The following is a 72089-nucleotide window of genomic DNA, read 5'->3' on the forward strand; positions in this document are numbered from 1 at the left end:
GCAGTAACTACAGGGGAATAAAGTTGATCAGTCACACCATGAAGGTAAGGGAAAGAGTAGTGGAAGCCAGGCTGAGAGAAGAGGTGACCATCTGTGAGCAACAGTATGGTTTTATGCCGAGGAAGAGCACCACAGATGCCTTATTTGCTTTTAAAATTTTGATGGAGAAGTATAGAGAAGGTCAGAAGGAGTTGTAGTGTGGGTTTGTGGATCTAGGGAAAGCGTACGACAGAGTGCCAAGAGAACAGTTGTGGTATTGAATGAGGAAGCCAGGCATGGCAGGGAAGTATGTGAGGGTGGAGTGGGTGGAGAAGAGTGGCAGGAGTTATTAGTAATGGAAGGGTATCTGCAAGAGTGAAAGTGAAAGTATATAGGACTGTGGTGAGACCTGAGATGTATGGTTTAGAGACAGTGACATTGAGTAAAAGACAGGAGGTGGAGCTGGAGGTAGCAGAGCTAAAGATGTTGAGGTTTTCGTTGGGAGTGACAAGGATGGACAGAATTAGAAATGAGTTTATTAGAGGGACAGTGCATGTAGGACGTTTTGGAGACAAGGTAAGGGAGGCGAGATTGAGATGGTTTGGACATGTGCAGAGGAGGGATATGGGGTACATCAGTAGAGGAATGCTGAGGATGGAGCCACCAGGAAGGAGGAAAAGAGTAAGTCCAAGGAGTAGGTTCATGGATGTGGTAAGGGAAGTGCAGGTAGTTGGTTTGTAAGAGGCAGATGTAGAGGACATGGGGGTATGGAGACTGATGATCCGCTGTGGAGACCCCTAAAGGGAGAAGCCAAAAGAAAAAGAAGAAAAAGCTAGCAACAACAGTGAGTACACCTTAAGTGATAACAGTGTATGTAGTGTAACCATGCAAAGCCACATGTCCTATTTATCATGTTTGTGTTTCTGTCTGCTTGATAGGACCAGACAAATTTGTGTATCTTGTATTAGAGCAGTTAAAATTTGGTGTTTTGAGTACAATTCTCTCATACTGACCACTGGATGATCAACACTGGATGATCAACACTGGATGATCAACATTAATTTTTTTAGGTTATTATAATAAATTGACTTTTTTAACTTTAAAACTCGTTTTAAGAGGAATCATTTTTTACAGTAATCCGGATATTATCATTCAAATCCAATGTGAAAAATGTTTAGTAAGTAAAATTTTATTAAACAAACAAAACCCACAACAATTTCTGCTCCTAAAATCTTAAACTTTGTCTAGTTGGGAAAATGCGGACGTCTGAAGCGGAAAGAGTCGTCTTGTCGAGCCGAATGATTCGATTCGAGTCTGTCAAAAGAGCCGGAATCCTAATTGGTATCGAATCCGATGCAAAAAGAAAATTAAATAATAATACAATCACGCTCGCCCCCTGGCGGAACTATCTGGAACAATAGCACTTTCAATTTATTTTGTGGCTATAAATCTTTTTATATTCACTTGGTTTTATATTCACTCAAAGCGCGTGACTCAAAACTGAAAAAAACAAAATGTGTCTAAATATCACCTAACATATAAAATGTCACCTAACAAATTTCTCCAAATTAAACCTGGCTATAAAGGGAAAACGACACAGACTACTGGAGGCCCTCTTTCTTTCCAAGGCTGGTGACATAACCGTTATGCGCACTCGCTGAGCATGAGGAAGTATAAATATATTTTTTTATTTCTATCCCGAAATAAACAGGCCGTCACACCGTGGCCTCGTGACCTTGGCGTGGCGCGCGCGCACAGATTTCCCGCCTGAAACGCGAGAGTCTGGCCGTGCTGTTATTTCGCCTCGGCCAAGGCAGACTGACGGCCACCGAGGCCAAAAACGGGTCAAGTCTCGCCATCTGATCTCGCTCGGGTTTCTGTGTGTGTGGACGCGCCGCTTCCGTGGAACACCAGACGTGACATAATATCTAAAAAGTGAATCTCTTGTCCGCTGAGCGCGCGCCAGCCTCCGGCTGCAATGGCGCCGGATAATAGCGCGCGCGAGGGTGAAAAGGGGACAGCACTGTGGACAGTAAAAAAAAAAAAACCTGCTTAATAATGAAGTATAAAGTAAATATAGTATGTTTGGACATTTTATATATATATATATATATATATATATATATATATATATATAGAGAGAGAGAGAGAGAGAGAGAGAGAGAGAGAGAGAGAGATAAAGTCATGTTAAATGGAATATATGAAAACTCTATAATTAACAAAGAAGTTTTCCAAAAAGTCTTACAATTAGGTAAATCCAAGTTTAGATGAACATCACGACATAATACACTGTCATTATTTATTTTTTTATTTAAAAAATCAAGCCGAACTGTAGAAACCATGCACAGCTTATGATTCAACTGCTTGTGGAACCACCTTCAGCAGCAGTAACTTGAAGTCATCATGTTCTGCATAACTTTATCAATCGTTCAAATCATTGTGGGAGAATTTGAGTTCAATCTTCTTTAAAGTGGCCTCACGTTTGACTCTAGAATAGTTTAGTTTGGTAGGATTCCATGGCCAACTTAATGACTGCACGGTGCCCAGTTCAGTGCTGGACAGTTGGTATGAGTTGTTTGTGCTGATATGCTATTTGGTTTTAACTAAACGTGGTGCTGTGCATTGTGGTCAAACATCTTCACTTTGGTCTTGTGTGTCCAAAGCACACTGTTTAAGAAATATTGTGGTTTGAATAGATACAGCATTGAAAACCTATGCCATGCTGCCATGTTCTTTTTTAGAAAGAAGCTTTTCTCTGGCAACCCTTTTTCATTGTACTGTAATGAACTTTCACATTTAACATTTTATTTTTTTATTTTTTGCAATTTTTCTAAACACTGCACGGTCTTACCTTAAATTCTCACAACTCTCTTGTATGTTTTTCACATATGAATGAAGTTCCTCACTGTCGAATGTATTACTTTAAATTGTTTGGAAATTATAACCCTTCCCAAATATATATGCAGCAGCAATTGCTTTTCTAAGATTTTTTCTAATGTCTTTCCTCCTATGCATTGTGTTAATACACACATGAATGCAGATTGCTCAACCTTGGGCTGTCAGAGAGGTGGTCACGCATGCTGATTAATAATCAATGCATTAATAATTAATCAAGGGTATTAATTAGCAGCACCTGGCTACTGGCGAAACTCTAAGCCCTGATAAGGACCAGATGATTTTTATTATGTACTGATACATAAAACCATAAAATTCAAAGAGGGTATACTTAAATTTTTACATGGCTGTATATACATACATGAGAACACACACACACACACACACACACACACACACACACACACACACCCACACACATGCACACATATACACACCAACAAAAGTGAGTACACTCTAAGTGAACATGTCAAAACTGTGTCCAATTTGTCAAAATTTTGTGTGAACACGAATGTTATCCAGCACTGCATTCACCAGAGCAGAACTGCATTAACCAGAGGTTGTTGCAGGGATCCTCTTCCACTCCTCCATAATGACGTAACGGAGCTGCTGGATGTTCCACTTCAGGATGCCCCACGGGTGATCAATAGGGTTCAGGTATGGAGACATACTTCGTCACTTCATCACCTTTACCTTCAGCAAGGGAGTTGTCATCTTGGCAGTGTGTTTGGGGTAGAAGAAAATGTGAGTTGGTGTTTTGTAATGGTCAGTACACATCAACAAAGAGAACACTGGAGTTTCTCTTGTCTTATAAGTTGAAGTTTAATTGTTGGCTGTGGTAGAAAAGTAAAACATTTCAGGATATGCTGTCATGAAAATTATCCACTTAATCCACTTAAAAATCCACACTGTTCGCGGACCATTTTCTTTTATCTGCACACCCTGGCATATTTTGTTCCTTACATAATTAACGTTGAGCCTTATTAATCCTTTCGTGTTAAAACCAAACAGTGACTCATTATTTACAGAATGCACACCTAAGCATAATTCTGCCTTGCAAACTACGTAACCACTGCTAATGTGGTATAGTTAGTTTGATAAAGTAGGATAGCTATCTTCTGTCAAGGTTTATGTTTTACTTAGTAGAAATATACTGTACATATTTTGATGATCAAAAAATAAAATAAGAAATGTATTGTGCTTTTAATATTTAATTTAAATTCGAATAAAGCATTTGTAGGTAAAAGAATACCATAATCCAAGTTGTCTCATCAGAATATTGCCCAGAGCTACATTCTGGTGCCACCTCTTCCATGTAACCATGTAACCAGTTGTCCTTCCTTCAACTACTTTTGGTAGTTACTAACAACCACATACCGTGAACGCTCTACAAGACCAAGATTCTCGGACCCAGTTGTCTTCCTATACAATATATGCATACAATAAGGCATACAAATGCCCTTCACAAAATCACTCAGATTCTTATTATTGCCATTTTTCCAGCTTTTAACACCTCAAGGACCAAACTTTAAGCCTGTGCTGTTCACTTTCTGCCTAATATATCCCACCCCTTGAAAGGTAACACTGTAACTAGATAACATTATTCATTTCACGTTAGTGTTTAATGTAGCACATGTTATGGCTGATCAGTGTATGTTAAATAGTAATGTTATGTTATAGCATCACTTTGTTTACAGATTTTCCAGACTATTAAAAAAAAAAAAAAAAAAAAAAAAGATTTGGTCAAAATTGTGTGTAGCTAGTATGTGGTTGTTGATGTGCTATTTTCATTTAAAACACATTAATAAGTCATGGTACTCATAATATTATAGTGGGGAATATGTCTGTAAGAGATATAGCATATTTTGTATGCATTCTCTAAATCAGCATTAATCATCCCATTTAGTGTTCTCAGGCAGTAACCTCACTTTATGAGCTTAACTTAATAGCTAGCTTGTGCTAGGTGCAGACGTTACCTCCTCACACTCTTTATCCACTAGATAGTAAATAGGCTTCCATTCTTCTGTCTTCCTGTTTGATAAGAGGCCTTAATCAGCAGCATTTCAAGAGAGACTGATAAACACATTTTATCAGGAATTCTAAACTGGTATTAAATCTAAGGCTGTTTTTAATGGCTTGATGTAGGCTAGAGTGGATCAAGATTGTATAATTTGCATGGTGTATTTCATAGGTTAAATTTATCCATTAATCGTGTGCATAGTTTGACTTAGCACAGAACCTGTGCTTTGACTTGCAGAGCTATGTTTAGACTTTTTACTGAATTGGCTCAGGCACAAACCAGCAAAGCAAAAACATGTTTAGTCAGCAGAGCAATTAGATGTTGCCAGCATACTCGCATAGAATGATTTAATATTTAATAAATATGAACAAAGTGTGTTTTGTACCAAAAATGTCACACAGACAAATGCCAAATCTAGCTCAGGAAAGATCAAAATAGGTGATACTTTCTGATCTTTGAGACATACACACCAGCTCGGGCATGTTTGACAATTTCAACTATTCTGAAACTGCTGGAGTATACAAAACAGCAATAATATTTCTGCAAGTCCTCAAAGGCAAAGTACACTCAGCTGAAGTCTATTTAAGCAGACGTCTATGCTGTTGACTGCGAGCGCTGTCAGAACGGGTCTCCGACAGTAACCGCAGAATATTTCATTAATTAATGAGCGTTTTGTGGTGCTATTAAAGCACTTGCACGCCCCATCTGGCACTAAGCTCACCCTTTTAACACATTTACTCACTCCAGTCTTAGGAGTGATAGAGGGAAATGGAGAGGGAAGAAGAACGCACTAAAACTTAAGTGCATACAGAACCAGACCATATCTTCTATAAGAACTTGCAGGTCTGTAAAAACTGTAAAAAATAAATAAATAAATAAAAGGGATACTGGCATATATTCATTCATTGAAAAAAGCAACTCATTATAATGTTTCAGAGATTTATATGTATTTATATTATAGTGCATTCCAGTAAATCTAAATGTGTCCTTCATGTTTTATTAGAATTATATTATTTTGTATGAATCTGTATGTATTCTTACATAAGCTGACCATTTAGTGTAAAATATGAACAATAGGTTAATGTAATACTACATGCCTAAACCACACCGCTTTCTTCTAGCTCTCTGTGTAACATTATCATAGTGATGAGAAACTATGTAAAAGGTAGAGTTTCTATAAATAAGGCTAGTCACAAGAAAGTGATGCAATGTGTTGATCTTGCAGGACCTTGAGGCCTTCAGCTGCTTTTGGTGTGTTTACTTCCCTCTTTTCAAGCCCATCTCAACCTACTCCAATCCCCAGGGGAAGACGAACTTCAAAACAGACTAAAAGAAAAGAAGAAAAGAAGAGTTTGATAGCCAACAGGCACCCTGCTTTTATTATAAGATGGTACTGTATAGCCATGCAGCATCATCTACTTGAACATCCGTCCCATTTCGATGTGAACTGCAGTTTCTACCCTCAGAAACACGTCACATAAATTCACAAGTGTTTTCAGCCACGTCACATTACGCATTACATTGTGTATTCTGGCTATAACTAGCTGAAGTGCACTTTCATATATGTTGATATGTGTACAGTGTATATGAGTTTAAATGTGGGCATATCGTCTTTGCATTTCTGAAATACATTTAAGCACTGGTTCCTGTTTAAGAGCAATCAATAATATAAGTGATGTGTGATAGTGCACGATGCCTACTGGAGTATAAGCCTGAGATTCCTTAGAATTCTGCAGTGCCCCAGTCTTCAGTATTACTGCATGTGTTTGTTTGGAGAACAGTTGCAGAGGTGTTTTTGTAAATGCATAGTAAACCAGCCTATACGAGGCAGTGTAATTACACAGGCTTGTGGCCTAACTGGCTTCATGAAGTTTTTTGCCCTCGGATCAAACGCATGCGCGCGGGAGCTCTGTAGTGGAGAGACTTGTGAATGGGGTGGGGGGAGTATTTCGGGTGTACAGTCATAAGTCGGACTCGGAGGAGCCAGGAAGTAACTGTGAGCCATGCCGCGCCACGGATAAAGTAAAAGCGTGCGCGCGCCTCGTCGTCAGCAGCCAGTGATCACACACACACACACACACACACGCACAAGTGCGCGCGCGCGCACACACACACACACAGACGCACGGGGAGGGAGAAAACTAGCCGACTACGAAATCGTGCCAAATGTATCGTAGTGACGGGCACTGACCGCACAGGAGCTCGGGCACGATCGAAATTCCTGTCGCAAAATAACGCAAATATTAAAGCAGCGCCCAGACCCCCGCGTCATCCTGCCTAGAAAAAAAAGACGGAAGGAAACAAGCCGCGGGATTTTAGCGGGGAGTTTCGAAGCGACCGTTTCTCTTACACTGTCTAAGACACCAAATCGGCAAAATAGAGCACGTAACGTTCAAGATGCCTCGGGTGGTCCCGGATCAGAGGAGCAAGTTTGAAAACGAGGAGTTCTTCAGGAAGCTGAGTCGCGAGTGTGAGGTAAAACTTCATCCATTTCGTCAAAGTGCCGGAAACAAAGTGAACAAGAGACGCGCACAAAAGTAAACCAAGGCGAAGCGTGTCGCACTTTTTGTCTTAATTCCTTTAAACCTGGCGGTACTTTTACATCCAGGAAGTATCTGATCCGTGATTTGGGTCACTTTAATAGTATTAGGTTTAGTCTTTGTTTAACCTCATCTCAGTGTATTAAACGATACTGCTTTTCCGCACGAGCCCGAAAACTCATCTCCTTCACCTCAGCTGTCACCTTCTCACAGCGCATCACCTTCTACTCCCTCACCAATCTCAAAACTTTATTATCAGCATTATTTCTCTTTGCTAAGAATCTATAGCAAACACAAACCTGGTTCATGTCAACATTTCAGTTCATAAATCCAGACTGCACATAGTCTATTATCTGGGAGATGTTTTTTTAAGGGAGAAGTCGAGACACTCCGGCGGTATAAGTTTTATGAGCATGGAGAAGAATGTGCGCTTTGTGAAAACGATGTGTTTTCTGTTGTTGTTGTGTTTCTAATGACAGATTAAATACACCGGTTTCCGAGACCGACCCCACGAGGAGAGACAAGCCCGCTTTCAGAACGCCTGTCGGGACGGACGCTCAGAAATAGTGAGTATTTTTTCCCCCGAGTTTTTTTTCACCATCGTTCCACGATCCTCGTTTTATCAGCGGATCGAAGTGTTTTTGGATTAATGTTCACATATTTCAGAAAGTTCTAAGCACGAGGATAATAAACACCCGGAACTCCAAACACTTCCTCATTTTCTGTCAGAACTGCAAAAAAAAATAAATAATAATAACACAATTACACATCAACAACTTTCAGCGTGTGGAAGAAAGAATCTAGTGTAAGTTTCACAGCTGAAGGTGAGTTTTAGTAGGTTTTTGGGGTGGAAACAGACGGTGTGAATGGGTTATGAAAAGGATTTGCCCCTCAGCCACTAGAATGTGTGTCTGCACTCTGTATTTCACTCTTCTACAAAAGACATGTCTCACCGAGATCTGCTGACTGAGTGTCGCTTTAAAGACTCTTTAAAACTCCTCTAGTCTGTGCATGTGAACTGTTTCAGTGATTATTGTTAACAAAAATCACTCTTTTGGTAAATGGATGGATTGATAGAAAGAAAGAGATCACAACAAAGTATACCTACTTTTTTGTTCAGTTTTCAGATCATCAAAAGTCTGAACAGGCTTTTCATCTCGTTAAAAGAACTCAAATGTTTTCGTTTTCATTTCAATCTAACCATGTAGATACTGTATAAATATGAGTTATTTTAATGCAGGACATTTACTTTCATGCTTCCTGTGAGAGCGCACAGATCGCACTCCAGATTCATGTGTGCACGCACATACACTTTACATTATATACATTTTTATGTAACACAACTTTTCTGATATTCTGTCATCTGTGAATATTTTATATCATTTACATACATTTTCATTTTTACTATTATTTTCATTATTATTATTGTAATAAGCTCCATCATATTTGAACAGATACGCCTTTTAAATAGATGTTTTATCGAAAAAGCAAAATGACGAGAGATTAAGTACAGACTGTTCTCTTTTAGTTCTCCATACACTCACAAGATTATTCAATTACCGTGCCATGATTTTAAACCAGTGTATTAGTGCTGCTGCTATTAATGTAAGTGAAGGGCTGCATATAAAACAATTTTATTGATTTTTCTTAACCTCTCTCTCCTTTTTGTTTGTCTGCTATCTCAATATCTAATAGACATTTGCGCCTTTATTCTTTTCCCTCTCATAGTCGCTCTTAAAATCCAGTGTGCCGCAACCCAGCTCGCCAGCAGCGAGTGTTGGTAAAATAGAATCAGATGTGCGTAACTCAATACTTCAAATAGGGAAAATGATGACTTGTTTTTTTTTTTCCTCGCTTTTTCTTTTGCCCTCGCTCCCTTTTTTCCCTTCTTCCCCAGGCCCTGGCTCCAGGCTGTTCTCCTCCTCCTCCTCCTTCTCCTCCTCTGCCTTTCTGATGTGCAAAAGAAATGGCAGGCTGCATAATTAATGCTAGGCTGGGCTTTTCTGATCCTGTTTGTATTGATTTCCTTCTAAAAGGCTTTTGTGGCGACCGGCACCAATCTCTCGCTGCAGTTCTTCCCCGCCAACCTGCATGGTGAGCAGAGGCAGATGCCCAGCCGAGAGTATGTGGACTTCGAGAGAGAGACAGGAAAGGTAATCCCCCTCTTTATCATACTGTCTCTTATTTCACTTTTGTTCAGATTTTAATTATTGTCACAACCACCTCAAAGTACAGTAACACAAAACATTTCACATGCTCCATATATATATATATATATATATATATATATATATATATATATATATATATATATATATGTATGTATATATATGTATATGTGTATATATATATATATATATATATATATATATATATATATATATATATATATATATATATATATATATATGTATTTGTATCATGTTTTGAGATGCATACAAGTTCTACATGCACAGAGAATAAACAGAATAAACAGAACACTCAAACAGTGATTGGTTCTATAGTGACTGGTTCTTTAATCTTTGATTATATCCAAGTTTTGTCAAATTGTGGCATTGTACGTTTTGTCCTTCACTGTCTCTTTATCTTTGGCCGATAACTAATCTCTATTTCAACAAATCTCTTGTTCTGTTTGTGCTCACTCGTTTGTGACATAAAAACATCTTTGTTTTGCTTCTCTTTTCCTCTCCGTTTTCACATCCTGTAATGCTCAAATCTTTCTGTAGTTTGCTTAGTCTCATACACTTAAGTATCATTTTAATAAGCTCCTCAGTTCCAACTACAATGCTTACATAATTTATATCAAATAACAGAGTTGGTGTCTTCTGGTTTTACTGGAGTGCTGGTTTTAAACACTGAAAGACTCAGTTGTCTGGAATGGTCTAGAATGTTTCTTTTATTCATTTTAAAGATAAAAGCTCACATTATTGTGTTTTACTTCGCTGAAAAAAAAGCTCTTGAATGAAGCATGTCACCAGTCTCCAGTTTACACTTCTGCCATTAGATATGATTTTCTAAACCACTCTTCTTATATATATTTAGAGGATGTGTAGTCTAGTGAAAATTCTCCAAAGCCCATAAGAATGCAAAATAAATCCATGCCATAATGTATTTTCATCTTTGTTCCATGCCTTACCCTTTTATCAAAACCATTTGTTATTTTAGAAGTAACTGCACATCAGCTTTTGCTTATAATATTGAGCTACATTACCGAATACGACTTCATTCCTATAAACTGGGTTAATGTTGTTTTTTTTGCCGAATGTCCTTGACATGACGCAGTACCACAAAGTGTAAATGAGTGCTTCTGAATGTGTGTGTCTGTGTATGTGTGCATGGGGCCCTGCAAAGGATTAGTGTAGTGTCTGCTATATTTTTTTGTCTTTCGTCATACCTATCCACATATACCAGTATCAGTATACTGAACTGGCTGATAGTATTTAATTATAATGTTCTAAAGAAATAGATAATATCCTGCCCGCAATTATCGCTAGCTGACTGTTAATGAACAGTTTGTTTGGTAAGGGCAGTCGTGTTATAACTGTGTTATCGTTGTATGTGCACATCTATAAACTCTCTGTTAATTGCTGAGAGAGGAGCTAGAACACTCTCCTGAATCAGTTCTTTAACACAATCAGCTATTATTTTGTCCTTCGAGTGACAATGAGAGAATGAAATGTTATTGCTAAGATGTTTGGTGTGCCCTTTTATTTTAAAGAGTAAATTAAACAGTAAATAAATGGTTTGCACAACAAAATAAATGAATGTAATTGCTGTCATTAAACTCGAATCTCCTCCCACGAATAATGAGCCGCATATGCACATTTAGCTCATCCATAGATTGGAGTTATTTCATTTGCTTACTGAACGTGCTGTGAATCTGTTTAAGCACACAGCGATCTCCTCCACATTGTTCCCATCAGTACAAAGGCTTGAGTCATTTTGAGATCAGTGAGTCATATCAGTGTCATATGAGCTCTGCTTTTTCTCTTATATGAACATTCTAAAGCTTGCCCTGTGTAAAAGCTTACAATTGTTATAAAGGAAACCCATTTAGCTTGTTTTGCTGCTAGACTGGTAATATTAATGAATACCCTCTTCACCTCTTTGCTTATTATATATCTTAAAATGCACAAAATATCAGGCAGAATGCTTTAGATTCTGCAGAAAAACATTTGGCCTTATCAGGGTATATAATACATTACAATTAACCCTTTATACGTTCTCCTCTGGCTTTGGAATGCAATTATACTCCTTTAAGACATGTAGGTAGCGCACTTATTGGCTTTTGTTTGTGTTTCTCTGCTTCATGCTCAGCCGGTTAGTGTTGGCTTTGCTGAAGCCTCTCTTCACGGACAGTGGCTTGCCGAGATGTGCTCATTAAAAATGCATCTCCGAGAAATCGATGGACCTCTCGGCCCCAAGGCTGACGGACTAATCTTTGGCTGTTAATTATTTAAAAAGGCGTGACAGGTTGCACATGTGTTTGTGTGTGAGTGTGTAGACCTGTGCTGACTGGCTGAGGATGTGGGTGTGAGTGTGCTTGAGTGCGCCTGTGAGGTCAAGCCTGATGGTAACCCAATCTCTTTGCCCGTCACCTCCAGCAGCACACAAAGCCAGTAGGACTTTAATGAACCTCACAGCGGGTGCTTCGAAAACGCCCACATGGATCTCACTATAAAGTTAGCATTAACACAGTTCAGTCTTGAATTAAATACACGATGTAGTGTTCTGTTGACATGGACTAAGCATGTTTTTTTTTCTTTTGCTATATACGTGTCTAAAAAAATATTTATTACAAGTCAATGGATTATAAAAAAAAATACTTTTTTTTGCTGTACAAATATAATTTTCTAAATCATTTTAATTGAATGCTTCAGTAAACCACTAAGAAGTGGTCATACTAAACAAATATATATATTTTACCTGGTAATAAGAAACAAAGGAATAAAGGTAAAGCATTGATATGTTGCTTATAAAAAAAGTCATCCTTTAAGATGTAGGGTCTGAGGTCATAAAGATGATGTCTAAATTATAGGTCTTGACATGTTTATAACCCTGAATCAAGTTTTAGGGCATGCATTTCCTTTCCCCCTTGTTTAAAAGGAAACGCTGTGAGAGCCCCCATGCTGATAAGGAGTTTTTTTTTTTCATTTCTTTCTCTTGTTTTTCTCTTGCTCACACGTCTTGATCATCTGCTTTCTCTTACCATACATGCATCTACGCAGTGTACTCGATCCACTAAATTCCCAGTAGAGGCCTGCTGTCAGACCAGGGGAGTTCATGCGTACTTTCCAACCTCTGCTCCTAATTAAACTGATTGTTAACCTTTCACGTGAAAACACATCCCTGCCTCTGTACTGAAGTTTTAATAGACTACAGTGAAAAATCCAGAATAAATAGCCGCTTAGCTGGGAAGCACAAGAGCCTACAGAATATATCGAAACACATTAACGTAATAAATGTCTCTGAGAGTGGGTCAACGTTGTGCTTATAAACACTGAGCAGTCAATCCATATACTGACTGTGTCTAAAATCATAAATCAGTCATCAGCGTCTTATTTGTTGCTTTTTCATGTTCATTGCCAGACCAAAATTTTGCAACGAAAATACTCTGAAAATCTGTCTTGAATTATAAAAATTCTACTATGTGGTAAGGAAGACCTAAATAAAACTTACTGTATTTCTTTTAATAGCAGATATTTGATGATCCTTACAGAGTGCAGAATGAAGGGCTTAGAAGCGACTGTGTTAAGAGGATCCAGAAAGATTGGACCGATTTTAGAACGGTTAGGGTGCTTTCACACATGCAGCTTTTAGTCCATTTAAACTGACCCCTGGTTCCATTTCCCCATTGGAACATGATTATGCAGGTAAGAACACAGCAGTCATATTTACGTGCTTTTTCAAGTGGATGATTGCAGTGAGAAAGCGAGTCAACCCTGCAGCAAGTGAACCAAACAGGCTGTGCATTATGGGTCGTGGATTGCATTTTTAGATGCGAGCTTCTATTCTGACCTGCACGGCGTGAACTTGCAAAAGGACAACTTTATAGCTCTGCAGAAATGCAATATGTTAAGGCTGTTTAGACCAAAGAAAAATAGACATTTATGTAATTTTTTATTTACATAATTATGAAAGTGTTTATTTAGCTCTGACTCTGTGTTCTTCATGCTTGGGTGATTTTCGTGATTTCTACACACAGTTTTGTTTATCTTTGTCCATCACTCTATTTATGACCAGTGAATGAAAGAGTTTTATGAGTACAAGTTTCTCAGCCTCCTTTTGGTTCATTTAATTATGTGCAGTGTGAAACCAATCCGAATAGCAAACAGAACAAATATGTACATTCTGCTCTGATTCAGACTTGGCAGACAGACCAAGAGGTCTCTAAGCATCCTTACACTTATATAAATGCTGTCCTTTTTTTGTTCTTGCCAATATTTTTCTTATTTTTTTTGTTATAATGTGTCGTCTAGGTGTGCCCTTTTGTTTTTAATGAAGGGTGTGTTGCTTTTCCGCATGACTTGGTGATATAAAGTAGACGGGTCTGTATTACTACACAAAATAGTTTTCTTTTAAACCAGATAGACTGCATATTAAGGGGACATACAAATTGCACACTGCTACACAATCTGAATGGACACAGCTTTACGACCTTTCTAGCTTTTTCCCCTAAATTCTGGTCTTTTGGATTTTCAGGAAGGAGAAAGCCGCATAAGCTATAATGGCCTTCATCTGTAAACCCCTCTCCTCTCACCACTGTGTTCCTCTCCTCCGTCCTCTGAAACACAGGCGTTGCCAGCAGGAGCGGAGCAGGGCCAGTTTAAACTTGGCCTGTGGCGGGGGGACAGTAGTATTATCCGAGAGCCCCCGCAGCACAGCTTAAGTACAGGCTCCCAGTGTCACTGCACGCTAATGGGAACCAGCTGTGGGGGAGGTTAATTTTAGCGGTAGCTAGCACAACCTTGGGAGGAGATGTTAACCCTGTCCCAGCCAAAAGCCTTTGCACTCCAAGCTCTCTACTATACAACAGTCCGCTCCTTATTCTCACACACAGTGCTTCTAATGAGGGATGTGGCATGAGGCAGGAGAATATTATGGGCTCGTTGAACTTTCAAACACTTCTTGTTTTTTTTGTACAATTTAGTTCAGAAATAGTTTTTTTTCCCCTTAATTTTTTAATTTCTTACTGTTTTAAGGGGTCAGAATGTAACAATGGAGACAGAATGGGCATATTTTTAATCCTGCTAAGAAGTAGATCACGTGTCCAACTACCAGCTCCAGCCTCAGCTGCTGTACAATGTTTACCCTTCACTTACTGCCTTATAGAACTCACCTTTTCCTGCTAGAGACGCGATTAAAGCACAAAGAGCAAGATAGTCAGAGCTAGTGTAGATTTGTGAGCCACACTGCTATATAGCCACTTAAACCCAATCTCATTGAAATGTGATCTCCTTGGAGATGCTGTATCTTTGCTTCAGCTTGAAGGCTTTGAGCGATGTGATGTTTGGCCCCCTCTTCTCATCTCCTCTTTCTCTTTGCATTGGTGTGTGGTTTCCTTTTTTTTTTTTTTTTTTTTTGCTCATGCAAAGCATAAATTGGGTACGTCTGCTTGAGCCACGCCAACAGGCTGGGGTTTTTGCAGAAGGACAAGCACCGTTGAGGCCATAAAATGATATGCTTTTAGCTGCTAACATTTATAGCTGTGTCTAGAGACCCTCCATACTGTGTCTAGTCAATATTTCATCATGACTGCACATTTCTACAAGTTTACAAGCCAATTTAAAATGTTAAGCTCATGCGAGAGATTCAGTGTGTTACTACAATTTTTTGGAGTGAAAATAAGTGATTTAAATACTGATTATTTTCTTCTGAATATTCATTGAGTGCATTGGATTGCAAGACCTTTTCATGGAGGACTTGATGGTTCTGGTGAAGGTGTCAAACACTTTGACATTTGATGACATATAAAATGCAGAAGTACTGTGTGTGTGTGTGTGTGTGTGTGTGTGTGTGTGTGTGTGTGTGTGTGTGTGTGTGTGAGAGAGAGAGAGAGAGAAAGAGAAAGAGAGAGAGAAAAACAGAAAGAGAGAATTACAGCCTAGATCGTACGGGCCGTGTTTTGGAGCCACATTGGGGCGTGGCATTTTTCTCTCTTATAGTCTATAAATCTTTGCCATTTCTGCGTGCGTAAGAATGTTCGCTCGGGGGCAGATAGTGCCGGGACGAGTCCGCCTAAATGACTCCATTATGAAAGGGGCTGTAGTCTAAGGCTCACCACAGGAATTGGAGTTTTAATAGTTTTGTGTTAAAGCCGTGTGTGTGTCTGCATCTGTCAGCATTTGTTTGTGCATGGGTTTGTGTTGGCACATTTGTCTGTACGTGCTTGTGTCTGCTCTCCATACATTATCGTACTTTTGCATGTATCTTCGCCACTTTTCCTTCTCCACTTACTAAGCATATCTCCATATTCATGACTGTTCCAGAACATGTTGAGGAGCCTTGTGGCGCCAGTTTGACAGTTAAACCCAAGACAGAGCACATGAAGGGGAAGTAGCAGGCTAATTATCAGTGGAAAATCAAGTAGGAAATCAAATAAGAAGCTGAAGACCTCAGTTCCACTCCTAAAAAGCAACAGGTCTCCTAGTAGACTTTTTCTAGTAGTAAGAAGGCTTTACCTGGTCCATTGTGTTCTGGGGTCTTATTTAATATTAGGATATAATGAGGTTAAATGTAAAGGCCAAGACAATTGCCTAACCCTACATCATGTTTATGTTACATTAAATTATATATGATATATGATAAATATTTAATGCATATATGTCTCATAGAGGTGTAGAGAGTTTATGTAAAATCACATTTCATATTTAAGAAAACGTATGCATTTTTATTAAAGTAGCATTATTATGATCTAAACTATAACAAAAGAATTGTTGCTCACTGGGCTAGACAGAGTGATAGATGACAGTTTCCATAGAAACAGTGCGTGCTCGCGCATTTCCGCCTCACGCAAACGGAAGCTGCACTCCCCTTGTCAGTGACATCATCAAAGCGAGCCGGCTAATTGATTCCTGCTGCTTCCATCTCAGTGATGTTGCATTGAACTACAGCACTTCACTCCCCCACTCCACCATCAGCCTTTTATTGGGATGTTTGGGGGAAATGATTTCTCTGTGTATTGTGCTTGTGTTCACATTTCGATTTTCTTCTGTAGTGTAAAAACACTGGACTATAGAAATAAAGACAGCTAGAGATAAAAAGAGTTAGAGAAAGAGAGAGAGACATGGAGAGAGAGAGAGAGAGAGAGAGAGAGAGAGAGCGAAGGAAACAACATTGAGTCTGTTGTTTTCGTGCTTTTTCCCATTGGGTTTCAATTATAGTGTGCTGCTCAAGTTTCCCCATCCTGTCTGTCAGGCTTCCAGTCACACCACTTCGATCAATGACCTCTCCCATGCACCAACTGAGACGCAGAACAAAACCCACATCACTTCATCTCGGTCTCATCCCTGTTCACAAGTTTTCATCTCTCATCAACGTTTGCAAGTTTTAGTGATCACTTTTTTAAAGATCTTAATTACAGGGCCTCTCTTTCATCGCTAATTTAGTATTAAGATTTTTGTAACACAATACAGTTAAACATGCACAAGAACAAAGGCTTATCTTAGTTCCATCTATCTCTCTCTCTCTCTCTCTCTCTCTCTCTCTCTCTCTCTCTCTCTTAAACAGGCTTTAAAAACACATGTAAATGATATTCCACCAAGTGTTTTTGTTCTGCTCGTAGTATTTACTTATTTGTGCTTTTATTTATGGCAATTAGTAGGTTCTTGATTTACCCCAGACACTACTAACAGTAATAAAGTGGTGCCTCGGGAAAATGATATGCAGAAGAAAATCAATCTTTCCGATTCTTTATTAGTAACTTGAAAAAATCTTAATAGATGCACGTACTGTATATTAGGGCTAAAGAATAACACAATACCATATTTATATAGTGATATGTAACAGTATACTTTTCTGGTGTGTGATGTTTTTTTTCTTTTAACAATTTAAATAGCAGTTTAATTATTTTATTATTAGAATCAGATTTAGATGTTAAAGTGATATTAAGTGATTTATTAACTATAATATTATCTTATTATGATATATATATATCAGATGTTGAATAAATATCATAATATTCCTGATATTTCTTTTGCCATAATACTCACTACAATTATGCATATAAGGAAACGGTTTAGTATACCACTGCCTTTTTAATGATTTATATATTATTATACATATTATTATAACCAGGCTGTAAGACTTTGACTCCTGCAAACAGATTTTTATGAAGTAAAATTTATACCTTAACTAATTTTGATCAGGTTTTTTGTGAGCCTTTGTGTATGTACGATTTACTTGAGAATTATAACGTATTATTTCTTTATGCAGGCGTGATCTTACTCGCCTCATGCGTAGTCGTACAGACACATTATTGTTATTGGAGTGTGGTAAGGAGCAGCACACTATGAAGCTGCTGCTCTGTTATTGTTAGAGCACGCTTCATCTTCTCTCGCTGCAGAACTTGGAGGTCTGTTCAGGAGCACAGCGCTGCTGTTATGCTTGGACCAGAGAAGTGGAGAGAGATTTTTCCCTCTTTTTGGCCAAATTGCCAAGCGTGCTCTTTTCTTGATGATGCTGCAGACTGATGTGTTTTGCTTTACTGCATGTCTCTTGCCATTTAAAAGCTTTCCTTTCCTCTGACTGTGCCTGGCTTGCTCCACTGCAAATATAATTGTGTCCTGAACTTGTCACAGAAAGGGGAAACCCAATTTATTCGCTTGTTTTGGCTAACAGACATTTGAATTGATACCAAACTAAAATTTCTGACTACAATGGTAGTAACCAGTTAATGTTATAGTACTGGATGCCCTAAATGCTAAATCTGCCAAGTGAACACTTTTAGGCTTAGAGTTTTCAGGCATGCAGTGCTGAGAGAGAAACTAAATGTTTAATAATTGTGTAAGATACAGTATATGTCTTAATTTATTTGTCTTAAATGCCTTTAATTTTCCTCTGTTACTTTGGTATCCAAATCCCTGAGACCACTGGCTTCTAATCTACAATGTAATGTAATGTTGGTATTTTAGAATAAGTAGTAATGGTACATCTTTTCGTAAATACAGTGTCACTGAAGCTGACATGAACTCCATTAAAACTCCATAAGAAACCTATGATCCATTTTAGATCAAATCCTGAACACATGCTTCAGCAGATCAAATTAGAGATGAGAAAAATCTGACATTTTGTACAAAGCACCATAGCTACCATCACAACTTTGCTTATATTTAACTGGGGACCTAAAAATAATGTCAAACTTTTTTTGGTTCAGATATTGCAAAATTCAAAAACCTTAATGAAAATGAAAAAATGAAAAAGAAAAAAAAGTATAGTCTCATACCTTTGGAACCCACTTTATATGTGATATTTTTCTGTTGTTGTAAAATAGTTGTATGTACAGAGAGTACAGTAATGGAGAGAACTGAAATGTAACCCAGTAGTTGTACAAAATGCTGATACTCAGAAGCCCCAATCCTCATACTCTTCATACACTGGCTTCATCTGCTGTGATGAAAATATATAGCACAGAATCACTATATACACATTTATATTGAAAATGCAATCTAATTACTGAAAGACCCTCAATCAGATTTAAACACCAAAAGCATTACATCACAATCCTTTCTGTTTATATTTTTTATTTGAAATAATGTAAAGTAAACTCGAGAAACAGACAGTGTTGGTGATACAACAGCATGTTTTTGATTATTTTGGGGATTACAGTTCTAGTGTCAGGAAACAGGTGAGAAAAATGGCAGCTTGGTGTGGTTTACATTCCTACTTCCAGGAAACAGACCACTGCAGTCACCTGGCTCAGTCACTTTCTGCCTCTTTGTGTGCTGAGCTTGTTCTTTTTTCCTAAGCTGCTTTAGGATCTGAGGAAATGATCTTCCATACTGTAACAAGCGATTGAATGTAGGTCACCACTTACAGAGGTGGACAATTCAGGAGCCCCGCCTCCTGCGGCCCGAACAAGCAGATTGCGTGTCTGAGCTATGTGGTTTTTATTCATAGCTGCCTGGTAGATAGCTAGGTTCAGGACTTTGCTTATATTGCATTCACCAGAGTTTTAATTTTTTTCTGCTCTCCACAACAAAAGAGTGAACGCACTACACACAGCCATCTCACAGTCAAATACTAGCTGTCAATAAGCATGAACGTCCAGACTCAAATAACGTCTTTTACACAGATGTGAGGAGTGAACACAATGTTCAGAGATGAAATGTAAGCCAGGCCCTGTTTTTCTCAAAGGTAGTAATGCGATATGCTGCGTCAGAGCTGTTTTCCAGAGATGATAAAGCCTATGGTTACATATAGTTACTCTCTTGTCATGGATTCAAATATTCAATCATTTTGAAAACAGTATTACACGTGATTGTATGTTTAATTACCTAATGAACTACATAAAAATGTTTTTTCCCCAAAAGTTAGTCACCTTCTAGTTCTTACCCACCGGCATGCTGTTTATCATTTTATAAATCTGCTCCAGAGGATGAACGCAAGCACATGCTTCATCTGAGACTCATGAATCCAACTCAGTCAATGTAACACGTTTGAAGGAAAGTGCTAATCACCCTGTTTTGTATATATAACTTTCATGATTATAAGGTGTCTGTAATTAACACGGGAGAGAGATTATGCAATTTCCCCTGCTAGGAAAATACAGCTATTTTTGCTCTCTTGACCGGTGGGTCATGGGTTTCTTCATAGTTTGGAGCCACTATTCTGTATTTAATGGCATCTAACCATTGTTTCCACATACTTGCAAGCTGTCGATTTGTAACAAAAACAACAAAAAAAACAGTGGTAAATTACTATGTACAAGTATTTGTAATCAGCTATTAAAAATGGCTCCTACTGATGCATTGATTATTAACGTGTGTAGCTTGAGAGGAATGCTAGCCGGAAATATATGGATTGACCTGAGCATATAACATTAAAGTTTACATGTAAAATTAAACTGATGCTTGGCTAAAATCTGTAGGGCATTTTTTCTTATCTTTTATAAGTCGAATTGAAAAATAGCCTTAGAACCACTATAGCAGGAGTGAGCTGAAGATTTAGAAGATCACAAAATCTTAAATATTCAATCGAAGATTTCATTACGTGAGCAAAAAAACCCTTCTAAGATCCCCAATTTGTACTCGAGTTGTTGCTGTTAATATGATGTACAATTAGAAATGCGTTAAATTGGAAAAGAATGTAAAAATAGAATCATTTTTGATCTGGTGATATCACTCATTTGGAATCCACTGCGAATATCATGTTCATAGATGCATTTCTGTGTTTTCTTTTTATTATATTTTAATAATAGTATGAATCATTGTTTATGTAATCGGGTTGTAACAGTCTTTCAACGGTGGTTTTGGCGGGAGTTTAGTGCGAACTCCTTGTTCTGCTGTCTGAGGGTGAATCAGCTCGGGCTGTGTGTGTGTCACACGCTGTAATGTTACGTTCCCATCAGCAACCAACAGTGCTGCATGATATTCACATGAATTTACATTCTCTCAATTTCATGCAAAAGGTCATATGATGTAAAGTGGCAAATCCAAATAATCCACTCTCTTGAACAGTGTTCATCTTATATCTAGATGAATTACACAACAATCTCTATACAATTACATTATTTAAATGTAGACCAGTGATAAAGTCCACAGCAGCCCTCGTCCTGCAACCATCACACCTCATCTCCAGTGTGGTAGTTATAAAAAAACAATTGTCTTTCAAATGTTTGTACAACACTAGCCTGTTTTTTTCCCTCCTTGCCTCTAAGAAAGCACTTCAGAAATGAGTTTAACAAGCAGTTTCCTCTTTATCCTTGGCTGTTTCTTGGATTAGAAAATAATTATGGTGTCACTGTGTGCTGTCATCAGCCGAAGCTTTTAGTTTGCAATGTACTCATCTTAATTGCCTTATTAGAAAGTCTTTGTAAACATCATCATTTCTCAGCGGGGGAAACAGAGTCAAAAGTGAACGTTTGTCCTACTGCACCAGGAGTTTTTAGTAGTTAGCAGGTTTCCCTGAGGGCAAATTATTTCATCTCCATTTCTCTGAAACAAACACATCTGTTTAGTTGGGCCATTGAATCACTTTATAATGCCCTCCATTACTTTGTATGTGAAAAAGAGACCTGGAGGGTTTTGTGCCTCAGGACATGAGATGTAATTATAGGTTTGGGACAAGAAAAGGCAGGACGAGTGTAATGTCCCTCTGGATTTGTGTGTGTGGGTGTGTGTATATGTGTGTGTATGAGACAGGTGGTAGGGGCAGGGGCATTTTAACATATTAGGCTCTACAGATGTGTGGGCGTTGTATTTGTGTATGTGCGTGCGTGTGTGGGTGTGGTGTGTGTGTGTGTGTGTGTGTGTGTGTGTGTGTGTGTGTGTGTGTGTGTGTGTGTGTGTCTGCATGATGCATATGCCTGTATTTGAATACTAATGTTTGTTGGGTTATTTGGATATGTGTATTTGGGTGTGTGTGTGTGTGTGTGTGTGTGTGTGTGTGTGTGTGTGTGTGTGTGTGTGTGTGTGTTTAACAATAGTTCAAACGTTAAGATTATGCCATTCTCTGATTACACAGAGAAGCATGCTCTATCTGTTTAACACTACTTTGCCTAGGCGTGCTCCTCACCTGCACCTGGTCGCACCTGTTTTTGTGAGTGTGTGTGTGTGTGGGGGTGTATGTTCATTGGGAAGAGAGAAAGGAAGAGAGAGAGAGACTTCACCTGGGTATTTTCACTCATATGTAAAGAATCTGTTTTAATGACACCTGCTTCCCGAGTGTTTCACTTTGATTCAGAGAAAGAGGGAAAGTAAGAGGGTGAGCTACATTCAACGTACGACTGGATGAAGCCATAACGTACAGCCAAAATATGAATGCTGTACATCACGGCTTTCAAACTATAATAGCATTTATCCACCAGTGTGTCATGGCGTGTCTGCAAATTGCCTATAGTGCTGCACACTGGTGCTGTTTCCTCTGCCATTTGCACTGCAATGTACAAAGGTACCTGTGCTAAATTTGGGTGAAAGGCAAAAATGCAAAAATAATGTAGACCATCGATTGATAAAAAAATATACAGATAATGTGACATCTGATATCTAACACCTCTGGCTGTAGATACATTTCTCTCAGAACACAAATCCTCAGCTGAAGGTGAATATCTTAGTGCCTGCCAGAGTTACTAATGTTTCTCAAGTCTTATTCTGGCAGATTTTTCAGCACCAATTATTATAAAAAAATAATATTTTAGGTTAGTTTTTTACTTCTTTACCATAGTATTGTTTCTTATCGCTGTTTAAATGTATCTTGTGATCTAGGTACAATCTGCCATTTTATAAAAAAGACCAAACTCATTTACATAGTATATGATATGATAGTTCTCTAACACAAGCATTTTTCTTTCTTTCTTTTTATTTATATCATCTGGGAATGTTCATACTCAAACGTAAAGATGAAAGTGTTTGGGGGTGTGTGCTGCTGGTAAACCACTCATTGTGCCACAAAAGTGGCTTTTATTTTCAAACTCCTCTTATCTCTTATGCAAAGATTTCTTGATTGGGAAAATCTCACTCTCTCTCTCTCTCTCTCTCTCTCTCTCTCTCTCTCTCTCTCTCTCACACACACACACACACACACACACACACACACACACACACACACAGGATACAAGATACAGTCCCAGGTTCAGGTTTGTTAAAGAGCATCAGATTTTGTGTAAATTTTATCAAGTGATATACAATCAGTCTACACCTCCTAATAATTCTCTCCTCATGCTAGCAGTGTGTGTGTGTGTGTGTGTGTGTGTGTGTGTGTGTTTGCCTGTGTGTGTTTGCCTGTGTGTGTTTGCCTGTATGTGTTTGCGTGTGTGTGGGTTTGTATGGATACGTTAAAATGACTGTCCTGAAAAAGCAGCTGCTCCTTTCTTTTAGACAGCAGTAGTTTCTCTCTCTCTCTCTCTCTCTCTCTCTCTCTCTCTCTCTCACTCACACACACACACACACACACACACACACACACACACACACCTTAGTAGAGATAAGTTAAAGGTGGCAGATTTTAAAATCATTTAGGTTTCTGAAGAAATGACACTAATACATAATACAGTGCTGCTTCTGATGAAAGAATATTAATATTCAAATGCAGTATCTTTTAAGTAAATGCAGAGTGACTGCATATTTGTCAGCCCAGGTGTGTATAAGGTCTGAGTGAATTGCGTATGGTTTACACTGATATGAAGTCATTCAGTGGGAGACTGTGGAGAAATGAAGTTCATATATAGGTACATATGATGGTGTATTTATTTATTGCTCTCTCTCTCTCTCTCTCTCTCTCTCTCTCTCTCTCTCTCTCTCTCTCTTTTCCTTCCAGCCTTGCTCTTTCTCTTATTGTTTTTTTTCTGCAGAGAGGGAAAATCCAGAAAAGGCCTTGTGAGCCTCTGACTCAGACACACAGACATGTCTGAATAACACACACACAGCAAGCTGCTGTGTGAATAAGTCTGTGATCAGCAACTGCTGTATAATTAGTACTTGTGTTAGATCAGCCATGCACACAGAGCTCCTCATACTTATGAGGTGTGTAGACACAATGGCCTTCTGTCTCTCTCTCTCTCTGTGTGTGTGTGTGTGTATACACTCTACTCAACTCAACTCAGGTCCATTTAACTCAAATCTACCAAAAATAAATTCAGATCTACTTGTCTCAGATTCAATTCATTTAGTTCTGCTCAGATCTGCTCAATCCGTTTCGTATCCATTAAACTCAGCTCTGCCGAAGAGCTATGCATCTCAGATCTACTCAAATCAACTTGGATTGACTTAACTATGGATAAATACAGATCTGTTCAGCTCATGTACTCAAAGCAGAAATCATTGTTATCCTTGTAAATCAATTATCCCTCCTGTCTGCTATTTCCCCATAATATGCATATTATTCTTCTGAAAGTATTAGTCAGTGCTTAAAGCACATCTGTGTTCCTGAACGAAAGAATTGGTTTATTTAGAGGAAACAGACCAGAAAGGTGTGGGTGTGTGTGTGTGTGTGTGTGTGTGTGTGTGTAGGTCAATGCCACGGCTCTAATTTTCTGAATTTTGACTTCTACGTTCTAAAGTCGTTTGTCAGTAATATTTGTTTGTAATTGTCTGCTCTAGTAAGTGCCTAGTCCTCAAGGTGTCTGGCTTTCTGGTAACAAAGCATGTCCTCGAATACCCCCATGTAAAAATGTTTTGGTGTTGTCTAAGAGCTTTCTGTCTGTCTCTTTTCTAATCTCTCTGTCTCTCCACGGTCTTTCTCTCTGCTCTTATATCTTCTGTCTTTTTCGCCGAGTTGCTTGGCGGCCTCTATTGGCTGGTGTGCAGTAGCGGTGTTACTGGTTTTATCCCATTTCCTGTGTAGACATGAGGACAAAGGGCAGTCTGATCCCATAAACATCAGTGAGGTCTGTGTCTCTGTTCCATTCTGATACAGATATAACAATGAAATCAGGGTTATTGGGTTTAACTCTGCACAAAAGCGATTTAAATCTGGAGTCCTAGCATAGACTTGACGTACCTATGGATGTTAGAGCACATAGAGTTGAGAGCGTGTGTGAGTCCATGTGCTCCCCTGTGTCTCACCGACGGAGTTGGTCTGGGGTGGGGGGAGCTGACGGTTGGCTCTGAAGAGGAAGTCTGTGGTTAGGCCGTTTTTCTCCATGTAGCAGTGCTTAAAAAAGCCTGGCTGTCCTTACAGATGTGGAAGCCATTTCAGGGAGTGTGTGTGTGCGTGCGCGTGTGCGTGCGTGGGAGGTAGTTTATGAAGCATGGGATTCAGGCAAGCCTGTCTGAGAGCACGTAAAGAAGACCCCACTTGCCCTAAAGCATGCTGGGAATGGCTCAGGTTTTGGCCTGCTGGTAAATGAAAGCCCTGTGCTGGTTAGGCCCAAAATAGCTCTTGAAAAAAATGCAAGAACGCAGGCCTGGCTATGCATCTAACAGAAAAAAATAACAAATTTCAGATCTAATGCCGCCTCCTTACCCTCCTTTTTGGCTTTTATTTATTATATATTTGTTTACATAATAATATTGCTTATCCCCCAAGCCATAAAGCTAATGTGGCTGACAGTGTATGTCTGAGCTTAACATACACTCTCACACAAATGCTTTAATTTTAAGAGATGTGTGTGTGTGTGTGTGTGTGTATCTCTGCTCTGCTTAATTGGCTACATTAATCATTTCCACATGGCCGCTGGCAGCTCCATCTGCCACTGACATGTGTCCCTCTCATCTCATTAGAGAAGTGCACGGTGGCACAGGTGGCACAGGTGGCATGCCTCACCCTTACACTTCCTGTTGCCTTGTGTCCTTTCTTCACCATTCAGCTCATGCACGAAAATCGTCACCTTGTTTTACCACCGATGGAGGTGTTTATTATTAATTTCCTGTCTTTGATCAAAATACAAGTTTTTTTGTTGTTGTTGCTTCTTCATGATCAGCGGTGAATTACTACAGTGTTATCTGGAGTTAATATCTATTTATGGATTACCAATTAGGGTTTGTGGATGCACAGGGTTTCATCTGTGTGTAATAACAATTAAAGTGTCGTATTCGTTTTGCAAACATGCCTTATACCTTTTGTCGTGATATTTTGTATTTCAACTGGTAAAGATTTTTTTTTTTTTAAGTAGTTCTGCTTCATTTATACTCAACAAACGCACACACAACTGAATACACATAAACACTAAATCATCTGCAGATTGAGATTTATAAGTGATAACCCCACCAAAAATAGCAGTATTGCACAATTACTACACTGTGATTTGTTCTCTCTGATTTCACATTGGGACTTACTTAGGCCTATTACAGTGTGTGTGGGGGAGAGTTTAATTTCTTCATATGTTCTTTGATATTTCTTTCATCTCTCTGCAGGACTATAAGTATAGACAAGATTCAACTTGAGCTACAGTGATTAATATCAACTGTCAATTATGAAAACTTATCCACATGGAATTTTATGGTCGACATCATGTTTAATTAAGTAACACCAAAATATGTTGTAGTGTGAAAGAGTGTCCTGTGGTACTGTAATGTAAGTATGCGGGACTGGTATAATGATTTGACCTTCAACATATTCCCTGCTCACTTAGATTATAATCATACAACCATAAAACCGTTCATTCATTCAGTCATTTTAAACACTGAAAAACTGTAACTCGAGCAGAACAATGAGACGAAATTGTTCATAGAATACAAGAGGGTGAGTCATCACAGAGACGTTCTCATCCTTTCTTTCTTTGCTTCAAGAGCATCATTTCTCTATTGCTGTATGAGACACAAGGGCCGGGGAACAAATTCAATACTGCACATGAAATGATGGCGATGACTAGAGAGCAGTCAGAATGAATAAAAAGAGAGAGAGATAAACTTGATCCGTTCAAATAGTAAGCTTTCACTGTGATTGAATTCCCTAATTGTAATTGAAATTTAATCATGAGAATGAATTATATTAATCATCATTAGTTGCAGGTCTTATATTGTTATTGTAGTCAACACTACATCTTAAAGTGTGCATCTTAAAGGTCGTTGACATGTCGCACACATCAATGATTATAAGAGGATATATGTGTTTAGATAAACCTGCATGTCCAACTTATGTGTATATAGATATATCAGGTGGACATGCAGGTTTATCTAAACACATATGTCTGGAACAGTTCAGGTCACAGAAGTAAAGAGGGGAAGAACCCCAGAGGAGTAGATGATACACATGAAGGAGAGGGGACGAAGGAGAATTGTTTTGGCTCTTGAATTAAAAGCCTGGCACACGTGAATCCCTATATTTACTCTCCACCCCCAATTCTCTGCTAAGCACACACACTCATACACACACTGCCCCACCCTGTCTTGTTGACTACTTTCACAATCCCCCTGAAATTATTTTCTGCTCCATATTGTTTGCCATATTCAAATAGAATGTCAAAACCCAACTCTAAAGGCAGCGAGTCTTTTATTCACCATGAGCACAGTGAGGCTGTCTTTTTTCTTTCTCTCCTTCAGTTTTTTTGTTCTTTTTATCTCAAAGCTTTATATTGTTACTATAAACCCATGCAAGACAGGCTAGGTCTTGTAGTAGTATTACCTTCCATCTGGAGGTAACAAATTACCCAGAAACTTCTGACAACACATCAGCTCATACTACTGAAGAACGCAGAGTCTTTCATGCATACGTTCTTAGTCTTAGTGTCATGTTCCTTTTGATGCCGTATCATAGAAAAGCCAGAGGGAGTAGAATGTAAATGCAGACGCTTTTGATCTGGGCTTGTCCAAAACCCCGGAATCATAGTCCAGTCTTTATTTATCTAGTCATCTTGTTACCCATAACTAGTTTATTAGCCAATCCTGAGTGCAGCACTACAGGACTCTCCAAATCTTCTAAACATTTTACTACACTTGTATTGCATTCAGTTGTAGGGATGTGCAAATTACATGATCACAAACACACACACACACACACACACACACACACACACACACACACACACACACACACAAACTACACCATCTTTCATCTCTGCCAATGCATGCCTGATCTTCAAATCTTTTTCAAGAAAATAAATATGAGAGCTATGAATGTCCCTATTTTATGGAAACAAGAAAAAGAGAAATATGAGAAAATACAGAGGGAATATTGGTTAGGGAGACGCAGGCAGTGCATAATGAAAAATAACGTAGCCATTTTTATTCTGCGCAGCGTTTAGTGTCATATGGCATTTGTTTATTTTTGCTGGGTAAAAAAAGACATTTTGGTTGTTAAAATGCAAAATGAGTTCTTACAGTAGCAATATCTTATAATCTGGATTTAGGATATCTCTCAGCGCACGAAGCAGATGAATTTGATTTCCTCTCAGACTCTCACAGGCTCTTTATAACTGCCGTACTTGAAAGTAGGCACAGTATGTGACTTATCACATAGAGAGTATCAAACATGTTAAAAAGTGTCAGCGCTTTAGTGACGTCTCTGACACTACATAAGCAGCTGGATTGTGCATATGTGCAGCTGGCGGCTGAATTACCTTTTCTAAAATATGCCCTCGCTCAATAAGCATGTCTTTTACACAGCCCTATACACTTTATCAGTAAAGCAGCAGGTAATAAGAGTGATGGGGCCCTGGTCATGGGCTTGTTCTGGTTAAGAGTGAAAGGGTTAGTGATGGAAATAGAATATCAAGGTTCTTTAATAGAGGCTTCAGTGCTTGTAGTTCCTGAGCAGAATGTCAGAAAGTTGAATATGTAAGCTTTCGATTGTGAAGAAAAATCTCAGGGTGATAGGCAGCTTATCTTCCACCAGCAAATATCTTGGAGATGGCACAATCACAAAGAGTCGAGAAGAGCAAAAACATTTTGTGCTCTGACCATGAGAAAGAGGCAGCAAACGAAATTAAACTGAAGAAAGGGAGGTTTTTTTCCACTAATTTGTATATGCTCCTGGTGTGTTCCCAATAAAAGCTTTGTGTTATTGTGGAACTTGGGAATATATACATATTAGGGCTGTCAAAATTAACCTGTTAATAATGCGTTAAGACAAATTCACACTAATTTAACTTAATTTAAACACTAATTTTATTAACACGTGATTAATGCAGCACGCATTAATGTAAAAATATAAATAAATAAATAGAAAAGAGGCGAAATTAAAACCTTTGAAACAACACACACACACACACACACACACACACACACACACACACACACACACACACACACACACATATAAAACATGATGATTTACGTAACTACAAGCACCATAATCACTTTCAAACATTCACAAGATTATTTTGTCTTTATGCTCTATGTTTAACTTTGGTTTCACTAATAAAAAACATACTTTTGCATAAAGCATCAATATTTGTCCATGCCCATGTTGATTAAAGTAAAAAAAACTTTTAGATAAGTATTTTAGTTTAGTTTAATTAAGTATCAATTTAAGGTACATTTAGAACAGATAAGAATTTGTGATTAAGTTTCTATTATTCATGAGTTAACTCATGACAATCGTGAATAATCGCGATTAAATATTTTAACCCTATAATGCCAAATGTATCAACACCTGCAACACCTGCATTAACAATGCTTTCCTCAAAAACCTGTTAAATACAATCTGAGACTTGTTTTCTGTCCCCTATTGGAGTTATCTACACTCTGCAGTAAACAGCAGGCTTCAGGCAGGTTTTCCAATATGGCTGCCTTTATAAACTGACTTGCTAGTTTTTTGCAGGGACATCTTTGCAGATTTTGAAAAAGATGTGGAAAAAATAAAGTTTATGTTGTTACTGATTTTTTAATATGAATATGTACTTTTTTTGAAGCAACTAATAATTGTTACATTTTTTAAAGAATGTTATAGTAAAATCGTGTTGAAATAATGTTATATATATTATACAGCAGGTATATGGTAATTTAGCTTAGTCATCAATGTATTGCATTTCATGATGATTTTTTATTATTTATTAAACTGATAAAAAAATTATATGTCCTCTTAAATTCATTTTTCACTGATTTACATTTTTAACTGATGTACACAAATCACAAATATTTCATATGGACTAGTGCAAATGAAATATTGATTTGCTTTTTGTACATCCAATCTAATGATGTAGCTTGCTAATATTTGTCTTTTCAGTAAAACAAATAAATGATTATCATAATCTATATGTTATATTTACCAATTCAGATAAGAAATTCAGAATACACAAACATTTTTTTGTATGTATTTTCAGATGTCAAAAAAATATAGTGTTAAAATTGTCATCGGCATGCTTATGGATGGCAATAATCAACAATAATCAGTATACATTGTTGTGATCAGTAAATTGGCATAAATGCTTAATGCATCATATATGTAAAATAAAAAAATCACATTTGTAAATGGTAATCTTTTTTTATTTTTTTATTTTGTTTCAAGACCCATAAACACTTCAAATTCCAAAAAATAGAATTTTCTGTTAATTATTTCATGTCATATGGCTTCACAGGGTTAATTGATTGACAGCCCTAATATTTGTGTGTGTGTGTGTGTGTGTGTGTGTGTGTGTGTGTGTGTGTGTGTGTGTCTGTGTCTGTGTCTGTGTGTGTGTTATTATTGGCCATATTGAATGTATCGGATGGTAGAGGTTTGAGTTGGATGAAGGTGTAAGTAAAACAGTAAAGCAACAAAAGTACATTTAAACGTATATTAAAAAATATATTGTAAAGTATACTCCTGTAAGTATGTTTATAACGATATCTGTTTTTCCAGGTTTCAAAACCCTTTTTGGCTGAACTGCCCGGTGATTTTTGTTTTAGTCTTTGGAAATTTTATATTACTGTGATTTGTTAGAGGCAAATGTTTTTGTCATTCGTCAGCAGTGTGTCATAAATTTGCACTCTAATTATACAGTACGGCTGCTGTCAGCCTGCTGTGGGTGTGTGTGTGTGTGTGTGTGTGTGTGTGTGTGTTTGTATGAGGATGTGCTTGTGTGGGCTCTGACCTAAATGTTTGAGTATTCATCTTTCCGAAATAAGGACGCAGTTTCAGTTAGGCTTTTGCCGCCATGATCTCAGTGATGTTTAGCTTAAACTGTTATGTTTCCAAGTCTTTACTTTGCATATCAATATGTGTGTATTTGTGTGGGTATAAGTGTCAGGATCAGTGTATCAGTTAGTTTGCTCGGAGGTATTTATGCTGAGGACACGGTGGAGAAGGAGTGATGGGAAATAGAAAAACACAGTTGAGATATAAAGAGAGATAAAAAGCAGAAACTCAGGGGATGAGATCTTAATCCACACAAATGTTCATACACCAAGTGGCAGTTTTAATGTTGCCTCCTGGCATTTTTCTTGGGGGAAACTACACAGACAGTAATCAGAGCTCAGGGTTAAACATGAGACACTAGAGCAGTTCTTGCAGAAACACCAACTATTTTTTTCCATAAAAGGAATATTGAATGCACATTTTTTCTTTTTTTTTTTACTGGAAAAATACACAAACAAAAAAAATCCTCAATGAGTGGATGTGAAATCAGTACAAAATTGATTTTAAAGTTTTGTGATTTTCAATTTAATTCAGCTTTATTTGTAGAGTGCTTTTAACAATGGATATTGTCCCAAAGGATCTTTACAGAGATAAAGAGGTTATAAACATCTAGGGTTAGGGTTAGGGTTAGTTTAGTGCCTAATGAGAAAGCTATTGGCTCCCTGAGATTGCCTGAGGAACAAACCTTGAGAAGAACCAGACTCGAAAGGTAGCCTGTCCTCATTTCGGTGGCACTGACTGTCCATTCATTATAGTTTCATCATGTTGGGGGTGTGCTGTGCAGTGATGGCCGCATAAATGCAGAACTGTTCATTAATTGTCTGCTCACTTTGTACTGAGTACTGAGGGAAAATATTATAATACTTACTTCACAATGACTCAGCCTGCATTTAATTAATTTCTTTTTTTCTTAAGCTGAAAAGAATAAAAACAAAAATGTAAATAATTTTGTGCAGCAAATGAAGGTGTAATCTGAAGAAATTGTTTATTTTGTGCATTAGTGTACTTCAATACAGAGAATGTGTCAACATGCCAATTAGGTTTTATATATATATATATATATATATATATATATATATATATATATATATATATATATATATATAGTTGTTTTCATGTCAGGTTACTTTATTAAACAGGTAAAAATCTGCCCTGTTTTTCCTGTAAGGTGGCTTTTTCCTGAGTACAGGACAGGGTTCTGTGCCATGGCTGCCAGTTTCAGTTACACACACTGATAAAGAAATTGATTAATTGGTTTTAAATCATTTGGAAGTCTGAATTTAAACCCTATACCTGCTACCTACTAGGTTTAGGAGCTCATGTGAGGTATCCCAGTGTCTCACTGGGCTGTGTCGACATTCATAACAGAATGGGAACAAAGAAGAATTTAGAAAACAAGGTAAATTGCTGTTATGTTGTGCTACATGGTGGGATTTAAGTGCCATATTGTCTTCTGTTTGTTTACACTGTCAATATTTACACTAAGCAGATGAAGTAAACGTGTGTATTTAGTTTTGGTTATGACTGATAACGCTGCAGGACAAGCTTAATTACGGCTCGGAAAAGATGTGATTAGTCTTGATAACAGTAGGAATAAAAACACAAACACCTGCTTCCTGTTGATGAACAGAAATAAAAGAATGTCATTCCTCCAGCTTTTCTTTGTCATTGCCGCCTGCATCTCTCCCAACCATTCTCTTGTCCAACTTTGCTTTTGAAAACATGTTTACTGAAACTACTGTGTATGTGTTTATTTAATTTATTTTCATACGATTATGGGATTATGGTGATCAGCTACAGTGTGTGACTTATTCCTAGAGTGTGTGTATGTTGACAACACAGCAGATGGCAAGTTTGAAGTGTGGTTTTAGTGTAAGCGGAACAGAGATTCAGAGAATTTGATACACTTGCCGTTACAGAAGGTACGTTGTGACGTTAGTCATGAAATGACTCTGCATATACATTACATATCATTTGCTGCACATCTGAGTATCTGTAGAAACAAAGCTGAAGAATGAATAATAAAAAAAAAATTTGAGATTTAGAGTGTTTGGATTTTCACGCTTCATCAGGGTGCATGGATCATCTAAACCAGTTATCAGAATCATCACAGACAACTAGTCACATTTTACCAACTAAGCTTTTGTTAGATTTTTAGATTTTTCTTTAAGAATCTTTTATGCAAGTCCTTCTATGAACTAATTTTAACAGACATAAATGGCTACTCTACACTGTACACGATTTTTGACTTCATTTTGATTTTAGATTGAACTTCACGCTGTAAACAGAGAAAGAGCCAGGAGTTGAAAAGTTTGCTGCACTTGAGGGGGTGTTTTTTTGGTAGTTATAATTTTAATGCAGCATTGGTAATGGAGGTGAACACAATTCTGTAAATTTCAGTAATCAAGTAACAACCAGAATATTCTAGAATGTCGAAATGCATCTACGATCAATCCAAAAGACAATTACGAAACTCATAATAAACAAAAAAAAAAAGTGCAAGTAATAGGCAAACAGGATAAACAGGGCACACACTAGAATCAGCTTCGGAAAACAAACTGAAGCCAAACCCAGAAAAGCAACATGTAAACAAAGGCTTGGAATCATCTCTAGAACTAGGAGCACTGAAAGTCCAGTCTGTTTCAAGCGTGTGCTACTGAATACAGGTCTGCTGAGTTAGACGTTCGGTGATGACGAGCTGCAGAAAGAATCCTGACTGGTTTGCATTTTGTTTGGCTGCTCCATAATGGAAACCGATGTACAAGTGGTTTGCTGCGATGGGGAGTTTGTGATAAGAGAGCGAGTGACAACATGACACTGGGCCAAAATATAAATTATATCAGCCATAAATGACATTCTAGCAAAGTAGTGTCAACAGTGATGTTGTGTGTAAATTTCCAGGTGCAACCTCATCTTCAAAGATAGCATTGTCATGGCATATTCAATGAAAGCCAAGATGAAAAGTGAACTGGAGAAGCTCCAAAACTTTACCGTTATTGAGCCTGTAAAGTTTTTTAACGAATCTGGTAAATGCAATGTAAATGTAGTAGCAGTTTTAGGTATGCTACAAGTGAGGAAGAACCCCAGGGTGTATCACAGGATGCTTTTGCATGTAACATAGTGCCATCTGGTCCTGCTAATGCAGTGACAGTGCCAGCTACGCCTGCAAGATGTTGACAGGAAATGTCAGCCTTCTCTCAGCCAGGAAATCCTACAAAGAAAAACTTGAAGAAAGTGTTGTAAATATACCAGGACATTTTACTACCTTATTTTTTATCGAAGACAAAAATAAATTGTGCTGATTTCTTTCTTAAAATCAGCACCTTTCCTGTTAATATCTTGCGTTGGTGGTTGTACACAGGTCATCGGGTGCTTTTTCTTGTATGCTGTTCCCCATTGTTGCCAAACATGCTGATTTTGCACATGACAAACAAATTAATCATCTGACCACAATACATGATGGCAGTTAAGCAGTGCTTCTTCTTCTACTTCTTTCGGCTTCTCCCATTAGGGGTCGCTACAGCGGATCATCCGTCTCCATACTACTCTGCCCTTTACATCTGCCTCTTTCAACCCAACCACCTGCATGTCTTCAAGCAGTGCAGTTTGTCAGTTATCATTTTCCTTCAGCTTGTTTAAAATCAACTAAAAGTCTAATACTTTCTCTCATTGTGCTCCAATGTATTTTTTTTCTACCAGATTTGTGTAAATAAGGTTTTTTAAGATTCAGTTCTTTTATCTTAAAAAAAAAAGAAAAAAGTTCATTCATTTTCTGACAGCATGCTTTTGACAACAGTGTTGCCAGCAAGACCAATATATATTTGTTTATATAATTATCTATAATTATGTAGAGCTTAATGTATTGCACTCTAATATTTTAATATAGTTTCTATAATGACTGTTGTAATGTAGAGGCTCTAAAGAATATTTAAAAGCTGATTGTTGATATGGTAAAGCTCTCTATAGTAGTCACTTAGGGAAGGGGTTAGTAGCAGCTAAGTAAAAATATTCATATAGTCTTTAAGGACAAAGGATTTTGCTCTTTGCATTCTCACTATGATTGTATATCCCGTCGTGTTTTATTCATGCTTATTTAGCTTGTTAATTGTCATTACTTCACTTAGTCTAAAACACTAGGTCCTTTGTTTGCAGCTAAAGCGCATACAGTAAAGATGGAGAAAGAGATAGATAAAGCACTGTGGTAAAGATGACTAGTGACATACAAAGCTTGTGTTGTCTGTGTGTCTGGGAAGAGCGTGTTAACTGGCTGAGACGTGTCCAGTGTACATCCACACAGCAGTGTGTGATTTGGGTTCCAGCAGCTTTGTGCTTCTGTAGATTGTATACCACTGTGTTGGAACTTCTGCCTTTATTCTGTGTGTGTGTGTGTGTGTGTGTGCATGCATGTGTGCTTACACACGTGTGTATGTGGCTGTGTGCGTCTGGATGGGTGGGTTGCTGGGTCAGTGAGTGGGTGGCTATGTTTGTGGTTGTATGTGTGTATGTGTGTCCTAGACCGATAGACTGCATACTTTTGTCTCAGCTTGAATCCTGAGACATGATATACTCCTGTGGCTTACAGCCAAATTAACACACCCACCCACCCACACACACACACACACACACACACACACACACACATACTTCCTACTCTGAATTACTCTCACTCTCTTTTTACCCTGTCTTTTTCTCATGCTTCTCTCTCTAAGCATCTTACCTACATCTCCACACTTACATGTACTGCACATTTATACCAGTGCCTCCCTCCCTCTGTCTTTCTCTCTCTCAAACACTCTTTCTCTCTTTCACACACACACACACACACACACACACACACACACACACACACACACACACATATATACACACAGACACATGGATGTAATCATGAACCCGGTGCACCATTGCCCCTGATCAGTATAAATAAATTCAGACTTGGCTTTGCTCATGTCTGCTAAGAGAGCTTCAGTGTAGTCTTTCCTGACACTACGCTAGACTCTAAAAATAAACAATTTCATTACAGGAAGTTTAACGACACAGTATAACATTAGGGGCAAATATGGGGGCAAAAACAAAAACAGTGAACTATATACACATCTTACAGCATGGCTTCATATTTGCTTTGTTGAAGACCGAGCCACATGTTTTACAACTCAAATGGGCCATTGTGTGTCCGGACATGACGCAGTAAGGTGTTTTCAGGTGTGGTATAATCAAAGACTATTTGGTTTAGACAAAAGGGGAAAGACATCTGTTGGGTAAAATCATTCAGTCTCCTAAATTTTAAATAATGTTCTAGGTGATATGCAAAAAATAAAAATAATAATTTCAGCATCTCAGGGTTGTGTGTTTGGATGGGTCCCTAACTAATATTATTAATATATGGCCTTATTTTTATATAAAGACTTTACAGATTGTGATCTCTTGGTCACATTGCGCATTGCATTTCACTTTGCCTGTGAGATATTTTACCTCCTGTATTTATAATCACGTTGTGTGTGTCTTTGTGCGTGTGCACAGGTGTACCTGAAGGCCCCTATGATCTTAAATGGAGTTTGTGTGATTTGGAGAGGGTGGATTGACATGCAGCGTCTGGATGGGATGGGCTGTTTGGAATATGATGATGAACGAGCACAGGTATAGCCAGGAAGCGTACCACAGCATATGCATTAAAGTTTTACATGTCAATAAAGCTGTTTATTGGTTTTCATGCATTGACATAATATGGTGATATTCCCTCTTTTTTGGTGTGTGTGTGTGTGTGTGTGTGTGTGTGTGTGTGTGTGTGTGTGTGTGTGTGTGTGTGTGTGCTTGTGAAGCATGAGGATGCTCTTGCTCAGGCTGCCTTTGAGGAGGCTCGCAGGAGGACTCGTGATTTTGAGGACAGGGATCGTTCACACCGCGAGGATCTAGAGGTGAGTGTATGCTGTGTGTGTGTGTGTGTGTGTGTGTGTGTGTCTTAGCGATGAATGTTTTTTTCTTTTTATCAGACATGTTAGTGCATGCATACACATCACTGTATTCTGTATATTTAAGATTGTGGTGGGACAAAAGGTAAACCCTGTTGGTGTGTGTGTGTATGTGTGTATGTGTAGACATCTTTTGCGAGCAATTCCTTGCTGTATTTTCTGTTGTCCTGCAGGTTTACTTATTCCACTAGCATTTTCATTACAGCCACTAACATAATGTATGATGCTTAAAACTAATTGTTACGTCTGTATTAAACTTGTATAAATGAGAATAAATGTTACTAGTTATAACTAAGGTTAAGAGTGTGAGCCTGTGTGTGTGTGTGTGTGTGTGTGTGTGTGTGTGTGTGTGCCCAATACATGTGCTTTACTTGTTGACTTGTGGCTCAGTGCATGCTGAATCTTTGCTAAGTACAGAAACATTCTGAAGTCGATCCAAACTGCGCTCCTAAGATGAAAACCAAATTGTGTTTTTTAGGACCCTGTGGCATCAAAAATCTGGGACTGATGGCATTCACGGACCAGGGTCTGTCTCTTCTGCTTCTCTCTATCCCTGTGTAATGCACTAAACCATGTCTGTGTCTGTAAGTTCTGTGCGTGTGTTTGTGTGTGCGTGTGTTTGTGTACATGTGCTTGTGTTGTGTATTGTGTGTGTGTGAAAGCAAGAGCCTGCATGAGTTTGTCTTTTGTGAAGATGTCCTGTTAGAGCATGTGCATGCATTTTTGCAGCTTCATCTGTGTATTTATGCTTAGTATGTTTTTCTGCACTTTCTGTTTTATACTGTACTTCAAAACCTCGGTCATGATCCATATTCCTGAGGTTTCTTGACGTTTGACATACACTGCCAGTCAAATGTGATAATGATTTATTTTATTGTGGTTTAAAGCAGTTCATTATTGCCACAGACCAAACTAAATAGCAATTAATGTAGGAAAGCTTAATCTGTGTGGAACTAGTTAACTGCTCGCTCTCAGATCCTGAAGGTGCTCTAATTGTGTGCTTCATCAATGAGGGAAAAGATGATAAGACTATAGCTAATGTCTGCTAGAGAGTGCTAATATAACCTGTAAAAATGTGTGCTGTGATACAGTGGATGTAGAAAAGCTTTTCCTGCTTTATTTACACATTGGGCCTTACAATATTGAAACAAAAGCGAATATTACTGGAAAATAGCAATAAATAAAAAGCATAATTGATCTCAATGTTCACCCCTAAGGGTAATACTTCAGAGAAACACCTTTTAATTTAATTGAATACTTCTGTCAAATTCAAATTCAAGTCATTTTACAGATGCACTTTCCATGCACCTGCACCGTCTTCTCCTTTTGGCACTGTAGTTATTTACTTTATGGTGAATTTTGTGGTGTGCGTCAGGTCCTTGTCGGAAGAAAAGCCGTTAAAAAGTGACCCTTCTTACAATCTTGTTGAGGGTAGCATTTTATTCTCAAGAGTTTGTTGGTATTTTGCTCCATCCATTGTCCTTCCTACCCTGACCGATGCCCCTGTCTCCATCGAAAATAAACACCCCTATAACTAGACCCTACCACCACCATTCTTAAATGCAGGTATGGTGCTGCTTGGATGGTCAGCTGAAACTGACTTTTAACCAGATGTACTGTTTATGGTTGAGGCCAAGACTAACTCCCTTTTTTTTCATCTCGCCTCAGAATCTTCAGTGTCTATTTTATTTTTCAACCAGTGCCAGATTTGTGGAGCACTTGATATTGTCATCAAGACCACTCAATGCCATAACCTACTGTATTTCCTTGTTGTCCTCTGCCTCTTGGTAGAATCTATGAGCATCTTCTCCATCACTTGGCCATCCAGTTTAGAGGAATGGCCTGAACCTACTCAATTGTAACCTGACATAAACTGTACTTAACTGTGCCTCTTGGGATGCATAAAGCCTTTGAAATCACCACCTCATCTCTGAATCCAGATGTTAGCTTTGAAATGTACCATCAGGAATGTTCTTAGTACAGCCATGTTTATTCTGAATTAATCAACATATATTACACCTTTTAGGTTGCCTTTTTAGCATGTGCAGTATGGTGCCATTTAAAGATTAAAGTATTAAAATATCTGGTGTATAAAACAGGCATAGTGTATATATTTTGCTGTCATTTTGGAAAGCCTTCTGTGAGTTTCGAGAGCAACTTCGGGCAAATCCTTAAAGTGAACATGTAGAAAATCAATCATATATCATTTCAATGCATTTTTAGTGGGGTTGAAAATCAAGAATCTTCATCCATGACAGCAAAGTCAATCCATAATCTCTTCACCCCTTTTAATTAAACTTAAATAAACACTTTCTCATCTTACTGCCAATATAACCCGTTTGGATCTTTTGAGGCACTGGAATTTTTTCCTCCTCTGTAGTTCTCTACCCCTGAACCCCCACCCCACCACCACCCACGTTATTTATTCTGGCGAGGGGAAAATGGTTTGAATCTGGCTAGGACTCTCATCTGACATGCAGCCCTCAATTTCTTGCTGAAATGACAGGGTGGTGGCACTCCATTATCTGAGGAAGAGGGCAGGTTTGCTTTGCAAATGAGAACATATGTTGTTTAGAGTGAATGGAATCAGCCATGACTGAGATGATGAGTGTTGAGCGTGTGTGTGTGTGTGTGTGTGTGTGTGTGTGTGTGTGTGTAATAGAGAGACTTACTTTTCTGTCTGCATGTGTAATATTTACAGTGTTGTGTGCACGTAAGAGCGTATGAGTGTGTGGTCCCACCACAGAGATGTATGAATTGGGGGGATGGGGGGTTAGAGTTTAATGGCCTTCTCTCTGATGGATGGAGAATTGATGGGCTATTTTTCATCCAACTTTCTGCCTTTACTGCAGGTGGGATTAGCGCATGACTGATGCTCAGGCCCAGAAAGTATTAATATATCATTAGTATTGATCATCTTCATTAGGAGTGCTGTCTCGCTCAGCCTAATCTAAACTCTATTGACTTGCGGTACAGGCAAACACTCCTGCATGGCTCCATATGATCGATATTGTTTTCTTTTAATACGGACACACACACACACACACACACACACACACACACACACACACGTGCACACACTTACCCCAAAGTTTATGCTTCATTCAAGGAGAGGATGCAACTTGTAATCCTCTCCCTGACATTGGTCAAATACAGGAAAAACACCTACTACACTTGAAATTTCAATTTCTCAGTATAGAGTAGACTTCTCAACTACCAGTCCTTTCCTTTTTAAGAGATTGACATCAAAACAACAGGCCACACACACTTCGTAAAGTGTATATTACACCTTCTCTACTTTAAAATTAATTTATAGCATTTTTGACTTTAGAACAGTGCATATTCTGCATGTAAGGCCTGATTAAGAGCTTTGACAATATTGTAATGATTTAAATGATATGCTGTTGTAAAATTAAAATGTAACATGTAACATCTATTTCCAGCTTAAATACAATGTCATTTGTATGTATGCATTTAGAAACTTGAAATCTCAGTGAATTAAAACCTCTTCTCATTCTGCTCTCACTAACCACAATGTGAGTGAGTAACTGCAGTGGAAAAAGGCATAATGGGCCTGAGCTACTGCTGATTCATCCTCATATGCCAGTATGATCAGACCATAAATCAAATCTTTTCAAATCAAAATTACAGCAGGCTTCATAAGTTACTTGTTGTAGGATAAAAAGGTTGAGAAATAAAAGTTCAGATCAGGTCCAGGCTTAGAAACTGCTATAATGGTTAGTCAGGTGGACGATGAGATCACACGATGTCTGCCTCTATGTCTGCCTCTCCTCCTTGCTGTCTGCCTGTCCGTCTGCCCTGTCCATGTCTCAAAGTCTATGTTGGGAGAGATTTAGGCATATGCAAATAAACATATGTATCTGTTATATGGGGCAGCAGTCATGTTTTTATTTTTAAATGATTTGAAGACTAATGACTGCCTGCCACTCAAACAAAAAAAGGAGTTCCATTTTTAGGTTTTTTTTTTTTTTTTTTAATGCTGCAGCTGCTCGCTGCTGCCCTCTGCTGTTACTTTTATGTGTCACGTCAATTTTAGGAAAAATAATTGAGCTCTTATTTTAGGTCATTCAGTTCATACTAGTATGTTTATGGTTCATACATCATTTATCATAGTTTATTATATGTTTATTTTTCTAAAAAACAAAAAAACTTATACAGCCTTATACAGCTTATATTAGCTTCATCATGCCTAAATACTTTTTGTGTTTGTAAATTTAATTCCGTTGATTTTTTTATTTTTATTTCTAGTAGTTAGCTTAAAAAATCATATAAAAACACAACTTGGTCCTTCAGTAGGGGTAGTATTTAAAAAAAGTGCAGAAAAAACAAACAACCAGCTAACATATTGGATGTCTCAGAAGGCAGCTGCCCTTGTACTTTAACCCAAAAATGTCCTGGATGGAAGGCAAAGGTGGTGAGAGTATTCTGTGATGTCCATAATTGCATTACCCATGTCTGAGATGTTGGGACGTTAACTGATGTCTGCTAATGAACTGTTTATTGTTCAATTAACATTAACTGTGGTCTTTGTGTGTGTGTGTGTGTGTGTGTGTGTGTGTGTGTGTGTGTGTGTGTGTGTGTGGGTGGGTGGGTGTGTGTGGCACAGCCCAGGCGACAGCAGGACCCCAGCCCTGGCTCCAACATGGGCAACACTGACGATCACAAGATGCGCTAACGGCAATCAGCAATCCGGTGGGCAGGGAAGGGTGACACCATCTTCATCACCACAACAAACTCACAACTTCATGGCCCCTAATAATTACTCAAGAGACCAAAGTCCACAGGTGGGGGGGTGGGGGGGGGAGGGTTTCATATTACTCCCTTGCTAAAACGTTCTGACAGGGTGTATGTTGGTTTGGGCTGGTATTAACCTGGTTATGGGGGATACGTTGTATTCGATTCTTTTTTCCCTCCCCTCTCCCCTAGTTCCTTCTTAGGGTTTTGCACTATACGATACTTTCAAATAAGTTCCCATGATGCCTTCCAGTAAGTGTTCCTACCTACATTTTCTTTCATCCCCCTATGCAAGCTATGTTATTTTAATTTTTTTGGCACTATTGTAATGAAACGGCATTCTTATTATTTTTTATTAATATTTGTTTGTGTGAAAGTCAAAATGTTTACTTTTTTTTCTATATATAACTCGTGTGTCCTCGCTCTCTTGTAGAAGAAACCAGTAAATGTTGCTAGTGCTGTGTGAGTGAAAAACAAAACAAAACAAAAAAACAGAAAAAGTCAAAGAAGCTGCTGATCTTGTTGACAAGGAAGGCGTATCATTTTGTCATCATCCCGCATGTTCTTAGCCCCTTCCACTATTTTCTTGTTAGCGTACATCAAAACACACTTTGAAAGCACCAAGCAGCAGGAAAGCGCATATTAAGGTCAACCAGCTTATACTGGCTTCCGCCTTCTATTATTCCATTTTGTTGTGCTTTTCATTTTCGCACCAGTTCAGGATCTTTTTTTCTCTGCCTTGATAGAAAATGTAGGCTGTTTCCCTCCTACTGGTGCTGCTTGTTTGAACCTATGCCAGAAAATATGATCAGAATATGCAATGTTACCTTTTTATTTAAAAGATACAACACGATGGAATATTTCAAGACCGCTAGATAACAGGTTTGTGTTGTGCTCTGTTATCTTCAGGTTACCTTTTTGGTCTTGTGGGTGTCTGGAGCATTTGTTAAAAGAATACAGGGTGAGTGATTGGCTCAATGAAAAAAGTCACTCTAAAAAATGAGCTGAGAGTCAGTTCATGTTTGAAAAGTTGATTCGGTTTTTTTGGGGGTTTTTTTTGGCAAAAGAAGATATAAAAAAAAAATCTACTTCATCGAAATTGCATTTGAACTTTGAATACCTATAGTGTGTTAGCAACTGTTGTAGTAGAATTATGTGTATGTTTATGCTTTTTACCAAAATGTTCATATTAAGGCTTTTATAATTTAGTGGTTTTAGGTGATCTTCCTAAATACAGCGTAGCCTTAAAGAACACACTAAGCAGAACTTAGTGGCCATGATGGAAAGTGCTTGATCGAGGACTGAGAGATGTAGCCTCAGTGTGTTACTGCAGAAATGTGTGTCCGCTGTCGCGTTCAACTCGATTCTGTTCCATGTTTTTTTTTCTACTCTGTGTAGTCAGCCATGCCACTCATGATGTCATTTATTACCACATTATAAGCATTACTTAGACTGCATTCACGATCGGAGCTATTCGCAAGCGCTGGGTCACAAATATTCTTTGTAATCTTGGTGAACTTTGGAACAGTGTTATCACAGCACTGCTTATGGGCTCAAATTCTGTTATTTGGTGTCAAAGAAAAACTTAAACAAGTACAGGTACGGAACCGCAGCATGGAAATAATACAGAGTAGTTCAATAGAGGAATCCTCTGAAATGTTTCATGACTTTATTTTTGCATTACCTCATTAAAATGATGCAGGTACAGTAGCAGCTCATTCTAGGTCAGAAATGCAGTACTCAATATCTCTCACCAATTGGTTTTAAGATATAGCCTATTACTCGAGCATAGTCTACCTCTAGCTACAACCAAAAAGTTTCATAGCCGGAAACGTGTGCAAAAAATGATCTGATGGATCCATGTTATAGATGTTTTTCTTGATTTTTATGAATGGTTATTGCCAAATTATCAGAAAAAATGGTTACTTTGAAGGTCCCATATTTGTTCATACAGTTCTGCAAAAATCAGAGGTCAGTCTCGAGCTGGTGTTGATGCCATGTCTTGATTCTTGCTTGTACTTTCCAGCAGGAAATAGGAAACCCTCACACACTCCCTCTTTCCCCCATACCAGGTGTGTCTTGTGCTGTGTGTCAAAATCTACCATTGCTGCACCTCATAACATTCTGAGATTCTGCATCAACCTTTTCCTTAATGCTGGCATTAAGACAAGATACACACCAGGGAATGGATTTTCACACATTTCATTTTTTTTTTTTTTTTTTTTAATAAATTGTTTATTTTCTTAATTGTCGTTTAAGTTATTGATGGAGGATTGCCTTTTCATTTTCAGGACATGCTATGAAGAATGATGTAATTCTGTTTTTATTGCTTACTTTTGTCCTTAATTCCATTAGGGCTTAAGGATGCTTTTTCTATGTTATATGGTTTAAGCTCCCCCCATTTTTAAAACAGGGAGGACTGTTAACTGAAGTGTTATGTTTGACTTGTTTCTAAATAAACTTTTTACAAATGAGTTGTGTACAGTCTCCGTGAGAGCCGGACTATTAATGGCAGATGCTGTCACTGTACTTTGAATACAAATATGATGTGATAATTCGAAGTGTTGTTTTTCTGCTATCAGACTTTTTCTTTAAATAAACCAAAATAATAAAATTGTGAACATTAGCCCTTTAAACATCCAGGATCCATGAATTACATTAAATTATACTGAATTATATTCTTCAATCAAATCAACTGCATAACTTTTGAATCCAACTTTAAACATGACACAGCTCAAATTCTTCATTTCGAATTGAACATGTTGCAATGTTTCATTCAGGGAGGTTTGTGATGTTGAAACTAATGTAGTGTGTTGATTTTCTCGTCCTGTGCAAACTGCAAATTGTCACTGAACAGGAACCTTTGTGTGCTACCTATAAATATATCCTAGAACCTACACAATAGTCCTCCATGCACTCAAGCAGTTGAATTTGAAGATGCACATGTATAACATTATAATCCTTCAATCTTATCGTGTACGTTAAATCTGCAGCATTAAAAATGTTTGTTGCACTTTTTTGAGGGGATTCTTTGAATTCAGAACCCGACCCTGATACACTTTTTTGTGGTTGGCTCCTAATCCTTCTTAATGACGAGTGCTTATATATTGCCCATCATTAGGATACTGTGCGATATTGTGTTGCAGCAACTGCACTGCAGGTTAGTACTCAGCTTCCTTGGCCAAACTCGAACAACTACAGCGGATTAAATTGTACACAATTTGTAGTTGAGGTTGCTGTCTTACAGTATCACTTTTACTAAAGCTCTTGTGCATGTTTTACGAGCACATTGAAGCTGCAAACTAATAACAAGCCGACTGGCTGCGATGGCAAAGGCAGAAGCATAAGTGTTGAAACAAGTGCCTCTAGTAAATTACTGCTTCAGACTGATGAAGCTTGGAGTGTAAATTTATACTGATTACAGCCGGAATATAAAAGAGCTGGCAAACTGTTTGAAAACGTATATGATATGCTGGTGAACATGAAGATTACCATACAGTAGCAGCTCCTGGCTGTTAATGGGTTAAAGCCAGCAATGGGAGGCACAATAGGTACAGACATCCAACACACAGATCTTCCAAACAGAGCAGAAAATTACTGGGGGGTTTTTATTTTATTTTTTGTATAAACAGGAATGAGTTTTGCCATTAAAGAAGCAATAGAGTACAAGGTCACAAGTCAGGACATGGAATCCTCCTTTCTTTTCTCCCAATTTGGTAACATCTTTTATTCACTCTTTAATATCACAAGACAGCTACGGTACAGACTAAAATACAACACTTTTGATGTGTCTGACTGAAATCCAGTCAGAAAAACTATTTTAAAAGCAGAGAATTCAAATGCTTTTTTGTGTTACATTATATATATATATATATTCCTACACAATCAGTACATGGATTTGGTCAGTACATTGGCACGAATCTGAATGTGTGCATCATTACAGCCTTCTTAATGGACAGATCCATCTCAAACATGGGTGCAGACAGAAAATTTCTGGTGGCCAAATGCAATTAAGATAGCAGATGTGCAGTCTCGCAGCAGGCCTGTGCCCCCCTGGCTAATTGAATTGACAAATTAACAAGAAGGTGGTTCAGCTCATTTGAGACACCCATGGCGGAGTGGAAATTGACCTTTTTGTGAACAGACAGACTGCGTGCCGTACAAAGTAGTTTACAGACAGGACAAGAGATGAAAATATGTGCTTTGGCACAGGATACTTTGGTCCATGATTTGCACGAATTCCACCTCTCCGTTATAGAGGTTACTGTGTGCAGAGAAGGCTTTCCTGGCCTGACCACCCGCCACTGGAACGAACAATACTCCACATAGCCATTTAATGGTCATTAGTTAAAATGGTTAAGTTGGTTAATTAACCTGCAGGAAGACTGATGTAAAAACAACTAAAAGCATGTTGATTATACAATGCTGGACTCCATTTTTGAGGTTGCTGATTTAAAACATTAATCAGTAAGAATTCATGTTGAAAAACATCAACAGCTGGGAATTGTTTAAAGTCTGTAATGATGAAGCTGTTGGCTGTTGATGATGAAGATTAAATCCTTTACAACCAGCAAAAACATCTACAGTTCTACAATGAACCACACATTTTCTTTAAATGTCTGGTCATATACATAACTATCACAAAGAGGAAGTCCTGCAAAAAACCGTGCCACTGTGAACAGCCCCACGGTCATGAGGTAAACTGTCATGGAGAAGATTTTATCTTGGGCCTGGGTTTTATGCACAGCAGGGATGATGAAGAATTGCTTCTCTGGGAGTCAGAGGGACTGCTTGAAATTTTGCTCAGAAGTAAATGCTTCCACCTTGTGGCTAAAACATGCTAGTACAGAACAAAACTGTTTACTTCCATTACACAAATTAATATAACATTTTAAATCACTGCACATTAGATGATTTTTTTCATGTCTTACATTTAGTAATTGACGTTAGTTTCACTGATTATATATAATTTTTTTTTTTTAAACATCATTGGTCCTAAAATTTGTTCTGAACTTGTTTAATTTAGAACATAGTGTACAGTAAATAACTTAAAATCTATAAATTAAATCAAACAAACATACAAATATGATTTAATTTTTCAAATGTACTGTATGTTGAAACAAATATGACCAAAAAATTTGTCTGAAATTGCCAACATTGTATCTGTACGCTGAGGCATTTAGTCCTTTAACTGGAAATAAAAGGATTAAAATAAAAGGGACTAAAAGGGTATCTGCAAGATAGAAGAGTATCTGCAAGAGTGAAAGGGAAAGTTTATAGGACTGTGGTGAGACCTGAGATGTATGGTTTAGAGACAGTGACATTGAGTAAAAGACAGGAGGTGGAGCTGGAGGTAGCAGAGCTAAAGATGTTAAGGTTTTCGTTGGGAGTGATGAGGATGGACAGGATTAAAAATGAGTTTATTAGAGGGACAGCGCATGTAGGACGTTTTGGAGACAAGGTGAGGGAGGTGAGATTGAGATGGTTTGGACATGTGCAGAAGTGGGACACGGGGTATAATGGTAGGAGAATGCTGAGGATGGAGCCACCAGGAAGAAGAAAAAGAGGAAGACCAAGGAGGAGGTTTATGGATGTGGTAAAGGAAGACATGCAGGTAGTTGGTGTGAAAAAGCCAGATGTAGAGGACAGGGGGGTATGGAGACAGATAATCTGCTAAGTAGACCCCTAATGGGAGAAGCCAAGAAAAGAAGAAGAATAAAAGGATTAACATCACAACATCTTGGTGTCTCTGTGCAGAGCAGCATCCATCACACTGTATAACAAAAACCTACACAAAGCCTTGACATCATCCCTACAAACAAACAAACAAACAAACGAATAAACACATACATACATACATACAAAGAAAAAGGGAAATATATACTGTATTGTCACAAGATTTTAAAATAATACATTTTGCATGTCTTAAAATAATTATTATAAACAAACAACCAAACTAAAAAACTAATGAATAAATACAAAACATTTTTACAAACAAACAAACAAACATAATGGTAAATGAAAGAAGAAATATATATATATTGATTTTTAAATAATAACTTGTGCATGCCAAATAAAATTAATAAACAAACAAATCAAAACAGAAAAATAACTCTATACTGTATTCTAACAGGATTTTAAAATGTATTTAAAAAAAAAAACAAAGAAACAAAGAAACAAAAAAAATAAAATTTTAAAGGAAAGAGGAAATACATATTGTATTGTCACAAGATTTTAAAACAATATATTGTGTATGTTTTAAAAGAATCAATCAACCAATTAATCAAACAAACAAACAAATACATAAATAAATAACCAGCTGTATTAGTTTGTACTCCACACTGAAAGCTTCTCCATACGGAGTCAAGCGTAAATAAAAGAGTTCGATAACACTTTTATTTTGAAATATGAAACCCGTTTCCGGACTGGCCACTTCCTCCTCCCGCTTGAGTTCACGCGCTAGATGTTGGTAGGTGTCCGGCGCGTTCTGCAGCCAGGATTCAGTGCATTCTGTAGAGTAACTCAGTCTCCAGCCCATTTTCATTGCGCTCCAAATACAATAACTAAATATTTAGTACTGGTGCAGAGGTTTGATATTTATTACTGAGCGTGATTTAATCACCCTGATCCTGCTCTGTTATAAACATCAGAGAGAGAGAGAGAGAGAGAGAGAGAGAGAGAGAGAGAGACCCAGACTCAGACTCAGACTCAGACTCAGACCCAGACCCAGACCCGGGGCTGATTTCCAGCAGAAAAGGAACTTCTACAGATAATAGTGGATGGAGCTCAGGTGTAAGTGTACAGTTTGATCATTTGTTTTATGTGTAAACTGGAGTGATGTGTATAATCTGAGGTCCTGTAGTTTTAACTGTTGTGTACTGAGTATAAACAACAAGAGTGACAGCTTATTGTTGTTGCATTAAATGTAATAATTATAAATTAAAGCTAGAGGTTCTTCATTTCCTTCTAGAGAAACTGAATTTCAGCTTGCAAGCTATAGAGAGTGTAAACATAAACTGCTTTCTTAAAGGCTCCTATTGAAGCACATCTAATTTACACTGGGCTTTCTGTCTGTCTGTCTGTCTGTCTATTGTCAAATCTGTATTAAAAAAAAGTATAATTGTGATTATGTGCATTGGGGAAAAGAGAAAGTTATGTGCAAGTTTTAGGAAACCATTTTGAGCAGGAACGGTATTAAAGCAGAACAGATCTCACATCTTTATTTTGGACACAGAATTCACCCAAACAACAAGATTAAATCAAATGAACTAGACTCTCGGCTTTCTCATGTGATTGCTGTCCATTTCCCAATGCAAACAACACAAGTAGCCTGTAAAATCTGTTAAAGGAAAAGGTTTGACTGTTCCAGAGAGAACGTTTTATGTTTGGGGAATTCAGAAGCCCTGTTCAATATCAGCACAAGGAGATTAAATCCTGCTGTGGTGAGAATTAGGAATCAGTTCTGCTTTATCTGGTTTCAAGCTTATTACATGTGGACTTGGGATAAGATGTTGCCTCAAGTCATTTTGAGCTAAGTGATATCAGGAACAGGTTAAGCACTTGTTTTATAACTGTTTTACATTTAGTTAAAAAGCCCAAGTCAAAGTGATTTACCTATATATATATATATTTATACTGCGAATACTTTACACACACACACACACACACACACACATATATATATATATATATATATATATATATATATATATATATATATATATATACACAGTGGAACCCGCTTATCTCGACCTCGGTTAACTCGACAACCCTATTAAGTCGACGTTTTTGAAGTGGACCCGCCAAATCTCGCTTTGTCTAAGCATTTTTTAATCGGTTATGTCGAAATCTTTTTTATGTCGCCGAACCCTGATATCTCGAGCACAAGGGGGGCAAAATTTGCCATTTAACGTCAGTTATCTCGATCGGCGCTGTGCAGCCGCAGAAAAACTTGCGAAAGTGGCAGAAAAATCCAGCCTTACAGATGCTACAGGTGTTGTATTGTATACTGGTGAATCTCTGCTGTTAGTTAGTGCACATATGCCTTTTGTTGTTAAATGTTATGCGATGAACGGGAGGCGAAAGCCGCGCTCGGTGTAGGAGCGCGGCGCTCGGTGTAGGAGTAGGAGCGCGGCGCTCGGTGTAGGAGTAGGAGCGCGGCGCTCGGTGTAGGAGTAGGAGCGCGGCGCTCGGTGTAGGAGTAGGAGCGCGGCGCTCGGTGTAGGAGTAGGAGCGCGGCGCGGAACGTGGGATGAGCAGCAAAAGCATAGAATTAACAACGGCAGGATCGGGGGAATCCGCGATGCGCTTTGGGAAGAAAAGCACAGCCGTTGAGAGAGATATGTGCACCGAAGGGGTCGTGGCAGGTGGATTCCGGACAGTTAACAAACATGTATGTACATTTTTATAGCATGCCTTCATCAAACAAATCGGGGCAACGCTGTTGTGTAAAAAAAAAACCCTCCAAAAACACGTGCATGCACAGTCTCATTTATTAACGCACATCATGTACATAAAGAAATTTCAAGCACGTTAATATATTGCCGCCATATTGATTTTCGTTTATCTCGATCATCGGTTATCTCGATGCTTTTTGGCAACCCCCTAGGACATATATATATGTATGTGTATGTGTGTGTGTGTGTGTGTGTGTGTGTGTGTGCTAGCATACCTTGCATATCTGCATGGACCCAAAAGGCCTTACCTTACTACCTTAGAGTCTGGACAGGCAGACTTCCAGATGATCATCATTAATGGTGGAACAGTATTTGGACTTAATAATCTTCATTTGGGAAAACTCATGGATTCAGTTAGCTCACTGGAGTTTTGCAGTAGCTCGTGTACGTTTGATCGTGCATGCGTGTGTTAGAGATCTCAGATTAGAATGGCACGCAATTCACTCATACTACCAAACGAGGTATTGGGCACCCCTGCTTTAAAAGGATACGACTCAAGGATGTTTCTTTGTAAAGCATACCATTGTGTTAGTGAATAAAACAATATGGAACAATTTCTGGATTGCTCAAAATGTCCAAGATTACACACACACAATTGTTAGGTTGTCACAACAGTCGATATCTCTAACACAATTTTCAGTTGTCATTTCCGGAGTGAAGAAACATTTTTTTATTTATTTTTTCTATGAAATGTTGTCACAGATCACACTGTTCAAACAGGATTCTTAAACACTTATTCAGCATTTAACACAGTTTTCATTGACTATTCAAGTGCCTTTATATGTTCATATGGAGGTGCAAGAGGATTGATAAGTGCCTTCTGCTCAATCTCTTTGAAGTGGCTTTGGTGTATCCTTTCAGATTGTCAACTTTTGAGTTTTCCCAGAAAAAAGATTTCCAACACAAAGCTTCAGACTTTTTATAAAAGGGGCAGCTGTACACAATACCTTCAGAATCTTGACATGTGCATGAAGTCTCCTGTGTGCACAAAACTTTCAACGGTGCAACACAAGGCACTTCTCAGAATAGGGCACAGAGTTCTGTCTTTCAAGAGTTTATTAAGAATTCTGTTTTGAAGCAGCAGTAAGTAAATGAGATCATCTCCATGTTTGCCAACAGAGTGTAGGAGCTGCTATTTTTGTTAAAGTATGCAGTTCTAGTCCAGGTTATTGAATAAATGTGTCAGACTCTCTAGAGAATTCTAGAAGTCTGGCTCTAACATCTCTTGCAACCTGAGACTTTGTGGAGAAATGTATTTAAGCTTTAAGTCTAATGGTAATTAGCTGTGAAGGATGTTTACTGTCAAGATCTACAGTATCTCAAAAAAGTGAGTACGCACCTCACATTGTAGCACCCATTTTACTATAATCTTCCCAAGGGACAACACTATAGAAATGGAAATTGGATATATTTTAGAGTAGTCAATGTGCACCTTGTATAGCAGTTAGGATTTACTCCTCTAAAACTGGTTTACTAAAAAGCCCACAAACAGTTTGCTGAAGAAAACCTGTCTAAGAGCATGAATTAATGAAACCATGTCCAAACACGCTGGCAAGATGACAACTGCTTTGCTGAGGAAGCTAATAGTGAAGGTGATGCAGTGGCCAAGTATGTCTCCAGACCTGAACCCTATTGAGCATCATCAAGCGGAAGGGGGTGAAGCGCAATGTGTCTTAACATCCAGCAGATCCGTGATGTCATTAAGGAGGAGTGGACGAGGATCCCAGCAACAACCTGTGCAGCTCTGGTGAATCCCATGCCCAGGAGGATTGAGGCAGTGCTGGATATCAATAGTGCTCACACAAAGTATTGACACTTTGGACATAGTTTTGCCAAGTTCACTTGTGGTGTAGTCACTTTTGTTGCCTGTATTTTGACAATAATGGCTGTATGTTGAGTTATATTCAGAGGACAGTAAATCTGTAATGCTGTACAATCTGCACATTAACTACTCTGAAATAGTTTAGTAAAAAAGTTTTATTTCTATAGTATTGTCCCTGGAGAAGATAAACTAAACTGGTTGCTGAAATGTGAGGGGTGTACTCACTTTTGTGAGCTACTGCACTTTAATAGCTGTTGTTGTTTCAGTATGGGTGTAGAGCCTCTGTTAGATATATCTAACCTTTATTAAAATATTATATTTGGTATTTTGTTATTATTTCTGAGAGTTTATAAAACACACATGAAGTGGTTCTTTAAAAGCCATGATGATTCATGTTTAATGCATTGTTGTCGAGGGCCTTTCTCTGCCTCTCCATCTCATAACCCTAAGACCTCCCACTATTCATGGATCTTCATAGACACACCAGCCATGAATATTAATAGTGTAGCCAACAGTCCTGAGTTAGTTAATGGCATACTTGTCAAAGCACAGCAATATGAACCGATGTCTTCACTGAAAACAGTATTGTGTCAGACCTAAGCAGAAATAAACTGATTCGGGTCTTAATGTAATTAAACACCAAGCTAAATCTGCTGTGCTCAGTCATACTGTCCTGCATGCGGTCCGGAGAGAATTATGCTGTTCTGCGAGAATAAAGAGAGTTGGAAGAGGAGTTGAAGGATTAAAGATTCATAGCAATAATTAAGGACAAATGAAGGCCCATGCTGTTTATGAATTGGATGCTGAGTGCCAGTTACGTTTCGGCTGAAAATGACAAATTAGTTTTTTAGCGGAATCACAGTAATGAACTTACTGTAATAATTGCACAATTAATCACATAAGATCCACTTGAGACACTAGAAAATAATGTAAGAAATATTGTTTTCAGAAAGAATTATTTGCTGCAGTAAAGTTGGAACATGATTACATTCCTTTGTAATCAGGCAGCCAGCTGTCTCTCCTAACAATACAATTGTACACAAAGGTTACTTTTTTCTTCTTTTGCCAATACATAAATACATAATTATTTAGAAGAGCATAACTTCTAATGAAGATTGGTGTGTTTATGATTTATGCTGGGTAGGCATTCTTTTATGATTAATTTTGTATTCTTAGGCAACAGACAGGCTTTTGATGACCGCAAACGTATAAATGCATGCAGATTCCACGAGGAGGTAAATAATCTTCCGTTTATCAAATGCTATACCAGTTTTCTGATGTAATTAAATTATTAGAATTATATTAAAAGTATCAAGACATTTGGAAAAGCCATGGTTTTTCACTTGTCCTCATAACTACTTGGACAAGTAATGTTCCTAGCATTGTTGTTTGTTTGTTTTATCGAGTGCTAAAATTATATACAGTACTGTCTTCAAAAATAATCTAAATGGTTCTTCTGGAGACTTTTTATTGTTGTTGAAATAGTTTGGAAATCTTCGAATGCTTTTTTATTGACTCATTAATGAATTATTCAAATGACTTAATAGTTAATAATACATTAATGTATTCTACTGAATTTTTATATTTGCTTTTACAGATTCAGAATCCTAGCATTAGTGCTTGGTTCCCCCTGAGCTTCTGAAGATCATGGGTCCAAAGCCTCATGGAAGCAAAAACCATGCCAGGCCCCTAAGAAGGCTTTCTGTAGCAAAAAAAGATCAGCAGAAGAGCAATGCAAAACTACAAAAAGGGCCTTCAATCACTTCATTTTTTAAGAACACACCACCTTCAAAACTGGCCTGCCCGCTTTGTGGCAAGTTTGTGCCGCGTTTCAAAATTAATGAACACATCGACTCACAGTGTCGAGACTTTCTTGAGGAAAATGACATACAGGCAAGAGCAGCCAGTCACACCAACCAAGCGAAAACATCCTGGCCCTTTTCAAATAATGCTCCACAGAGTCATGATGATGGGAAAAATGCAAGCTTGCAGAAAAATGATCAAGATGCAAAGACAAGCCCATATTTTAAAAAGAGTGGCATGACACTACAAGAATCACCTAAGAAAAATTACCACACTGGAGAGGTCACGACGGTCAGTCTTGGGCGTTTGTCTTCTAAGCTCTCCAAAAAAGTGCTGTTTCCTTTAGAGGACTCCAAAGTTCACAGCACCCAATCGTCATTGTTGAGTGAACCAAGTAGTTCACAAAAAGAAAACTACGATGAGAATGAAATAGATACATCTGAACCTCCAGTGATGAACTCGACATTAACCTCTGAGGTACCAGCTGATAATCTACCTCGTATTAAAACTGTTAAAGAGGCCACTTTAAAAGGAGAACCACTGGGTTCTGATGTTTCACAATCAGCAAACACAACTGCTTCATTGAGGTTAATGAAGAGAAAGAAAGAAGAGACTCCTGGTGGAGGTGTAGTTTCAAACACACAGAAGAAAACGCGATATTCAGGGAAAAGGACCGCCAAATCTACCAGCACTGATCCATTACCAGAGGTTGAAGTCAGCAAGTCCAAACTCAAAGATAGGGAGCAGACTTTGCCACAGGATAGCAGTAGTTATATTCAACAGGATGCTAGTGCCTCATTTATGGAACCTGGTTCACCCAGGTGGCCGTACTATCTTCAGAACTTCCTGACTGTACTGAGAACAGTACTGGAGAATAAGGATGATCGAATGCTCTTCAGTGAGAAAGAACTTCTTTCTATCCAGAAGTTCAAGCAGCTGTCAGGTAGGGAATATACATAACAAGACAAGTATATTATCCTTTGGATACTATACTTTGGATGAGTCTGCAATGCATATGGGATGGGTGCAGGTTATGGTAACTAATACTCCACTCCTTGTATCCTAGTGCCTGGACAGATGCTATATGTGCGTCTGTTTCAAAGGAAGTTGAAATGGCTACAAGTGAGCAAATTAGATTACACTGAGATTAGTTCAGACCTCAATCCTGTTGTGCAAGAACTTGTGTCCAGTGGCTTCCTCCAGACAGGTTGGTGAGCAAGGGTGGGGTTTTGTTAGCTTGTCTTGTCCAAAGCCCAATGGTTTTAACTTCCAATTTAATTTCTTTCTTAGAGTCTGAACTCACTGAGATCCCAGATGTATTAGATCTTCTACCTGCTCTGGAGCTCCGAAATCTGGCTAAAACTTTCCACCTAGGTGGTTCTGGGAACAGTAGCCAGAAGCAGCAGCTGGTGGAAGGGCTTCTCCATTTGTCCAGACAGCGCTCTCTATTTTCTTTTGCCCAAAGCAACACTGCTGCAGTTATTCTCAAAAGGTTTGTTGTTGGTGACAAGATCTATGGATATCGCATTTATATACCAATTTGTTGTCACTTAATTTCAGAATAGCTGAAAAAATAAAAAACATTTTATTTTTGTTTTTAACTTGCAATACTTTTTCATATAAATACACTATATGGCCAAAAGTAAATGGACACAGCCCAGGTACTCTTATTCGACAATCTACTCCAGAACAGCTTATTTCAGATTCAGTCCAGTTTTAGTTTGGTATTATAATAACCTCCAATTTTCTGGGGAGACTTTTTTACTAGAAGGACAAACTATGAACTCGTTCTTGGCAAACTATAAACTTCACTTGTCATGATGGAACAGCTTTGGGCATTTATGAGAAAGCATAATCGCTAACTTTATGGCAGTAGTTTGGGGAAGGCCAACATAAAGGTTATGGTGAAGTGGTGACATAAGTTTAGCCATGTACTGTAGTTTACTTTTACATCACCTGCAGGGCAAAACAGCTAGCAGGCTCCTGTGTGTTTCTGTGTCGGGAGCCTCGCGCTATGTTCTCTCGTGTCCTACTACTTTTCTCCCTTACTGACACTCTGGAGGAGGAGGAAATGGCATCAGGGGGTCAGGGCCAACTCTACACTATTCTGCTGGTCAACTCTGGACGCCTGGCTTTCCCTGCCTACACAGTTCAGCGGTCTACCCTAGTGTTTAGAGACAGGGAAGACTTAATCAGGTAATAATCTTATCGTGTAACTCGTTTAGGCTCATTCAGCTGGTTGAATTCTGAATAAAATGCAGAATTGGTGCCAAGTTAAAATGGGCAGTGATTTAAACATGTTCTTCTGAACAGATACGAAGCTGCAATGCGAACCCTTCAGGAGGTGATTACAGCAATGCAGGCTGGCTGCTGGGAGGATGCTCTAGAACTGTACACTTCAGCAAAGTCTAACTGGCAAAACTTAAAACAAACTTATGACTTGAGGTTGGAGCTACAAATTTGCCTTCTGTTTAGACATAATTTTCTCAGGCTTAATTGAGTAGATTCATGAACTTGTATCTATGTGCAGTTGGCAAGAGCTGTTACCCATGTTCCTGCGGTGCTTCACACTAGGCTGGACATATACACGTATATTGTCTCGAGGAGTCGAGATTCTACAGAGGCTACGTCGTTATCAGGTGTGTGTGTACAGAGCGTAGGAGGTTGTAATAGAAGAAATGTATTACATTTAGAGCTTTAGTTAAAAATGCACAAATCTAGCTGCTGGTAATTAACACTTTTCTTTTTGTATTGTAGAAAACTGTTGCTTTTGTGTGTTTGGCCTGTAGTATCGTGACAGTGCTAAAACAAATTATATTATCCAAACAATATGCTCTTTTTTTGTTGTGTTTTGCTATGGTGGGGAGGTGCAAACTGGTCAAACATTTTTTTTTAAATGCTTAATAAAGTGAGTAATGAGTTTTATGATATTAAATAATAGAGATGTTATAGAGCATATTAAGTAATTATAATAGAGTATATAAGATTAAGTTTTAAAAAAAATAAGATTGAGTTATAATTTAATTAAAAAAATTTTTATCTTGTGTGTTTTAATTTCTTTTGCTCTTTTGTTCTAGGATGCCGTGGATGAGCTTCGGTCTCTTCTGTCTCAGTCAATGTTTTGTCCAGACAGCAGAGGGCGCTGGTGGGACAGACTGGCGCTCAATCTGCATCAGCATCTAAAATGTCATGAGCAGGTAACATGATCTAGATTGTGTAGGTGAACATGCCTGCAGATGAGTATGTCTTAAGAACTGTAATCTGAAAGATCTGGTCTATTTGGTCATTCTTAAACTTTATTTATTATCTTTGATGATATGGTTCTTAGCAAAGGTTTCAGTATTAAAAATGTAAGTATCAATCTGCTTAGTCCAATTCCCTATACATGCTTAAAGTATTTAAACCATTTTGAAGAAGAAATAGTAACCCTTAGTGTTTGTAAACACTATAGAAATAAATGCCTTACTGTGATACTGTGTTTTAGGCATTGTGTTCCCATACAAGTATAAAGTATGACATTCATAATTGTCTTGGTGGTTTTTACTTTAAAGGCTATCTACGCCATAAGGGATGGATTGAACGATCCACTGGTCCGGACAGGTCACCGTCTGTCACTGCACCAGCGAGCCACCAGAATGAAAGAGTCTGCGAGTTATAAGAAGTACCGCCTACTGCTCCTAGACCTTCCTTCTATTCATGTGGACAGTGTGACTCATGTAAACATACCCTTTATTATACAAAAATGTTCATAAAACCAACTAAAGTGACTGGACTTATGGTTTCATTTTAAAAAACATTTTGGCTTTCACCTGGGAAGCTTCACTGGTTACTGTTATATCACATAGCTTTTTTAAACTACTTGAATACAAAAATCTCAATATTTCAGAATGAGCTGATCGACTATATCTTCAGAGACATTGTTTTTGTATCTCTTACTAGGTTACAATTCGAGGTCAGCTCTTTCCACATGAGGGCGGTATGGGCAAATCTGTGTTCCTCAGGCCTGCTACTGGGCATGAAGGCTCTGGAGAAGGATGCGATGGCATGGTCCTATGCTCTGTAGAGGAGCTGGCTTTGGCACATTATAGAGAACTTGGCTACGATCAAGGTTTTTAAACAAACATTGAAGCCTGAATTTTATATAAATGTAATCTCTGTATTTATGTCAACAGGGAATATGTAGAAGTGTATTTCTGACAGCCATTTGTTGCAGGCATTCATGGTGAAGGCACTACATTCTCCACTTTGTTTGGCCTTCTGATGTGGGACATTATCTTCATGAATGTCTCTGATGTCTTCAGAACATCGTATCAGGTATAAAATAAAACCTTACAGTCATGTGAAAATGAAAGTACACCCTCGTTGAATTTAATGTTTTTTTTGTTATTAGGACTTAATGTAAATAATCTGGCTACTTATCTGGTCTCAAAATGAGGTAAATACAAGCTCAGATGCATAAAGCATGACATATTACACTGCCATTATTTATTTCACAAAAATAAAGCCAATATTTAAAACCATGAGTGAAAATCTAAGAACACCTTTACAGCTTCCATAGGATTCAAGAGACTTATTTATTTCCCGGTGATTAATTGATCATCAACAAGAACAACCATTTTTATAAAAGCCCATGTTTTAGCGGTTTGCTGGTCTGGAGCATTTAGGTGCGTGTTAACATGATGCTGAGAAGGAAAGACATCAGCCCTGAACCTATCGAAGCAGTTCTTGCTGCCCTTCAATCTTGGAAGGGTTATAATGCTAGTTTAAAATCCATCTTTCAACAGTAAGCAAAAAAAATAAAATCAAGTCAATATTCCCATGAATAAACCTCCTACCAAATTCACCTCAAGGTCAGACATGGTACTTTCATTTTCACGTGTGTGCTTTACACATATTTCCCAGTATATGTATATGCATATTATATAAAGGTTGTGAAAGGAGCTCTTTGTTTGCAACTTTGCCTGGTTTCTTAAACTGTATATAGAATGTGCTGGAATTTGTACAACCTCTACATTATTACTAAAATATAAGTATATTCCCTGGACACATTTCCAGGCTTGTCCTCTGGACTTGTACACTGACTGTTTCTATGAGAATCGGAAGGATGCTATTGAGGCCCGAGCTGAGCTGTTGTCTGAGGCGTCCACAGAAACACTGCAGGAGCTGCTGGCTGAAGTGTGGAATTCACAGGAGGGAAGAGTTTGTGCTCTTGTGAATTGGGAGCGATTTTCTTGTCTTCAACAAGCCCAGGTATCTTGAGTTGCAAAACATCCCAGCATTTATTTTAATTAGAAGCAGTACAACTGAACTGTGTTTGACATGAAGAAAATAAATTCAAGTCTAGTTTTCTTGATTTTCCGGTAGTTTATAAATGTAGTTAGAGGTTACATTTATTTTGTAACTCAATCAGATGCCATTCAAACTTTCCTTGTAATAATTCTAAGCTCCAAAACTGTGTAAGTGCTTTTCAGATGTCGCTCATTTTTGTGAAAAAGAAATGAAATTGAATGCATCTAATTAGTTAAATGTATTCTTTGTGCTGTTGCAGAGTTTAGTAGCATGCCTAGGAGGACACTTTTTAAGTGGAGTGGTCCTTAAAATGGCAAAAGACTATAGACACAGCAAAGGTGGACTTCCTGACTTGGTTGTGTGGAACACCTCAAAGAGCAGCTATAAGGTGAGCTTTGAAGACTGAGATTTCAGGAGTTTTAATTAGGAGCTTAGCTGTAGCCTTTACAATAAGAAGATAAATCAAGTAGGTTTTTATTGCCATTTCAGCCACCACATAGACCACCACAGACCACACCACCAAGACTAATGTGCTTTATAAAACAACAAATTGCCAAGATAATGCAAAAACACAAAACACTACAAAAAGATGTGTACATTGGTGTGTGTATCTTTGACTTGTCTTTCTGATATGTTTTCTTCAAACAGGTTGGTTTGCTCATTTGATACAACTGCATTTCTTTCTCTAGTTCTCCTATAACATTACTGCGAACTGGCTGGGAGGGTGGGGCAAGCAAATGCTTCCTATGAGATATGTAAACCAACCTACACATCTTTTTCAACTGCTGCTTATGCTACTTTGGAAAGTGATATTTGCCCTGTATATGCCCACAAAGGCCATGACTAGATAGTATTATTATGATTGACAGGGGATAACCATACCAGATAAGACCATATAGGTACTGAGGTTTCTTTTTTTTAACTCTTAGAATTCTGTTTCCATAGATATGTGTATATGTGTTTCTTTTTTCATTAGATAAAATGTAAAATAAAGGTATAAATAAAGTTTTATCTTTCATAAGTAAATCCACTGTCCTGCTTTAAAAGTTCATTGATATGAGGTTTTCTCTCTTAGCTGGTGGAAGTGAAGGGCCCTAATGACCGTCTGTCCCAGAAACAACAGATCTGGCTTGATGAACTGCAGAAGCTGGGTGCTGATGTTGAAGTGTGTCACGTCACTGCTACTGGAGCTCGTGGAGCACGACTGGAATAGAGACTACAATTGCTTTCATCAAAACTGCTGCACTAATGGTCAAAACATTTCACTCATGCTGGTCAATTCTCTCTAAAGACTTTTGAGATTGTCCTTGTGTGAATGTGCTGATTTAACGCAACTGTACTTTATACTTGTTCTGTACGACAACATACTGCTGACACTACCACATGTATTATACCTACAGTATGAAGAGAGGATTCTCTGTATCCTGTGGCTGCTGCTTTCACCTTTTCTTATCCTTGTCTTTTTGAAAAGAATTACACTTGATTATATTTAAAACATGAAATTATAAGAGAAACTGATGTAATAAAAATATACTACAAATAATTTGTAATTGAATTCTGACTGAAATTATGTTAAATATTTTTGTAATAAAAAATTTAAAAATGTTTAGATATGTCCATTTGTTCTAATTTCTGAATGTGCTGTATAAACACTAACATGACCAGGGGATTTTCTAAGCTGGATTTGTGTAGGAGAAGCTGGAAATGATAACTGGGCTCATGATGACTTTAAGATTGTTTCTTGACTCCGAATTAAATTCATGTTTGCTTTTATACAACTGTTTCCTAGGTGCCTCGTATGATTTATCCACACAGGAGGAAAAAAAGCTCCAATTGATTAGGTAGATGGAGTTTCTGTAATGACTGCACACACAGTGTGATATCTGTTTTTGTCTAGTCGGTTAGCAATGTTGCTCATGAGATTCTTCACTTCCTTTGTATCAGCATATACATGTTTGCAGTTATAATTTCCCCGTTCATTTAATGTTTATTATAGTTACAAGATATCTGTAAAGATCACATTTTCTGGTAAATGACATCTTTTTTTTTTTTAGAATTAAAGGAGGACCATATTAATTTTGTGATATTTGTTCTCCATAAAGCCTCCATAAGCTCATAGAGGCTCGTATTTGTATCACTATATTACATTTCTCCAAAAACAGCATCATATACAAGTCCCCGAATGTTCTATATGTGATTTTTTGCAATTTTTTGAAGCAGTCAGTAAAACTGTATTTCTTGGTCTGGTGATGCTAAAGGAAGAGAAAAATTAAAGAGAGAGAGAGAGAGAGAGAGAGCGTTTCTCTGTAGTTTCTCCTAAATGAGGTAAAATTGGAAAAATATGGAAAGTTCAGCTATTGGTTTAATGTGAGCAAGTTCAGTATGCAATATGTTCATAATGCATTTGTAACTATACTGTAAATTATATTTGGGAAAAATATTTCTGTCCCTTTAGCCCAATATGGTTAAAGCTTGATTTTACTGTGTACACCTGAATAATGACGACCCAGTTACCAACCAAAAAACAACAGAGAATTTTCTTATATTAATATGATCCCAAATGACCCATAATCCATAAAGTGGTTCAGGCAAGGTCTTTTACCTTCACGTTTGATGAATGAGAAAAGTCATATATTAGAAGAAGCATTTATGACACCTGATACATAAACAAAACACAAGTTATAATCATTATTAGGGTTTTTGCAAGCGAAAACTTTGAACAGAGAAATTTGGGTATATTATTCAGTTATTATAAACTTTAAAAAAATGTTTGACAGTATGTGTGTATATATATATATATATATATATATATATATATATATATATATATATATATATATATAAAAGAAAAACCTTCAACACCATTGTATTTTAATTTTCACACATAAGCTGTTAAAAGATGTTGCCATCTATGTGGAATTAATAAGCAACCATAGGAAAAGATTGCAAACCTCCTCACCTTTATCCTTTAAAAAAAAGTCTGTAATATGTGCTTCATTATATTTTTTTACACCTCACTATTTTGTGTTGACAGTCTGTTGATGCTAATTACTAACAGGACAGTGTAACAGAGTTATTGTTCAGAATCTTTTCTCATCTGCTCTTACCACTATTTCCGCTTTATTTAATCTTGATACTTTTGCACTTGCTGCTGCTAAATCAGTATAAACCTTTTCCATTCTCTCAAGGGCTGAACGTCCTGTATTTTCCAAGGCTATATCTTCTCTAAGATATAGATTTATAACCCTTTTACTTTCCTCCCTATCTAAGGTTTATGATGGTGCTATGTTAGATCAGCACATGAAGACATACAGTAGTGTTCACAGTAGGAGCCATCATTTTTTCTAACAGTGATGCTTAATAAAAGTTCTCTCCAGCCAAGTGGAAATTTAGTTAAAGGAAACTCTATCTATCAAGAGACCCCGCTACAACCTTATTACCTTTGCTAAATGGCTCCCTCTGTGCCAATATTACGATGCCTGTATAAGTGAATGGACAATAAAACAATTATATCTGTGTTATTTCTTTTGGCCGAAAGACTTGGGTAACCTGGTTATACAGGAAAACACTGAATACTGTCGAACCAGATGTTTGTTGGAGGCCTACCACTATGTACAGTTTCATTTTAGCTGAGATCGGCGTGAAAATATCATGATGTTATTTAATATTACAATATTACTAAATGAATACATTCATTAATAACAACAACAATAATAATGATAATAATAATATAAAAAGCAGTACAGTGAAAATTGTTTCAAGATAAAATATGTATATAAAAAATACCCAGGTGTGTTGTAGAAAAAGGTATTTCTACACAGTTTTGATTTATTGAAGGAAGGAAGTGAAAGTGAAATTATATTTTTTAAAGTGCTTATTTGTTGCCTTAGATCTTAAAGCCAATCTGGCCATTCCCTCTGACCTCTCTCATCAAGATGTTTCTGTCACTGCCACTTACTAAATGTTTTGTGCTTGTTTGCTTTTTTCACTATATTATAAAGATAAGCTATAGACTGCAATCCATGGTAATGCCAGAATATTAACATTCACACTCTTCGGATACCAACAAAAATGCCAAAGTTTCAAGATTGCATTTAGCTTCATTCTGATGCCGAATGTGATCATTATCTGAAGCTCTTCGGCTATATCTGGATGATTATATGCAATGCAGTGCTACCATTGTTGACAGAATGATTGCGTTAATAAGCAGATGTACACTGTAGATTCACTCACATGCTCCTTTATATAAAATAATTCCTTGACAAGTATTCAGTCAAATAAACATACAGTTTTCTTCAAACAGGTTGGTTTGCTCATTTGATTCAACTGCATTTCTTTCTCTAGTTCTCCTATAACATTACTGCGAACTGGCTGGGAGGGTGGGGCAAGCAAATGCTTCCTATGAGATATGTAAACCAACCTACACATCTTTTTCAACTGCTGCTTATGCTACTTTGGAAAGTGATATTTGCCCTGTATATGCCCACAAAGGCCATGACTAGATAGTATTATTATGATTGACAGGGGATAACCATACCAGATAAGACCATATAGGTACTGAGGTTTCTTTTTTTTAACTCTTAGAATTCTGTTTCCATAGATATGTGTATATGTGTTTCTTTTTTCATTAGATAAAATGTAAAATAAAGGTATAAATAAAGTTTTATCTTTCATAAGTAAATCCACTGTCCTGCTTTAGAAGTTCATTGATATGAGGTTTTCTATCTTAGCTGGTGGAAGTGAAGGGCCCTAATGACCGTCTGTCCCAGAAACAACAGATCTGGCTTGATGAACTGCAGAAGCTGGGTGCTGATGTTGAAGTGTGTCACGTCACTTCTACTGGAGCTCGTGGAGCACGACTGGAATAGAGACTACAATTGCTTTCATCAAAACTGCTGCACTAATGGTCAAAACATTTCACTCATGCTGGTCAATTCTCTCTAAAGACTTTTGAGATTGTCCTTGTGTGAATGTGCTGATTTAACGCAACTGTACTTTGTACTTTATAGAATCCTCTCTTCATACTGTAGGTATAATACATGTGGTAGTGTCAGCAGTATGTTGTCGTACAGAACAAGTATAAAGTACAGTTGCGTTAAACATACAGTATGAAAACGTCTAGTCTATTCTGTGCACGCCTCTAATTAACCACTAGGTGTCACTATTATCACAAAGTGCTGCTTTTGTGAAAAAGCTGAGCAAGTAACAAAGCCCTCCGTTCTGCTGTACAGTACCATCAGCCTCATTTGTTTAACAGTAATACTTTTCATAATATCAAATAGTTTTTTTTTTTAACTAGTGGTGTACGCCATTTATCATATATCACAGTATCATAAATACTTCTATTATATTAAAATGATCAAATGTCTAAAATCAACGCTATTTCCTGCTTTATTAGTGCTGTGACTGAATAAAACCTGAATTCATTTTACTTGAGCAATGCAATGCTGCTTCAGAAACTAAGAAATACTGCTGCCACACTTTTTGTTTTTCTCGCTCGTGCTTTCGATCATCTCATGCTCATCTCAAAGGGGCTGTGCAGGGACTGTGCTACCTGTGTCGAGGCAGTGTGTGCTATGAGAGAGAAGCTATTGATTTTAACTGCAAAGAGCCTCCCACACACTGAGAGAAAAAGAGTGAGCGAGAGATAAAGGATAGCGAAAGCCACTCCTACATATTTGCACTTTGGCTTGATGATGCTATGCTCTGTTGGTAATAAAAAAAGATCAAACCTGAGACAGTTGCAGTTAAACGCAAGTGCTTTGTTTTTGGATTTCTGAGTGTTTTTGTATGCTTTTAGCATTTTCTGTGTTTGTATTTCCCAAGAATGTCACTGTGAACTACTGTGACAAAGCTGAGGATTTTAATAATTTTGCCCTTTATACTTTCAGAGTATGTGTACTGAGCTGTTTGGTGAAGAAGCCATCATTATCCTTTCATTCTTCTCTTCTGGAATGTTGTAGACCATCTGCTACATAAACGTCAATCATCATATTTAAACTCCAAATAATGAACACGCAGAGAACATATGTGTGCGGTTGATTGTCATTAATCAGAAGCCCAGTGTTTAGTCTATTTAAACTCATTCAGGCCGTAGCTGTGGCTTTGTGCTGCTTATAAACTTGTGGCTGCGGACGCCTTGTTTGCAGTGCTGCCCAAGGTGTAACTTATTATAGTACCTCAAGGGGGCCTGTTTCCTGACTGCCATTGCCAGGGCATTAAATAAACAACAGTTTATTTACTATTTCATTTTTAGGAGACTTTTTGGCCTGACTTTTAGACCATGCTTATCCCACAGCCCTGCTTCGATTCTATTTCTGAGAGCTAAGTGGCTCTTCATACTCTCGCCGGAGCCCAAAGCCACAGCAGACCCTCCTTATTCTCCCTTGGCAAGCACCCCCAGCTCACACTCAATGCTTTCCTAATTTAGTAACGGCCGGGTAAAAATATGTGCTAACGGGGTCTGGTATGTCAGGCTGGCGTCCAAGGGAAGGGAAGGGAAGGTAAGGGAGGGGTAGGAGGGGGGTTTCACTTGTGAGAGAGAAGAGAGTGCACTGAGGCCACAAAATACAAAGAGTACATGCTCTGATGTTGTGCTGAATTGTAGTAATACAATAACTGATATTAAAAAAACAATAAAAATGTGTGAGATATGATTTCTTGGGTGATTTGCCACTTTTGAGACAATGTTTGTTTAATGATATAACTGTTAATGTTACAAAAGTAAAGCTAGAATTATTAAAAAAGAAACGTTTTTTTTTCCTGCCAGTGCATTGATGTATAATAAATGACAGGAAAAAGGTAATATCTGCATCACCACTCCGAAAATGTTTCTGCTCATTTAGAACATGGGCCCATTAACTCACCATATGAGCACTAAAATGTCTTTTGTACAAGTTGTACAAACCAATATGAATGTGATTTTTTAAAAAATGTTAGACATTTTGAAACTGTGGTAATTTATTTTGTTGCGAGAGAGAAATGCCTTTTCTAGTCTTTTGTGGAACGTTTTTGTGTGTGCTTCTGTGCGTGCGCACGTGTGTGTGTGTGTGTGTGTGTATGTGTGTGTGTGTGTGTGTGCACATGCAAATCTATGTCTGAGTGCATGCACTTGTGAATGTCTTTGCTTGGGCCTGTCCCTGAGTGGATGTGTGTCTGTTTTTGAATGTGTGTGTGAGGCCATTGCCCTGACAGCCTGAGCCTAACTCTGAGTTATCAGTCCATGTGTACAGTGCCATCAAGCAGATCAAAAACAGAAGCTAACCTGGTAAATGAACACCCCCCAGCCCCCCCGACTGTTGATGTTTAAGACAACATGCTCAGCTCCAGATCTCCCATTTTCTTTTAGGTGTGTGTGTGTGTGTGTGTGTGTGTGTAAAGAAGGGATCTGAAGGTCTAAACTAGTATGTGATTGATATATATATATATATATATATATATATATATATATATATATATATATATATATATATATATATATATATATTTGTGTGATGTAAAACTAGATTAGATTGTGAAAGTTTAATATAGACCTTTTTTATACATAGATCTTGACTAACCTGTCTCGAGTTGGGCTGTGTGATTAACAAAACTGTGAAAACCAAACTTAAACTTGTTAAACTATAAAAGGAATAATTCATCCAGGACTGTAAGAGTGAATATTTTGATTAGTTCCTATTTAATTGATTCATTAATTTACCTATAAGAGAAGACTAAGGTCAGTAGAGAGTTGATACGATAACCTTGAAGTAGCAGTGTACTGGCATAAATGTAAATGCAAAATATAAAGGCATACCTTTGTCTTTTACAGAATTTAACATGTGCCAAATCGAACATGCAGATCATGAATACGGGTGATCTGCTGTGGCGACCCCTAAAGGGAGAAGCCGAAAGAAAATTTATTGCATTACTTCTGGTGTTCTGTTGTATCTGTGTATCTGCTGCAAAGTGTGAAAACTGATAAAGATGTGCCATCATGATCATTGTTTCGTGTTGTTACACCTTAACCACTGAAAACACCTCGAAGTGGTAGGGGAAACCTTGTCATCACATGACCTGGCTTTAGATGAGGCAGTGTGAAAAACTCTGCTGGTGGTTAAATGTAGCAATACCACATCACAAACGGTAGCACATGATTTCAGAGATGCCAAGTGACAATTTAACTCTAAGAATACTGCATACTGTTTGTTTGAATCAGCCTGGAAATCATTTGACGAATATGACAAAAACTATACCATAAAAACAAGCATGCTTCTGCTTGTTTCTGTGAGAAACCATTTATAAAATTGTTTAACGTTTAATGCCAGTACTGTGTAATTTGTTCAAGTCATGTCAAAATTAAACATGGTTTGACTTCATGTAATTAGCAGATTTTTGTTAGTCAAATTATATTTTAGACAATCTCCTTATTAGATTAAAGGTTAGTTTTATGTTTAGACACTCAGTGTTACATGAAGAAAATATATTTTCAGTATTTATTTCAGTATTTCAGTAACAGCAGTTACAAGTAGTTCTAATTCTGTGACAAATGCAGTGTCTAATGTAAATTTTGTGTAGGTTTGGATGTATATATCATTCTTTTAAGCTAAAGCTCCAATCAAAAAAAACAATTCCTTCCTTTGTCTGATATTATAGAACAGAAGAATGTATTTGCATGTCATTAAGTTGTTATTTTTTTCTAATTCTAATGAATATAATAGTCCTCACTGATCCAAGTGCAAAATGCTCATGCTTTAGCTGAGGTTTCTTTCAGTGTTGTTGTCTATGACTGCGCTTGTCCAACTTTTTTCGCCATAATATAAGCACAGGAAAGGTCAGAGAATTAAAAAAAACAATAGACAATAGGTTTACCCTATAACAGATATACAGTGCATCTGGAAAGTATTCACAGCACTTCACTTTTACCACATTTTGTTATGTTACAGCCTTATTCCAAAATGAATTCAATTAATTATTTTCCTCGAAATTCTAAAAACAATCACTTACATACGTTTTCTCAGCTTTTTCTCAATACTTTGTTGAAGCACTTTTTGCACCAATTACAGCCTCAAGTCTTTTTGAGTATGATGCTACAAGCTTGGCGCACCTATTTTTGTCAGTTTCGCCTATTCTTCTTTGCAGAACCTCTCAAGCTCCATCAGGTTGGATGGGAAGTGTCGGTGCACAGGAATTTTTAAATCTCTCCAGAGATTTTCAATTGGGTTAAAGTCTGGGCTCTGGCTGGGCCACTCGAGGGCATTCACAGAGTCGTCCCATAGCCACACCTTTGTTATCTTGGCTGTGTGCTAAGGGATGTTGTCCTGTTAGAAGATGAACCGGGCTTTTTGGCAAACTCCAGGCGGCTGTCATGTGCCTTCCACTGAGAAATGGCTTCCGTCTGGCCACTCTACCATACCGGCCTAATTGGTGGAATTCTGCAGAGATGGTTGTTCTTCTGGAATGTTCTCCTCTCTCACCAGTGAACCGCTGGAGCTCTTTCAGAGTGATCATTGGGTTCTTGATCACCTCCTAAGACACTTCTCCCCCGATCACTCAGTTTGGCCGGGCAGTTACAAACTTCTTCTATTTACGGATGATGAAGGCCAGTGTGCTCATTGTAACCTTTAATGCTGCAGAAATGTTTCTGTTCCCTTCCCCAAATCTCTGCCTTGATACAATCCCCTCTCGGAAGTCTATTGACAATTTCTTGGACTTCATGGCTTAGTTTGCGCTCTGATATGCAGTTGACTGTGGGATCTTATACGGACAGGTGTGTGCCTTTTCATATCATATTCAATCAACTGAATTTACCACAGGTGGACTCCAATCAAATTGTAGAAACGTCTCAAGGATGATCAGTTGAAACAGGATGCACCTGAGCTCAATTTTGAGTGTCATGGCAAAGCCTGTGAATACTGGGATTTTTTTTTTGTTTTTTATTTGTATAAAATTTGTAAAGATTTTAAACAAACTTCTTTCACATTATGGGATATTGTTTGTAGCATTTTGAGAAAAATAATGAATTTAAGGCTGTAAAATAACAAAATATGGAAAAGGTGAGACACTGTGAATACTTTCCAGATGCACTGTATACGTATATCTCTTAGAAAATTCTGAAAGCATGCAGTTAAGGCAACAGGCGCAACCACTTTGGCGAAGGTTTGTTTTGGAAAAGGGATGAATCACAAAGTATAAAATTCTAAACTATCATTGTTTGTGCTCATTATTTAGAATTAATTAAGAATAGCAATCAGTCTGAAAGGCAGTGCATTGTGCAAGCCGCAATAAACATCCTAATTATTATCAGGGCAACAATAACACAAAACAGCAAGCTTTAAAAATGCACATTTTAATTGTACATTTGAAGATGCTCATAAAAGGCTAATAAAATATGAAAGTGCATGTGTAAAAAAATTTAAAAGCCACCCACCAAGTAAGCCATGTGTCCCGTTTGTCTCTGCAGATTAAATTATTTATAAATAGTAAAACAAAATTTCAACTTGTTTAGATTTAAAGTAGATGGTTAGGAATTTAGTGAGGCCCAAAATAAATTTGGGAAGTCTGTCTGGTGGAAAAGTTTTAACTGTTTCAATCTTGTGATTATGCATAATAAACTGACACCAAATTTGGTAGAAGCCAGTACACTGGCTGTAAAACAGCATAAGTGGTTTAACACTTCAACACAGAAATGGATTAAAACGTCTCACAGTGCGTATGCTAATGTCCTCACAGCTGCCTCACTTCTGATAAAAAGCGGCATATGCACAGGCGATGTGTGTGAATGTTTCCAAGTGGTTAAATCAAGGTGGTTTTTGCAAGTGACAGAGCAGTTCAAAATGTAAAACTAAGCCAATGCTTTAGCCAGGGGCATTCAAGCTAGCTAAACTGAATAAGTAACGACTGCGATAGCTCCATCAAGATAAACTGGATTTTACTATGCAGAAACCATTCCATTGGTACCAGTCCAGCATCCTTCCACATTCAAATGTGAATTGTGCCTTACCCAGGACTTTGGTGGCTTAGAGTGGTGTTTATCTCTTAAAACCATGGCCTAAATCTTGAAATGTAAACAGAGAACAAATGTCCAATTGTTTCAACACCAATGCCTCTAGCTCCCTCATGTATTCTGTGTCAAAACTGAAGATTATGGCATGCTTTTGCGGTGTTATTGTCGGCCTTTCCACAATGGCGTTTCAAACCAGTAGGCATGTTTTGGTTTTGCTTTCTTTATATAAATACCATTGTAATAAAAACGTGTATCAAAATTCAGGTAAGGTGTAAATGTGATCATGTCGACAACAAATGCTGTTTGTTTACTGAAGCAAGCCTTAGATGAGAACCTGGCAGCTGATCCTAGACTTTATGCATCTTGAACAGAGTGAAGCTTTGCTTTATCTTTTTATTTTTTTTTCTGAGACTTAACATAAAAAAAAAATCTTTCCAAAGCAAACGTGAGGATGAAGATCAGTGAGCAGGAACTGACAGTCTATAACTCAGTTTATGATTTAAAATATCATAACCATGCTATTGTGGTGTTCTGTAAAAAGTTGCGGCCCTATATCACTAAGTGGTTAGTCAAGTCAAAATTAATTAATTAAACAATTGATTTATGCATTTATTCCACTTTCTTTACATCTATTGTTATTTAGCTGTTCTAGTTTCACACATGGTTTATGTAATAGCATCTGAGACAGAGAATCTCAGCATTACATTACTAAGGAAATTAAATTCGAAGGAATATTTAAGTGAGATAGAGATAAACTTTTACTTCTGAGACTTTCTAAGACAAAAGCGACTTGGTTATTAATTTTTCAACACCTGATAATCATTATCTTAGTAAAGTATATAACACAGTATGCCACCCATGACGTTTGCTGGTGTTACATAAAAAAAAAAAAATTGAAATAGGCAAATCTAACATTTATTTTAGATTATATTTAAGTAATTAAGTAATTATAATGTGTTTATTTAACTGTAGTGTATTTTAGTAACTGTAATGTGTTTTAGGAAACTATATCTGAGCATAAAAAAAATCAACAGCTATTGAAACACAACTTTTAACTTAGAATTTTCTGTAATAATTCAAACAACGTATTTGTGAGGTGAATTTGCTTATTTAAAAAAAAATCCAGACCTATAACTTTAGTGACAATTATTTACCTTTTACATTTATGTTTTTTAAAACATATATATAAAAAAACTTTCCAGTTTCCAGCCCAACATTTTTCATATAATTTACTTGAATATATGTTTATACTGGCATAAAAGTAAAAAGATTAATTAAAATACAGGTTTAAACTTTTAATCCAGCAAAGCAGAAAGGCGATACTCAAAACAATAAACAGCCAAAGGGACAGTCAAGCAGGTATAGGACTCTGGCTTTTTATGAGTGTTGGTTAAAGTGTAATTAGTAATTAGTTAAATCTGTGAGCAGAGGGATAGTATTTGAGTTCTTAGAGTTGGGATTTGCATATACTGACTTTATGGGAAACATTTGTCAACATTATATGGAGCAAAAGTTGATAACTGAACACACATTAGAATCATGTTGAGCTGTGTTGCTAATTTATATAGGGAGTTTTGGGCATACTCTCCCTTTGAGGAATACTTTATTTGTACAAAACAACTGAGAAACTATACAATCCTCCAGTTTGTCCTTGTTTATTTGCTTAGAGATCATACCCAAACTCACAGTTTTTCAACAAATATCCATCAGACTGATGAATCCTGCTATTTAAAAGAAAGTAGTCAAGACTAGTAAATGTCATTAATCAGAGGTATTTAGAGAAGCAGTGGCTAAAATGATTGTCAGGCCTTGAGAGGAGACAAGTCTTTTTGGTGAGGTGAGATCTTGGGTGCTATGACACTTATAAAGGTAAGAGTTTGGCAACAGTTATCTTAGGCACAAACTAAACATGATATGAAGCATTT

The 72089-nt window shown here is 37.7% G+C and overlaps 2 protein-coding genes across 7 annotated transcripts; both read left to right on the forward strand.

Moving 5' to 3' along the window:
• The first annotated feature begins 6878 nt into the window (after positions 1 to 6878).
• On the forward strand, positions 6879 to 44284 carry cbfb (core-binding factor subunit beta). 4 transcript variants are annotated; one of them, XM_046864679.1, is made up of 7 exons: positions 6880 to 7369; positions 7914 to 8000; positions 9471 to 9587; positions 36607 to 36723; positions 36906 to 37001; positions 37534 to 37581; positions 41688 to 44284. In XM_046864679.1, the coding sequence occupies exons 1-6, from the start codon at positions 7292 to 7294 to the stop codon at positions 37561 to 37563; spliced, it is 525 nt and encodes a 174-aa protein (XP_046720635.1). In that variant the 5' UTR covers positions 6880 to 7291; the 3' UTR covers positions 37564 to 37581; positions 41688 to 44284. The 4 variants fall into 4 exon arrangements, with proteins under 4 accessions (XP_046720633.1, XP_046720635.1, XP_046720634.1 ...); XM_046864678.1 differs by having other exon boundaries at positions 6881 to 7369; positions 41683 to 44284; XM_046864677.1 differs by lacking the exon at positions 37534 to 37581 and having other exon boundaries at positions 6879 to 7369.
• Positions 44285 to 48257: 3973 nt separating this feature from the next.
• fan1 (FANCD2 and FANCI associated nuclease 1) lies at positions 48258 to 60955 on the forward strand. Of its 3 annotated transcripts, none has more exons than XM_046865078.1 (16): positions 48258 to 48602; positions 53265 to 53323; positions 53686 to 54834; positions 54958 to 55098; positions 55182 to 55383; positions 55854 to 56087; positions 56205 to 56336; positions 56422 to 56530; positions 56969 to 57088; positions 57443 to 57607; positions 57831 to 57999; positions 58105 to 58205; positions 58947 to 59141; positions 59440 to 59568; positions 59870 to 60079; positions 60256 to 60386. In XM_046865078.1, exons 3-15 carry the CDS (start codon positions 53736 to 53738, stop codon positions 60029 to 60031), a joined length of 2958 nt encoding a protein of 985 aa, XP_046721034.1. In that variant the 5' UTR covers positions 48258 to 48602; positions 53265 to 53323; positions 53686 to 53735; the 3' UTR covers positions 60032 to 60079; positions 60256 to 60386. The 3 variants fall into 3 exon arrangements, with proteins under 3 accessions (XP_046721034.1, XP_046721036.1, XP_046721035.1); XM_046865079.1 differs by lacking the exon at positions 48258 to 48602 and adding an exon at positions 49907 to 50202; XM_046865080.1 differs by lacking the exon at positions 59870 to 60079 and having other exon boundaries at positions 60256 to 60955.
• The last annotated feature ends 11134 nt before the right edge of the window (positions 60956 to 72089 follow it).

This window comes from Silurus meridionalis, chromosome 13, assembly GCF_014805685.1.
Source record: "Silurus meridionalis isolate SWU-2019-XX chromosome 13, ASM1480568v1, whole genome shotgun sequence".
NCBI lineage: Eukaryota > Metazoa > Chordata > Actinopteri > Siluriformes > Siluridae > Silurus > Silurus meridionalis.

Excerpts from the sequence above, each read along its gene's own strand:
- cbfb (XM_046864676.1), top strand. The coding sequence starts at position 7,292 with ATGCCTCGGGTGGTCCCGGATCAGAGGAGCAAGTTTGAAAACGAGGAG. Across the intron at positions 7,370-7,913 it reads AGCTGAGTCGCGAGTGTGAG|ATTAAATACACCGGTTTCCG; the intron begins GTAAAACTTCAT and ends TTCTAATGACAG. Across the intron at positions 36,724-36,905 it reads ATGATGATGAACGAGCACAG|CATGAGGATGCTCTTGCTCA; the intron begins GTATAGCCAGGA and ends GTGCTTGTGAAG.
- fan1 (XM_046865078.1), top strand. The coding sequence starts at position 53,736 with ATGGGTCCAAAGCCTCATGGAAGCAAAAACCATGCCAGGCCCCTAAGA. Across the intron at positions 57,608-57,830 it reads ATGTGGACAGTGTGACTCAT|GTTACAATTCGAGGTCAGCT; the intron begins GTAAACATACCC and ends ATCTCTTACTAG. Across the intron at positions 58,206-58,946 it reads TCTTCAGAACATCGTATCAG|GCTTGTCCTCTGGACTTGTA; the intron begins GTATAAAATAAA and ends ACACATTTCCAG.